The 62,184-nt window shown below is 37.9% G+C and overlaps 3 protein-coding genes and 1 long non-coding RNA gene across 10 annotated transcripts; 1 reads left to right on the top strand and 3 right to left on the bottom strand.

Moving 5' to 3' along the window:
* Window positions 1–1,565: 1,565 nt before the first annotated feature.
* Window positions 1,566–3,577, bottom strand: LOC142180178 (uncharacterized). Its single transcript, XR_012708334.1, has 2 exons — window positions 3,432–3,577; window positions 1,566–1,906 (listed from the first exon to the last, which is right to left on the bottom strand). It is a non-coding gene; the product is annotated as an uncharacterized LOC142180178 (long non-coding RNA).
* Window positions 3,578–24,963: 21,386 nt separating this feature from the next.
* LOC107778416 (glyoxylate/succinic semialdehyde reductase 2, chloroplastic) lies at window positions 24,964–46,392 on the bottom strand. Of its 5 annotated transcripts, none has more exons than XR_012708472.1 (13): window positions 46,016–46,392; window positions 30,659–30,740; window positions 30,267–30,332; window positions 29,959–30,034; window positions 29,810–29,865; window positions 29,251–29,335; window positions 29,022–29,082; window positions 28,084–28,136; window positions 27,944–28,014; window positions 27,778–27,850; window positions 26,831–26,935; window positions 26,505–26,740; window positions 24,964–25,179 (listed from the first exon to the last, which is right to left on the bottom strand). XR_012708472.1 is itself a non-coding variant. In XM_075251270.1 (13 exons), the coding sequence occupies exons 3-13, from the start codon at window positions 30,694–30,696 to the stop codon at window positions 26,576–26,578; spliced, it is 849 nt and encodes a 282-aa protein (XP_075107371.1). In that variant the 5' UTR covers window positions 30,697–30,740; window positions 39,425–39,656; window positions 46,016–46,367; the 3' UTR covers window positions 26,386–26,575. The 5 variants fall into 5 exon arrangements, 4 of the variants coding, with proteins under 4 accessions (XP_075107371.1, XP_075107368.1, XP_075107370.1 ...); XM_075251270.1 differs by lacking the exon at window positions 24,964–25,179 and adding an exon at window positions 39,425–39,656 and having other exon boundaries at window positions 26,386–26,740; window positions 46,016–46,367; XM_075251267.1 differs by lacking the exon at window positions 24,964–25,179 and having other exon boundaries at window positions 26,386–26,740.
* A 2,297-nt stretch (window positions 46,393–48,689) lies between these two features.
* On the bottom strand, window positions 48,690–51,714 carry LOC107829667 (heterogeneous nuclear ribonucleoprotein 1). 2 transcript variants are annotated; one of them, XM_016657123.2, is made up of 7 exons: window positions 51,533–51,680; window positions 51,272–51,430; window positions 51,105–51,145; window positions 50,040–50,203; window positions 49,841–49,943; window positions 49,601–49,770; window positions 48,690–49,501 (listed from the first exon to the last, which is right to left on the bottom strand). In XM_016657123.2, exons 2-7 carry the CDS (start codon window positions 51,394–51,396, stop codon window positions 48,986–48,988), a joined length of 1,119 nt encoding a protein of 372 aa, XP_016512609.2. In that variant the 5' UTR covers window positions 51,397–51,430; window positions 51,533–51,680; the 3' UTR covers window positions 48,690–48,985. The 2 variants fall into 2 exon arrangements, with proteins under 2 accessions (XP_016512609.2, XP_075107364.1); XM_075251263.1 differs by having other exon boundaries at window positions 51,272–51,714.
* A 5,340-nt stretch (window positions 51,715–57,054) lies between these two features.
* Window positions 57,055–60,989, top strand: LOC107829668 (nucleosome assembly protein 1;4-like). Of its 2 annotated transcripts, none has more exons than XM_016657126.2 (11): window positions 57,055–57,254; window positions 57,372–57,415; window positions 57,532–57,627; window positions 58,987–59,079; window positions 59,234–59,321; window positions 59,445–59,506; window positions 59,584–59,768; window positions 59,859–60,042; window positions 60,136–60,179; window positions 60,325–60,502; window positions 60,729–60,989. In XM_016657126.2, the coding sequence occupies exons 1-11, from the start codon at window positions 57,185–57,187 to the stop codon at window positions 60,795–60,797; spliced, it is 1,113 nt and encodes a 370-aa protein (XP_016512612.1). In that variant the 5' UTR covers window positions 57,055–57,184; the 3' UTR covers window positions 60,798–60,989. The 2 variants fall into 2 exon arrangements, with proteins under 2 accessions (XP_016512612.1, XP_075107365.1); XM_075251264.1 differs by having other exon boundaries at window positions 57,074–57,254; window positions 60,613–60,989.
* The last annotated feature ends 1,195 nt before the right edge of the window (window positions 60,990–62,184 follow it).

Genomic DNA, 62,184 nt, shown 5'->3' on the forward strand with positions numbered 1-62,184 from the left:
AATTGTCCTACCGGGATATCCACTCGAATTGGAGCATTAGCAGCTAGAATATGTGACTTAGTCACCCTTGGTAGGTCAGTGAATGCATCTGGCAGTTGATTTGCAATATTTTGCAAATGAATTATCTTTTGAACCTCTTGTTCACATTAATTTGTTCGAGGATCTAAATGAGATATTGATAATACATTCCAATCTATCTCCTTTCTCAGCTGCTTATTTTCTCCCCCTAATATTATGTATACTGATTCATCAAAATGACAATCAGAAAATCTTGCTGTAAATAAATCTCCAGTCATAGACTCCAGATATTTTATAATAGAAGGAGATTCATACCCAACATATAATCCCAATCTTCTTTGGGGACCCATCTTTGTGCATTGTGGTGGAGCAATTGGAATATATATCGCACAACCAAAGATTCTAAGATGAAAAATATTTGGCTCCTGACCAAAAGCCAATTGCAATGGGGAGACTTTATGATAACTTGTGGGCCTTATCCGCACAAGTGCTGCTGCATGTAAAATAGCATGACCCCATATTGAAATGGGAAATTTTGTTCTCATAAGCATTGGTCTAGCAATTAATTGGAGGCGTTTGATCAATGATTCCGCTAGACCATTTTGTGTATGAACATGAGCAACCGGATACTCAATTGTTATCCCAGTTGATATACAATAATCATTAAAGGCTTGGGACGTAAACTCACCAGCATTATCAAGACGAATTATCTTAATTGCATAATCTGGAAATTGTGCTCTTAGCTTTATTATTTGAGCCAATAATCTCGCAAGTGCCATATTGCGAGTTGATAGTAAGCACACATGTGACCATCTTGTAGATGTATCTACCAAAACCATATAATATCTGAATGGTCCACATGAAGGGTGAATGGGCCCACATATATCACCCTCTATACGTTCTAGAAATGTAGGGGATTTCATCCTAACTTTAATAGCTGATGGTCTAATAATTAATTTTCCTTGAGAACATGCAGCATAAGAGAATTCTTTAAATTGAAGAATCTTATGGTTCTTCATTGAATGTCCATGTGAATTCTCAATTATTTTACGCATCATAGTAGAACCAGGATGACCCAACCGGTTATGCCAAATAATAAAATTATCTTGATTAGTAAACTTTTTATTTACTATGGCATGCGTTTCAATCTTGCTAATACTTGTGTAGTATAAGCCGGAGGAAAGAGCGGGTAACATTTCAAGCACATATTTCTTACCAGACATTATTGTAGTAATATAAAGATATTCAATCTTTTCCTCATTTGTAGTCTCAATATGGTAGCCATTTTGGCGAATATCTTTGAAACTTAATAAGTTTCTTTGAGATTTACTACAATATAGTACTTCATCAATAGCCAAATTTGTTCTTCCTGGTAGTAATAAATTGGCTCTTCCAGAACCTTCAATTAATTTTGTACTACCGGATATTGTATTAACATTGGCTTCTTTCATTACCAAATAAGAGAAATATCTCTTATCTCTTAAAATAGTATGTGTTGTAGCACTATCCAGAAGACATATATCATCTTTATTAATCTTGAGTCCAACTGAAGACCGAAAAATTTTCATATTCTTCATTAAAAAAAAATCAAAAAGTACATTATAAGAAATACGAAAGACAAACAAAATATATATTAAAAAATACTTTAGGAATGTAGAAACTAACAACACAGATACATTAGGAAAATACACTTAAGAAAAATAAACTAGTTGCAAACATAACAAAATGACAACTTTTATTATAGCTTCATTCCCAGTAAGATGATTAGTTCTTCAGTCAATATCCTCAAAGAAGTCTCCAGCTTCTAAATGAGTAATATTTGCTAGGCCTCCAAAATCATCATCTTTATATGCAAGATGTGCCTCAGAATCATATTTGTTTGAGGGACCTGCTTCATCATCATTATTTTGAAAGGTCAAGTGTGCCTCCACATTATTTTCTTTCTTTATAAGGGAGGCTTGATAAAGTTTGACAAAATAATCTGGCGTACGACAAATGCGTGCCCAATGACCTTTTATACCACATCGGTGACACATATTAAATTTACCTTTTGAAGGATTAATTTGAGAACCCTTATTGTTCTCCTGTTTACTTCCACCATAATGACGATAATTGTTTCGTCCCCTGCCACGTCCACATCTACGACTATGTCCACGACCACGGTAATTATTTTATTTTCTTTCAGACTTATCATATGTTGCTACAGCATTCACTTCCGGGAATGGTGCTGACCCAGTGGGACGGGTTTCATGATTTTTCATTAATAGAGTATTATTCTGCTCTACCACAAGTAGGCATGTGATTAACTCAGAATATTTCTTAAAACCCTTTTCACGGTATTGCTGTTGTAGCACCACATTTGAAGCGTGAAAAGTAGAAAATATTTTTTCTAATAAGTCCTCATTTGTGATAGTGTCTCCACATAATTTTAATAGAGAACTTACTTTAAAGATAGCCGAATTATACTCATTTACGATTTTAAAGTCTTGCAACCTTAAATGTATCCATTCATACCGAGCTTTCGGTAATACCGTAAGTTTTAGGAGGTCATATCGATCCTTCAAATTAATCCATAACTCAAGTGGATCTTTTGCAGTTAAATATTCAGTTTTTAACCCTTCATGTAGATGATGACGAAGGAAAATCATGGCCTTCGCTTTATCCTGATTTGATGCTTCATTTTCTTGTATAATAGTATTTCCAAGATCTTTAGCGTCAAGGTGAATTTCAGCATCAAGGACCCATGATAAATAATTCTTCCCGGTAATGTCTAGTGCCACAAATTCAAGCTTTGACAAGTTTGACATATTAAAACTAATCACAAAAGTAAATGGGTTAGAACAAATAAAAATAATTTTCAATGAAAATATACTTGTAAAAATAAATCAGACAACTAATTAAGAAGTTGATCACTTCAAACATGTAGTATAAAAAGTAACATATAATATATATGTCAAATAAATAAGAATTATGGAGTATATGAATAAACACAAAGAGATATATTTAGTATGGTAAAAGAAAAGCAATTTATTATAAACGTAAATTTGAGGAATAACCATATACGGCGATAAGAGTGAATGTATTCAAATATTACTTTCCACCAATTGTAAAGTAATTTAAACTAGTACGTACAATAATTACTTTGTCACCTTGGTTATCACTATTTTATTTTTGTAGAATGTCTTGAAGATAAGTTTTGCTCTACGCAAGTCCACACATATTTATTAATTTTTTTTGTTAGTTTAACGCACTTAAGATCTATATCTTATATTTTCTTTAACAATAAGCAAGGTAAGAGAACTTCAGTAACATGATCAACTAAAATAAATGCTTAACAGTATATGAATTTGTTAATAAATAGCATATTGGTGCATATATATTACCATAAACTAAAAGAATATATAGTGATATACCTGAAGGAGAATCGAACACAATTAGGATCTGATTGTAAAAATGAAGGTGACAATCGTGTTGATAACGTGTTATAAATATAATTCAAAATAACAATATCGAACAAGGAAAAACAGGCTAAGAGATATAGAGAGAAAGAGAGGAAGAGAGATTCTTATTTCTTCTTCAATTGTGTGTTTTTCCTATCTATTACAAGGCCTTTATATAGGCATGAAAAGTGAATAAAAATATGACATTGAATATGTCATTAAGCATAGAAATATGTCATTGAATATGTCATTAAACATTTGAGAAGATCAAAGAGGAAGAGTAGACATCTAACATAATTTGATTTCTCTTGTAACAGTATAGTCTTTTAAGAGGATAAAGTATTGTTTTGGACAAGAAAAGAAAGTGATCAGCTGGAAAAGGAATCTAAGCATCAAAATGAAGTGGATTGAAGAAAAAAATAGAATAAAGTAGTCTAATACATTTATCCCTTTAGCTGTTTCGTATACGACTCAACAACTTTTTTTGTACATGTATTCTAATCGTGGAGTTCACAAATGCACTTTAACGTTATCTGCAATTGTGAAAATGAATCTATTAGAAAGGAAAGTTTTTACTTATATACCTTTATTTAATAAATCATGATTGCAACATCGATTTAATGCGATGATGGAATATGAAGAGTGACAAACTAACTGTGTTTGAGTGAGTAAAATCCGTTCAATCACGTGAATCAGATTAACCCATAAGGAAAAGGATTTTTCCAACAAGAATTACCTTAAATATTCACTAACTCGAAGTTTTAATTAAAAAAACTACTAGTACTCAATAATTTTTATTTTTTTAATCATTTCTGGCCAATTAGCAAGTACCCATTTGGCAGAGAATCGGAGAAATTAAAAAACAACCACCTGCTTGGATTTTCTCAAACGTTCCAATTGAGTGGCAAAATATTCCCAGATGGAGAGCCAGGGGGGAGCTAATTTGAAAAAAGGGTTCAATTGAATCTCATTCGTTGAAAAAATTATACTGCGTAAATAGAATAACGAGTTAGTTATATATAAACTATTGAATCTCTTTAACATTAGGAAAGATTCAAGTAAAGTGGCAAAGGGGTTCCAAAGACTGTTTCAGGTTACATGTGTGAATTTTTCGAATCCCTTGTATAAAATCTTGGCTCCGCAACTACTGAGAGCTACACTGTCACGATCCAAGCTCATAGCATTCCGATGTAATATTCGCCTAAAGTGACATGTGCATGCCTTCTTCAGAAGTTTGTCAGCCTAGAAGTCTGCCCAGTCGCACTCGACTTGCTCTCGTATCAGAGCCACTTCTCGCGTAACCTTGAACGATGGTAGGACAAACCTTAGCAGTCAACTGAGTTTAGATGAATCCCACATCTTTGAGAAGGTGGTGTGCAAACCTAAGTGAGAACGATGAGTCTCTAGGGAGGTGTATGCGACACCCCTGTTGAATCAAACATCGACAAAATACGGGAAAGATGTTGAGTATATAAATAAACAAGCCTTAGGCTTTAATGACACCGTGCGAGCCTAAGCGCAAAACGAATAATATCACTAATGAGATTGACCGTTACATACACATTGTGATATTTCAAAGCCATGCCTAGCTAAGAGCAAGAGAACTACTACCATTTGTATGAATTTCTCCTATTTTGATCCCATCATGAGAAAAGGACATGTCTATATTTAAGAAGGTACAATTTATTGTATGATATTAGATCTTACAGCAATGCTCATAAAATAAAATCCTTTATTAGCAGACAGTTTTCCCCGTCCTTGCGTTGCAACTGCTGATGTCATAACTTTTATTACTCGTTAACTTTTGTTGAAATTAAATTTTCAGACCCACCATATCGAATGGAAATTCTGATGTCAAAGTTGATTTGATCTTTTAGCTGTAAAAGAACCACTTTTGATCTGGCAAACAGATCCTGAAAGTGGAAAAAAGGATTCATACTTCATATCCAATATTTGCCGAAGCATCAATTTAATCTCTTGACGACAATTTTTCATAGATTTTCTAAATAATTGAAAGATAACATCCAAATTTTCACACAAAAAACAAACTCGCATAAAATTGTATACGGTCGAAATAAATTTCGGCCTTCGTACGTCTGATCGAGTTCGAAAGATAATCGATCGAAGTGAGACTTCGAGATGGGTTCCGAAAATGGTACAAACAAGCTTCGAACCCGAGGGGCCGATCAATGTCGAGTTCGATATCATTATCAAGCTCGAATCCAAATCGAACTATAATGCAACGTAAAGCTATCAAGCTTATGATCCAGAGACCGACCAACATTGACCCCGAATCAATTCAAGGGTCCGAGTCAGAATCGAGCTTAAGCCAAAGATCTAGAGCTCGAGTCAGAATCGAGCTCAAGCCAAGATCGAGAGCTCGAGTTAGAATCAAGCTCAAGCAAAGATCGAGAGCTCGAGTCAGATCGAGCTCACAGACAAAAGCCGTTGCAATCCCACTAAAGGAGAGAATCTTGGCAGGAATTGTGAAAAAACTGATTTATCATGGATCTCCCACTAAGTATTTTTAATTATATTTAAAGTAAGATCCCTCTACTATAAAGATGGAGGGGGTTATCATTTCTGGAAGGGCAGTTTTTGGAGCTCACATTATAATTCAAGCACCATATCCTCTTATATTCAAGAGTTATACTTTTAAGCCTCATAAACTGATTCATCTTGCTTAGTCCTAAAAATCGTCTTCTTTACAACTTTGTTTATTTTGCACTCTTTGCAGTCCATATTTGATATTTTCTTTTATCCTTACGATTTGTATTAAGTTATATCACATATCCTTAGAACTACATATAAATTTAACTCTATCCGTTTTTCGGGTAAACAGTTTGGCGCCCACCGTGGGGCTAAGGATAACAGTGGTTATTTGATACGAATCTGAAAAAATACGCCATTGTGTTTTGCGCTTGTTTCCGAAAATATCTTGAATTTCGGATTAGCTACGACTAACCACCAATCAAATGGCTTCACCAATCGATAACGGAGCAGGTCTTCAAGACGAAAACAACAACTTGACACCCAGTACCGAAAGACCACTTGTAAATACTGTTGGAGCTCGAATTGGAGCGCCAATAGATATCAATTCGCATGTAGCCATTGAGGCAAACCTACATGCTGAACCCGAGAATAGCATCCATGGTGGCACTAGATCTGCAGCTCGAGATACCTATAACGTCGAGGAAAACGACGTTAGCTTGCGTATGATTTTCGAAATGTTGCAAGCCCAACAGGCAGCAATAGCTCAGTTGCAGAGCCAAACCCAGCTACAAAGCAGGTCGGAGCCCAATCCACCTCGAGAAATCACCCACAGAACAGAGTTAGCCATAGTGAAGTAAAATAAGCAAGAATCGGGGACTACTCCCGAAATTGCTAAATTGCTCGAGGAACTCACAAAGCGAGTCGAAGCCAACGATAAAAAGTAGAAACTTATAACTCTAGGGTCAATCAGATCCCGGGAGCTCCACCAATGATAAAAGGGTTGGATTCAAAACAATTAGTGCAAAAACGTTTTCCCTCGAGCATAGCCCCGAAACCGATCCCCAAAAAATTCCGTATGTCTGAAATTCCCAAATATAATGGAACAACCGATCCCAACGAGCACATTACTTCTTACACATGTGCCATCAAGGGCAATGATTTAGAAGACGATGAAGTCGAATCTATGTTGTTAAAAAAATTCTGAGAGACCCTCTTTGAAGGGGGCAATGATTTGGTATCACAACCTACCACCAAATTCCATCGACTCGTTCGCCATGTTAGCAGATTATTTTGTGAAAGCACATGCCGGCACCGTAAAAGTCGCAACAGGGAAATCAGACCTCTTCAAGGTAAGACAAAAGGATAACGAGATGATGAGGGAGTTCGTATCTCGTTTTCAAATGGAACGAATGGACTTGCCACCAGTTACAGACGATTGGGCTGTTCAGGCTTTCACTCAAGGTTTGAACGAACGAAGTTCGACGACTTCACGGTGGTTAAAGCATAACCTGATCGAATACCCAGCCATCACGTGGGACGACGTGCACAATCAGTACCAATCAAAAATTAGGGTCGAAGATGATCAATTAGGGTCTGAACCCGTTATTCGAAGGGATACTAATCGAGAATGAGGTCCGATCGGGGATCGATACTAACCGTACAACGGAAGCCACAGAGTCAGTGAATCGAGACATAACCTCGAGAAAAATAACAAAAGAAGTAATCGAGGTCAAGGGTCCCGGGGGATGATGAACAGAAGTAGGTTCGATAGGCCTACCGGATCTAAGGAAGCACTTCGGTTATCGGAATATAACTTCAGCATTGATGCATCCGCCATTGTTTCGGCTATCAGACGCATCAAAGACACTAAATGGCCTCGACCCATGCAGACCGATCCTGCCCAGAGGAATCCCAATCAAATGTGCGAATATCATGGCACCCATGGCCACAGAACGGAAGATTGCAGGCAACTAAGAGAGGAAATAACCCTGTTATTTAACAAAGGGTACCTTCGACAATTTTTGAGCGATAGGGCGAAGAACCATTTTAAAAACAAGGATTTCGGCAAGCAAAACGAACAAGAAGAACCACAACACGTCATTCACATGATCAACGGCGACGCCGATACCCCTCATGGACCAGTGCTTAAACGCACTAAGACACTGATTGTGAGAGAAAAGCGATCTTGAACTTAAGATTACACACTCATAAGAACTTTGTCCTTCAATGATGAAGATGCAGAAGGAGTCATACAACCTCATAACGATGCACTGGTAATATCCGTACTCATGAATAAAACTAAAGTTAAGCGTGTGTTGATTGATCCAGGTAGCTCGGCCAACATCATCAGATTGAAGGTCGTAGAACAGCTCGGCCTGCAGGACCAGATCGTACCCGCAACCCTGATTCTAAACAGATTCAATATGGCATGTGAAACCACCAAAGGCGAGATAATTCTACCAATAAACGTCATCGGAACCATCGAGGAAACTAAGTTCCACGTGATCGAATGCGACATGAGATACAATGCCCTTTTCGGAAGGCCATGGATCCACAACATGAGAGATGTACTTTCGACCCTACACCAGGTCCTCATATTCCCAACATCGAGAAGAGTCAAAATTGTGTACGGAGAACAACCAGTCGCAAGAGAAATGTTCGCCTTCGAGGAAGCGAAACCAATATCCTCACCTCCGCCAGTAAAGGGATCGGGCTCAGAAGGGGAATGCGATACCAAATAGCAATCACAGACATCGGCTTTGACCCAACCAGATAACCAGAAGATTGAAGAAGATGATGATCAGAGGATCCCTCGATCCTTCGTGATTCCCAATGACTCCGATGCTACCAAATCAACGGTTGAGGAACTGGAGCAAGTCACATTAATCGAGCAATTGCCCGAATGGAAGGTATGCCTGGGAATGGGGTTGAGCCTCGAACTCAGGAAGAAACTTATTCAATTTCTTATCGATAACATTGATTGCTTTGCCTGGTCCCATTTAGATATAACAGGGATCCCACCGGACATAACGACACATCGTCTAAGCTTGGACCCTAGGTTCAGACCGGTGAAGCAAAAGAGAAGACCCCAGTCCGAGGTAAAGCACGCATTCATAAAGGACGAGGTAACCAAACTTCTCAAGATAGGGTCCATTCGGGAGGTGAAATATCTCGAATGGTTAGCCAATGTAGTTGTAGTGCCTAAAAAAGGGAACAAACTTAGAATGTGTTTGGATTATAAGGATTTGAACAAAGCATGCCCCAAAGATTCCTTTCCGCTGCCCAACATCGATCGCATAATTGATGCCACGGCCGTCCACGAGATCCTCACTTTTCTCGATGCCTATTCCGGGTATAATCAAATCCAGATGAACCCGGAGGACCAGGAAAAGACTTCATTTGTCACCAAATATGGAACATATTGTTATAATGTGATACCCTTCGGGCTAAACAATACAGGGGCTACTTACCAATGCCTTGAAATAAAATGTTCGAAGAACAAATCGGTAAATCAATGGAAGTTTATATTGATGACATGCTAGTTAAGTCCCTGCGCGCAGAGGACCATTTGACCCATTTGCAGGAAACGTTCGAGATTTTGAGGAAATACAACATGAAGCTCAACCCCAAAAAATATGCTTTCGGGGTTGGTTCGGGCAAGTTCCTCGGCTTCATGGTGTCAAATTGGGGAATCGAGATTAACCCCGATAAAATCAAGGACATCGAAGACATCACCATCGTGGACAACGTGAAAGCTGCACAGAGGCTAACGGGACGGATTGCAGCCTTAGGTCGATTCATTTCGAGATCATCAGATCGAAGTCACAATTTTTTCTCTCTACTCAAAAAGAAGAACGATTTCGCTTGGATCCCGGAATGCCAACAGGCATTAGAGGAACTAAAACGATATCTATTGAGCCCACCACTGCTTCATACTCCAAAAACAGACGAAAAACTTTGCTTGTACTTGGCAGTATCAAAAATCGCAGTAAGCAGTGTCCTAGTTCGAGAAGAGCAAGGTACGCAATTTCCCGTTTATTATATAAGTCGGACCTTAGGAGAAGCAAAAACTAGATATCCGCACCTAGAAAAATTGGCACTTGCACTGATAAGCGCCTCTAGAAAGTTAAGACCGTACTTTCAATGTCATCCCATATGCGTATTAACCACTTACCCGCTTCGTAATATCTTGCACAAACCTGAGCTATCAGGACGATTGGCCAAATGGGCCGTCGAACTCAGTGGGTACGATATCGAATATCAACCCCGTACGGCCATCAAGTCTCAAATTTTAGCAGACTTCGTGGCCAATTTCATGCCAACCCTCGTACCTGAAGTCGAGAAAGAACTCCTGTTGAAATCGGGTATGTCATCGGGGGTATAGATCTTTTTTATGGATGAGGCTTCGAACGTGAAGGGGTCCAGGCTAGGCATAGTTTTAAAGCCACCCACGGGTAACACTATTAGGCAACCTATTAAAATTACCAGGTTGACTAACAACGAGGCCGAGTACGAGGCCATGATTGCAGGTCTCGAGCTAGCTAAAACCTTGGGAGCATAATTCATTGAAGCCAAGTGTGACTCTTTGCTGATGGTAAGTCAAGTAAACAAAACCTTCGAAGTTCGAGAAGATAGAATGCAAATGTATTTGGACAAATTATATGTCACTTTGCACCATTTCAAACAATGGACTTTACAGCATGTTCCACGAGAGCAAAATAGTGAGGCTGATGCACTTGCGAATTTGGGATCATCGGTCGAGGAAGGTGACTTGAGCTCGGGGACTGTCGTTCAACTCTCGAGATTCGTGATCGAAGAAGGTCATGCCGAGATAAATTCTACGAGCTTAACCTGGGATTGGAGAAATAAGTATATTGAATACTTAAAGAACGAGAAGCTCCCATCGGACCCTAAAGATTCAAAGGCCCTACGGACTAAAGCTACTCGATTCACGTTGGCTTCAAATGGAACGCTATACCGAAGGACATTCGATAGACCATTGGCAGTATGCTTAGGTCCAGGAGATACCGATTACATCCTACATGATGTGCACGAGGACACTTGGGGGAATCACTCTGGTGCCGATCCATTAGTCCGAAAAATAATCAGGGTAGGGTATTATTGGATCGATATGGGCAAAGATGCGAAGGAATTTGTTCGAAAATGTGACAAATGTCAAAGCTTTGCACCAATGATCCATCAACCCGGAGAGCAACATCACTCAGTCCTATCCTCATGGCCATTCATGAAATGGGGAATGGATATCGTCGGCCCTCTACCATTGATCCCAGGTAAAGCTAAATTTATTTTATTTATGACTGACTATTTCTCTAAATGGATTAAAGCACAGGCGTTCTAGAAAGTAAGAGAGAGAGAGGTTATAAACTTTATCTGGGATCATATCATATGTCGACTCGGGATACCCGCCGAAATAGTGTGTGACAATGGGAAATAATTTTTTGGCAGCAAAGTAATGAAATTCTTCGAAGATCACAAAATAAGAAGGATATTATCAACACCATATCACCCCAGTGGGAACGGACAGGTCGAATCAACGAACAAAACTATCATTCAAAACCTAAAGAAGAGGCTGAACGACGCTAAAGGAAAATGGAGAGAAATCCTACCCGAAGTCCTTTGGGCATATCTAACAACGTCAAAATCTAATACGGGGGCAACCCCGTTCTCCTTAGTATATGGGTCCGAAGCCTTAATACTAGTCGAAGTCGCCGAACCCAGTGCCAAATTTCGATACACAACAGAAGAATCAAATAACGAGGGCTATGAATAATAACCTCGAATTATCGGTCGAAAAATGAGAAGATGCTCTCGTCTAATTGGCCACCCAAAATCAACGAATCGAAAGATACTATAATCGAAGAACCAAGTGTAGCGACCCGGTCGGTTGTCCCGAGAGTTGTAGCCTCGTTTTCCCCATTTCTGCTTATTTATGTGTTGTTAAACTGTGTTGAGTTATATCGAGTTGGTAGGTTTGGGTTCGGAGTAGTTTTGGAGTGAAATGAGACACTTAGTCTCTTAGTTAGAAATCTAAGTTAGAAAAGTTAACCGGAAGTTGACTTATGAGTAAACAAGTTTGGACTTGGAATTTTATGATTCGGTCAGCTTCGTTGAGTGATTTTAGACTTAGGAGTGTGTCCGAAATATTATTTGGAGGTCCGTGGTAAAATTAGGCTTGAATTGGCGAAAGTAAGAAATCTGGCGATTTTGGTCGGCAATGGAAAATTAGGTATCGGGGTCGGAATGGAATTTTGGACGTTGGAGTAGGTTCATAGTGTCATTTGTGACGTGTGCAAAATTTGAGGTCATTCGTACGTGGTTTGATAGGTTTCGGCATCGTTGGCGAATTTTGGAAGTTTAGAAGTTCTTAGGCTTGAATCCGAGGTCGAATTGATGTTTTGGTGTTGTTTTGGGTGTTCTAAAGGTTTGACTAAGTTTCGGTAGTGATATATGACTTGTGGGAAATATTGGTTGAGGTCCCGAGGGGCTCGGGATGATTTCAGATGGTTAACGAGAAGTTTGAAAGTTGAAAATTTCATAAGACTAAAGTTTCAAGTGAGTTCGCACAAGACCTAATTTCAAATGAGCATAACTCTCATGATACAAAGTTTTATATGGTGTATAACCTATTAAAAGAAATTTCTATGTGTCTAGTTTCCAACGATTCAAACCGTTCGTTATTTGGACATTCCTACAAGAAGTTATGACGAAATTATCAAAGTCTGGAAAAGTGCGATTCTGCGACCAATTCTCCGATCGCAGAATCATTATGCAATCGCAGAAGTAGTTATGCGACCGCAAAATGGTCGCAGACCTGTCCAGTAAAGCCCATTTCTGGGCATCGATTTTGCGGTGCATTTTGCGACCCGCATACCCATTCTGCGGTCCATTATGCGACCACAGACCTGCTTTCGGAGGGTTAATTTTTCTATTTTCATAACCCGAACCCATTTTGATAAATAGGCTTTGGGACTCATTTTGGAGCAAAAATCTAATATTTTTTTAGAGAGAAGGGAGAGTGTTCTAGAGAGAGGAAGAAGCTCAAGTGCTTTGTTTATCAAGATCTTGTTCAAGCTTTGAAATCCAACAAGAAAATATCACAAGATCTTCACCCAAGAGGTAAGGTTCTAACCCCTAGTCTTCAATTTCGAGTTTGGGTAAAGATGAGTGATTAAGAGTATGATTCTTGGGCGTAATAATATCATTTATACATATCAATAAGGTTTATGGAAAGATTGTTGAGTTCAAATGGGTATAGATTGGGTTGAAAATGGTAGAAATCTTCAAGACTTTAATTGAAGATTTGAGGGTAGAGTTGATGTCGGAATTTGGTGAAATTTGTATGGTTAGACTCGGGTGAGGACGAGGTTTGTTATTTTGCCATTTTGATTGGTTTCGAGACGTGGGCCCGAGGGGCGGGTTTTGGCTGATTTTGGATTTTTGGCCTATTTATGTAGTTTTTATTATGAAATTCGATTCTTTAGCCTATGTTGTTATTAGTATTCTGATTTTGGTTAGATTCAGAGCTTTTGGAGACCGAGTCCAGAGATGAGGGCATCCCGGAGTAGGATTTTATGCTGTTAAGGTAAGTAACAGTTTTAACTCTGACTTTGAGAGTATAAACCCGAAGATTTGATATCACGTGATTGTTTAGAAGTGATACCCACGCTAGGTGACGGGCGTGTGGGTGTGCACCACGAGGGATTGAGACTTGGTCCGTCCCGTGAGGCTGTGAGGCCTAATGGCTATTATCTGTGGTTATGTGTTTATTTGTTGTTGAACTTGTTTGCCTTCATGTTAGAGAACATGCTTAGGCTTTATTCATGCTCACATTATTTTCTCTCAGTCATAGATATTATTGTACATGTTTACCTCAGTCCCTATTATTTTGCTGATATGCTGTGATACTTGACGTGGGCTGTGTTTCCCTTATTTGTTGATGATGTTGAGGCTAGAGAGGTACATGACTGAGTGAGGCCGAGAGCCCGTTGTGAGGTATTTGATTGAGGCACGTGAGTTATCCGTGCAGCACATAAGTTGTCCGTGCGGATCCAGATATTGATACCATAGCGCGTGAGTTGTCCGCGTAGCACGTGAGTTGACGTGCGGATCCAGGGATTGATATTATGGCACGTGAGTTGTCCGTGCTTAGCGCTTGGGATTTGGGAGCCCCTCCAGAGTCTGTACACACCCCCAGTGAGTGTATGCACCTATTAAGTATTGAGTGTATTGAGTGCCGAGTGCTGAGTGATGTAGTGACATTGCTGTGAGGTTGCATTTACTTTTGTTGTTGCTGCATTTACCTGTTAATTTCTTTGTGTCATTTGTTGGTTTTATGGAATTTACCTGTTTATTCATGTTTATTGTAAATTGTGAAAATAAATAATTAGACTGTTTTGTTTAGCTCGTCACTACTACTCAGTTCCTTAGTTATTTATGTTACTACTGAGTCGGTTGTACTCATGCTACACCTACACTTTATGTGCAGATCCAGGTGAGTTAGAGCGCGACGATCGTTGATTTCAAGCCGGCTATCGTTGGAGGCTGCAAGGTAGCTGCTAGCGTCTGTAGGACCTTGTTACTCCTTTTATCATTTCTCCTTTTGGATTGTATTGACAGTTAGACAGTTTATTTCTTTGTTCATAGATTTAGACGCTCATGACTTAGTGACACCCCGATATTTAGGGCTCGTTTCCGTATTTTCTATAATTATATTTAGAGTTGATTTAGTTTATGAAAAATTCAAATGTTGGAAATGTTTTATTAAATTCTTATAATCGATTTAGTAGTAATATTTTTGGAAATAGTCTTGCCTTGTAACACGATAGACGCCATCACGACCATGGTTAGATTTTGGGTCGTGACAAGTTGGTATTAGAGCCTAGGTTACATAGGTCTCACGAGTCATGAGCAGGTTTAGTAGAGTCTCGCGGATCGGTACGGAGACGTCTGTACTTATGTTCGAGAGGCTACAGAACCCTTAAAAAAATTTCACTTTCTTGTATTCTATCGTGCAGAATTGATTCAGCTTGGAACATAACTCCTTGAATTTCTTCCATGCATTCATATGCACACATGAGCGCTCGGTATCGGTTGTGCATCGTCGGCTTATGATTCTATGAACAAAGTTGAGATGTGTATTCTGTGTTTGAGGTGGTGGGCCAGTCTGGAGAACTTGAGGCCATGGTTAGACCGCAGATTAGGCTCGGTAGCTTCAGTTGTAACCTATACATTTGGACTCATATATCCGATAATGTCCCCACGAGTGGAATTTATGGCTCGATAAGCGGTGGAATGACTTTGTGGTGAGTATGACGTAACTGCGGAAGGTGTTAAGACGGTGTGAATGTGACGAGAAGTGTATTCTTAAAATATAAAAAAAAGGCCATCGGGTGCTTGATTTTTCATTTTGATGTGGCGTACGGTCTCGAGTGTGAATGTTTTGAAGGATCTTTCATATTGTTAAATTTTGGGGCAAATTAAATTCTCATGTCTGTCAATGAGTTTGGACTCAAGAAGAGTAAGTGATTGTGTAATAATGGTGGTTGCGAATGGGTATTTTGATGTTGATGGCTCGAGAAAGATAATCTTCGAAGAGACTTAGAGTCGGTAATATTCTATTTGTTCTGGTAGGACAGAGATGCATTTAGAGTTGATGCAGCAATTGGGCAGCAAAGTATGAGGGAAGACATGACGGGAAGCGTTTCACGGTGGTTGAAGTACTAGAGGGTCAAGTAGGAGAAGTAGAGGTTGAGAAGTTTCTTAAAGGAGATGATTTAACCGAAGTAAGAGTGGCAGATTAGCATATGGATTCACTGGTAGGGTAGTCGTGTTTAAGAGGGGGAGGATGTAACGACCCGGTCGGTTGTTCCGAGATTTGTAGCCTCGTTTTCCCCATTTCTGCTTATTTACATGTTGTTAAACTGTGTTGAATTATATCGAGTTGGTAGGTTTGGGTTCGGAGTAGTTTTGGAGTGAAATGAGACACTTAGTCTCTTAGTTAGAAATCTAAGTTAGAAAAGTTAATCGGAAGTTGACTTATGAGTAAACGAGTTTGGACTTGGATTTTTATGATTCGGTCATCTTCGTTGAGTGATTTTAGACTTAGGAGTGTGTCCGAAATGTTATTTGGAGGTCCGTGGTAAAATTAGGCTTGAATTGGCGAAAGTAGGAAATTTGGCGATTTTGGTCGGCAATGGAAAATTAGGTATCGGGGTCGAAATGGAATTTTGGACGTTGGAGTAGGTTCATAGTGTCATTTGTGACGTGTGCAAAATTTGAGGTCATTCGTACGTGGTTTGATAGGTTTCGGCGTCGTTGGCGAATTTTGGAAGTTTAGAAATTCTTAGGCTTGAATCCGAGGTTGAATTGGTGTTTTGGTATTGTTTTGGGTGTTCTGAAGGTTCGAATAAGTTCGGGTAGTGATATATGACTTGTGGGAAATATTGGTTGAGGTCCCGTGGGGCTCGGGATGATTTTGGACGGTTAACGAGAAGTTTGGAAGTTGGAAATTTCATAAGATTAAAGTTTCAAGTGAGTTCGCACAAGACCTAACTTCAAATGAGCATAACTCTCATGATACGAAGTGTTATATGGTGTATTACCTAGTACAATGAAATATCGTTGAGTCTCATTTCTACAAGAAGTTATGACGAAATTATCAAAGTCTGGAAAAGTGCGATTCTGCGACCAATTCTCCGATCGCAGAATCATTATGCAATCGCAGAAGTAGTTATGCGACCGCAAAATGGTCGCAGACCTGTCCAGTGAAGCCCATTTCTGGGCATCGATTTTGCGGTGCATTTTGCGACCCGCATACCCATTCTGCGGTCCATTATGCGACCGCAGACCTACTTTCGGAGGGTTAATTTTTCTATTTTCATAACCCAAACCCATTTTGATAAATAGGCTTTGGGACTCATTTTGGAGCAAAAATCTAACATTTTTTAGAGAGAAGGGAGAGTGTTCTAGAGAGAGGAAGAAGCTCAAGTGCTTTGTTCATCAAGATCTTGTTCAAGCTTTGAAATCCAACGAGGAAATATCACAAGATCTTCACCCAAGAGGTAGGGTTCTAACCCCTAGTCTTCAATTTCGAGTTTGGGTAAAGATGAGTGATTAAGAGTATGATTCTTGGGCGTAATAATATCATTTATACATATCAATAAGGTTTATGGAAAGATTGTTGAGTTCAAATGGATATAGATTGGGTTGAAAATGGTAGGATTTTACGTTGTTAAGGTAAGTAACAGTTTAATCTCTGACTTTGAGGGTATAAATCCGGAGATTTGATATCACGTGATTGTTTGGAAGTGATACCCATGCTAGGTGACGGGCGTATGGGTGTGCACCACGAGGGATTGAGACTTGGACTATGGTTATGTGTTTACTTGGAGCTATTATCTGTGGTTATGTATTTATTTGTTGTTGAACTTGTTTGCCTTCATGTTAGAGATCATGCTTAGGCTTTATTCGTGCTCACATTATTTGCACTCAGTCATAGATATTATTGTACATGTTTACCTCAGTCCCTATTATTTTGCTGATATGCTGTGATATTTGACGTGGGTTGTGTTTCCCTTATTTGTTGATGATGGTGAGGCTAGAGAGGTACATGACTGAGTAAGGCCGAGAGCCTGTTGTGAGGTATTTGATTAAGGCACGTGAGTTATCCGTGCAGCACGTGAGTTGTCTGTGCGGATCCAGGTATTGATACCATAACGCGTGAGTTATCCGCGTAGCGCGTGAGTTGACCGTGCGGATCCAGGGATTGATATTATGGCACGTGAGTTATCCGTGCTTAGCGCCTGGGCTTTGGGAGCCCCTTCGGAATCTGTACACACCCTAGTGAGCACAGGTACCTATTGAGTGTTGAGTGTATTGAGTGCCGAGTGCTGAGTGATGGAGTGATATTGCTGTGAGGTTGCATTTACTTTTGATGTTGCTGCATTTACCTGTGAATTTCTTTGTGTCATTTGTTGGTTTTATGGAATTTACCTGTTTATTCATGTTTATTGTAAATTGTGAAAATAAATAATTGGACTGTTTTGTTTAGCTCGTCACTACTACTCAGTTCCTTAGTTATTTCTGTTACTACTGAGTCAGTTGTACTCATGCTACACCCTGCACTTTATGTGCAGATCCAGGTGAGTTAGAGCGCGGCGATCGTTGAGTTCAGGCCGGCTATCGTTGGAGGCTGCAAGGTAGTTGCTAGCGTCCGCAAGGCCTTGTTACTCCTTTTATCATTTCTTCTTTTGGATTGTATTGATAGTTAGACAGTTTATTTCTTAGTTCATAGATTTAGACGCTCATGACTTAGTGACACCCCGATGTTTGAGGCTCGTTTCCGTATTTTCTATAATTATATTTAGAGTTGATTTAGTTTATGAAAAATTCAAATGTTGGAAATGTTTTATTAAATTCTTATAATCGATTTAGTAGTAATATTTTTGGAAATAGGCTTGCATTGTAACACGATAGGCGTCATCACGATCATGGTTAGATTTTGGGTTGTGACACCAAGCTCCGCCATTTTAAGCCTGGGGACTTAGTGCTAAGGAAAGTCACCCTCAATACCCGAAATCCGAATGAAGGAAAACTAGGACGGAACTGGGAAGGACCATATCAGGTTCTCGAGAACTTCAGAAAGGGATCATATAAGCTCGGCATTATAAACGGCAAACAACTATCAAGCAATTGGAATGTGTCGCATCTAAAACGATACTACTGCTAAAGTACGGCCCTCCCATATTCATTTACATTTCAAAACTAACCCCTGCAGAAGTCTGATCGAGAGCTAGGATGGATCCTTCAATACGAAGCCTTAGGTCTTAAAGCACGCGTTGCACTCTTTTTCCCTTAGACCGGCTTGATCCCAAATGGGTTTTTCGGCAAGGTTTTTAATGAGGCAACCAATGATCGTGCTGAACTTAGAAATAATTCGACAGTATCCGAGGCCTCTTTACAATCGACCTCGAATACTGGGGAGGCATTAGCCCTCAAATATATCAAGTTCTGATGCAAGAAAGTTATTTCGTAACAACAGGGTTCCAATAGGAAAAGTTGTAAGAGCCAAATGGTCAAAACGAACCATGCTCATGTAGTTGGCCCGAGCCCTGACGCAAAACATGAACACATGTATAATGACTTGCAAAGAAAGTTCTCCTTTTTACCGATACCTTATATCCAAGAAAAATTCCTCTATTTGGAGATTTATTATGCAAACAGAATTAAGATAAACTCGACCAGTAAGCCTACGGGCTACTTTTATTTCGAGTTCGAGCAAGCACTCACTCGACCATTACGCCTACGGGCTACATTATTTCGAGTTCGAATCATTCACTCGACTACTAAGCCTACGGGCTACTTTTATTTCGAGTTCGAGCAAACACTCACTCGACTTACGACTACGGGCTACATTACTTCGAGTTCGAATCATTCACTCGACTAAGCCTACGGGCTACTTTTATTTCGAGTTCGAGCAAGCACTCACTCGACCATTATGCCTACGGGCTACATTATTTCGAGTTTGAATCATTTACTCGACTACTAAGCCTACTGGCTACTTTTATTTTGAGTTCGAGCAAACACTCACTCGACTTACGCCTACGGGCTACATTACTTCGAGTTCAAATCATTCACTCGACTAAGCCTACGGGCTACTTTTATTTCAAGTTCGAGCAAGCACCCACTCGACCATTATACCTACGGGCTACATTACTTCGAGTTCGAATCATTTACTCGACTACTAAGCCTATGAGCTACTTTTATTTCGAGTTCGAGCAAACACTCACTCGACCATTATGCCTACGGGCTACATTACTTTGAGTTCGAATCATTCACTCAACTAAGCCTACAGGCTACTTTTATTTCGAGTTCGAGCAAGCACTCACTCGACCATTATGCCTACGAGCTACATTACTTTGAGTTCGAATCATTCACTCAACTAAGCCTACAGGCTACTTTTATTTCGAGTTCGAGCAAGCACTCACTCGACCATTACGCCTACGAGCTACATTACTTTGAGTTCGAATCATTCACTCGACTACTAAGCCTATGGACTACTTTTATTTCGAGTTCGAGCAAGCACTCACTCGACCATTACTCATACGGGCTATATTACTTCGAGTTCGAACATTCACTCGACTAAGCCTACGGGCTACTTTTATTTCGAGTTCGAGCAAGCACTCACTCGACCATTACGCTTACGGGCTACATTACTTCGAGTTCGAATCATTCACTCGACTACTAAGCCTACAGGCTGCTTTTATTTCGAGTTCGAGCAAACACTCACTCGACCATTACACCTACGGGCTATATTTCTTTGAGCTCGAACTATTGACTCAACTAATAAGCCTAAGGGCTACATCACTTCAAGTTTGAGTAAACGCTCGCTCGGTTATAGAGGCTACGAAGTCCAAATTTGATTAAGTTGTTTAAATCCTTGTGAAAACATTCATAAGGCTTGAATAAAGTCTTTACACGATAGGAAACAAAACAAAAGCAAGTCGGCAAAAAAGGGGATATTTTTATATACAAAATTGTTTACATGATTGATTACAACGTAAAAATTAAGGACTAAGCTTCATGGTCATCCCCAGGAGCGGTCTCTTCTCTATCGAGATCCACCCCGTTCTCAGATATGCTGTTACTCCCATCGTCATCATCATTATCATCATCATCATCATCGGAAACCAAGGCTTCAGCATCGGCTTCGAGTTCTTTGGCCCTTTTTATCTCTTCAGCGAGGTCGAAACCACAAGCATGGATCTCCTCGAGGGTTTCCCTCCAAGATCGACACTTAGCAAGTTCAGCGACCCAATATGTTCGAGTATCGGCAGTCTCGGCTGCCTCTCTTGCTTGGACCTGGGTAGCTTCAGCATCGGCCCGATAGACGGCCACGAGTGCATCCGCATCGGCCTTTGCCTTTTCGGCATGAGATTCGGCCTTGGCAAGTACAGAGGCCAACCGAGCCTCGAGCTCCTCTATTCTTCTTGCTTGAACCAAGCCTTTTTCCTTCATTCTCTAAAGTTGGGTTTCGGCCGATGATAACTGGGCTCGAGCAGTTTCTTTCTCTGTAGCAAAACGGACCATACCTTCTTTCTAGTGCAAAGACTCCGCTTTTATCACGTCGACCTCCTCACGAAGCTTCCCGATCATCTCAATTTTTTGCTGCAACTGTGAGACCGAACAATTAGCCATCGTTCCGGTATCAAGCCCATAGGCTTTTAAAAGTATCGTTACCTGCTCAGACAGATCGGTCTGATCTCGGTAAGCCTTGGCCAACTAAGCTTGGAGGTCTTTTATTTCCTCTTCTCTTTGCCCTAAGAGAAGTTTTAAGGAGTTCCTCTCCTCAGTAACCCGTTGAAGGTCGGCCTCGTATCGACGTAGCTCGTTTTGGGACCGAGAACATGCTTCTCGATGAACTGCCACTGCCTGCAAAGAAACAAGAAACGAAGTTAGAAACGAAAAGTAAATATAAAGGTAGTACCGACAAAATAATTTTAAGGCTCGCCTGATTCAAAGCCTATTGCACCCCGTGAAAAAGATCCGATTCATCACTAGTACCGGCAACGTCCTCGATACCGGTACACAGGTCCCAAAAGGGATCCTCTCTATTATGAGGACTGTCTAGATCGAGGTCCCCCAAAGCTTGGGTTTCCCGAATCACCCCTGTGGAAAAAGCGGGGAATGTGGGCGAATCTTCGATTGTTGCTGTCCCAAATGAATCACTTTGAGCATTCTCTTCGGTTCGAAGGGATTCAAGAGGGGGCCTTTCACACATATCCCCCATCTGTTGGCTCCGATGGGATGCGTCTTCGATCTCCGCTAACTCAGGGATTCCGCCCGAATCTTTCTCCGGTATATCCTCAATTCGAGGCGGAGCCTCATGAAGCATCATCGATCCAGCTGCCGATGGGGCATCGGTGGTTCTCTTCGTTCAGGCCGCCAGCGCGGACCCATCATCATCATCATCTTCTTCTTCTTCTTCTTCTTCTTCTTCTTCTTCATCTTCATCCCTTAGATGCAGAACTGATTCCACGGTCAAAGGAATGACATTCTTGTTCGGCTTACGAGCCGTCCTCTTCTTCGGTTTTGGATCTTCGGGAACGAAGGCTCTTTTCCTTTTATTTTCCTTCACCGGCTTTGGGACAGAGGCCAAAGTTTCCTCCTCGTTGGACAAAGGCCTCAAAATCGCATCTTTGCCCAAACCTACATATGAAAAATTTTATTAAAATATTTGGAAACCATCTCGTTCGAATTATTAAAGAGTACGAGAAAGGGGCTTACCATGATTTTTGGCCTCCCACCGACCCTTTGACAAATCACGCCATGAGTGCTCGGCGTATGTGGAGATCGAAATAAAAGCTCGTACCCAGTTCTTGAGATCGGGAACTACTCCGGGCATCCAGGGAACCGCTGCATCACAAAAGAAAGAGTATCGATGAGAAAAGAAATGAAAAAACAAAATAGAAGGAAGTAACAGCACGATCACACTTACGTTTCATATTCCACTCCTAGGGAAAGGGCATCTTTTCGGTCGGAATCAGGTCCGAAGTCCTCACTCGAACGAACATGCCCATCCAGCCCCGATCCTTGTCCTCATCAATTCTCGAGAATAGAGCCTTGGTAGCCCGATGCTGAAGTTTTATTAACCCTCCTCGAAAAATCCGAGGACGGTACAATCAGATAAGATGGTCGAGGGTGAACGACATCCCCTCGATTTTGTTCACAAAGTATCGGATCAAGATAATGATTCACCAAAAGGAAGGATGGACCTGGCCTAGGGTTATTTGGTATTGACGACAGAAGTCAATAATAACGGAATCGAGGGGACCTAACGTGAAAGGGTAAGTATACACATTCATAAATCCTTTCACGTAAGTGGTGATATTTTCGTCAGAAGTAGGAATTATTATTTATTTTTTATCCCAATTGCAATTTTTCTTTAGCTGTTTGAGGTGCTTCTCGGTTATCGAACACATGTACCTCGATACCGGCTCACATCGGCCAGGGACCAATGAGCCTTTATCGATCTTAAAATCAGAAGTAAGAACACACGCCTCGGGAATGCACTCCTCAGGCCGTGGTTCTGTCGGTGTCTCATCGGCGGCACACTGTGAAGATGAAGCCTTCTTTTTCTGAGGAATGGTTTGTGATGTTTTCGCCACTTTCGAATTCAAAGGTGAGGAATAGAAGAAAGTGACAAAGATTTGGTAAAATTAAAGAAGGGCTTTTTGCAAAGAAAAATCACAGATTTGCGGGTAAGTCAGAGAATACGAAAAGGGACTTGGGAAATTTGGAAGATTGAAGATGCAAAAGTGGTAAATGATAAAAGGAAGGGTTATTTATAGGTTTAAGCGATGGCGGTTCAGTATCAGCGGTGGTCGACCACCATCTGACATGCATTAAATTCCTGGAAAGACTAAATCGACGGAACAGTTATCATGTGCGTCATGATCGAGCCCGATGGAAACGTTAGCTTATAATCCGATCGAGACGTTGAAAAATCATATCGTTTCTCACCACATTCTTCCTGAGAAACGAGGGGACTATTTGTATACGGTCGAAATAGATTTCGGCCTTCGTACGTCTGATCGAGTTCGAAAGATAATCGATCGAAGTGAGACTTCGAGATGAGCTCCGAAGATGGTACAAACAAGCTTCAAACCCGAGGGGCCGATCAATGTCGAGTTCGATATCATTATCAAGCTCGAATCCAAATCGAACTATAATGCAACGTAAAGCTATCAAGCTTATGATCCAGAGACCGACCAACATTGACCCCGAATCAATTCGAGGGTCCGAGTCAGAATCGAGCTTAACCCAAAGATCGAGAGCTCGAGTCAGAATCGAGCTCAAGCCAAGATCGAGAGCTCGAGTTAGAATCAAGCTCAAGCCAAGATCGAGAGGTCGAGTCAGATCAAGCTCACAGACAAAAGCCGTTGCAATCCCACTAGAGGAGAATCTTGGCAGGAATTGTGAAAAAGTTAATTTATCATGGATCTCTCACTAAGTATTTTCAATTATATTTAAAGTAAGATCTCTCTACTATAAATTGGAGGGTTATCATTTCTAGAAGGGCAGTTTTTGGAGCTCACAATGTAATTCAAGCACCATATCCTCTTATATTCAAGAGTTACACTTTTAAGCCTCATAAACTGATTCATCTTGCTTAGTCCTAAAAATCGTCTTCTTTACAACTTTATTTATTTTGCACTCTTTGCAGTCCATATTTGATATTTTCTTTTATCCTTACAATTTATATTAAGTTATATCACATATCCTTATAACTACGTATAAATTCAACTCTATCCGTTTTTCGGGTAAACAAAATTATCAATAAGATTGTGGTCGAATGGATATCCGTTCATTTTCAATCATAGATTTCAAATGAAAGAAATGTACAAATTGCTTCAGTAACAAACTCACACAAAATATCATTCAAGATTGTGGTCGGATGGATAAAATCCCTTCACATAAAATAGGAGTGTACATAGACCGAGTTGATTCGATTTTTATTAAAACCAAACCAAACTAACTATATCGGTTTGGATTGGTTCGACTTTGTCGAATTTTTCGAGTTTTTTTTGGTTACATAAATATTATATCAATCTTACTTTGTTAAATTTTTTACCAGGAAATATATGTTTACTAAAAATTAAAAAGATTGACAAACATATGATCTATTAAAATATTCTTAGGGGAGAATTATTTTAGTAACACATGACAGTTATTTTTTTAGTTATCTGACAATAATTTTTCGTTGATGTACACTTCAAGGTTAACCGAATTTAATAATTAAATATAAAAATCAATGTGATACCTAAATAATGATATGTTCTATTTAATTTTCAATTATCGAAATACCACTTCAAAATCGAAAAAGATATAAGAATTTAATAGATCTTGACATATGAATAAGGAATAACAAAGAGATTGTTACATTGCAATAACACTTGATAAGAAAAGTGATCATACGATACATTATTTAAAGTTAATAAAAATGGAGCACTTCATATTCTATTAAATATTATATTCCATAAGAGAATCCCAAATATTTCTAGACATGTTTTTAAAGAAAATTCTATATAAAGTCTTAAAAGTATGCATAAAAATTATATATTTATATGTCGGTTTGACTCGCATTTTTTTATTCAATATCAAACCAAATGATCCCTTCACCTTCAATCGGATATCTCCAATTCAAGTCCTAAAATAAAAAAAATCATATTAGGAAGACTCAAATCCGGATTAATCTAAGCCCAAAGCAAATAACAGATACCGACCGTAAAACTACAAAAACAGCTCGCACAAAATCACAATTAGCTGGGAGGGGTGACAAAGGACCCAAAACTCGAAAAGCCTAAAGTGCTTAACGTGGACAAATGTCGGAAATAGAATATTCGGAGAGAAAAATATAGAATATGAGGAGTAATCGATTAGTTTGACTGATCCATTGAAACCATCAACTAATTAAAACCAAATAGATTCCTACTGTTTCAACCACGTTAAACCTGCCACAAAGTCCAAAGGGATTTGTTTTCTTATTCTTCCTTTTTTTTTATTCTACTTACCATTTTGAGGGAGTGAGGGTGGGTATGGGAAAAGGCATTGGAGACCATATCAGTTATGATATCGTACAAGTACTTTAAAGCTCCTACTGTTCCACCAGGTTCTCAACCATCTTTTATAGCTAGCCCCACTTTTTTTTTTTAATTTATTGGCAAGTGGGAAATTAAAATTCGGTGAAGAATTTACTCGTCCATTTACCCTTCTCCATTTTAATACCATAATTCTATATGAAGCAGAATTAGAACCCACACATCATGTGTTACGTTCTTGCCGCTAGATCAAAGCAAGAATAAACTTGCCCCACTTTTAGTAGGACCGACAGGTATTCTGAAGATGACAATTATTATAATAATAATAACAATAACTATTCATATCCCAAGTCAGTCGCAGTTGGTATATCAACTCATTCTACTATCTTTGCTATATTTCAACTTCATTGTGATATTCAATAATATGCGTTCTTTTACAAAGTACTTAATCACAAATCGTGTTAAATCTTAAATGGTGTTGAAATTGATAATTGAAACTCTATGGGTTAGTTGAGGCATTTCATAACATGAATACAAAGTACTTAATTACAAATTAAAAAAAGTAAGACATCAATATCAAATGAATGGTCTACTGAGATGGGTTTTGTTATGATAGAAATGAGGATTCTATAGTGCACAACTGTTTTCTCAGAAGAAAAATGTTTTCTATTGAATATTTTTAAGTAAAATCTTGACTGTTGTTATATAGTATCATGGAACAATTACATGTGAGCGAGTTAAGACTATAATACATCCAAATATTAAAGGGAAACTAGCTCACAAATGCCTTCATCCGACTACAAATTATCACATTGTTTGAAAAAACATACCCAGAAATATATAATAAAGAAGTGAAAGGAGGAGGTATACATGCATGTAAAACCCTTAAAGATGGGTAACAATGAAAACATTAGTTGTGAACCAAAAAATTTACCGTATCATGGTGGATATATTACACCCAAGCTTTGTGAAGGAAATAGCATATGTTATCCAGGAAAGACTGCTTTAAGTTTGGTGTTGTAATTTCACTTTTAATGCTTCAATTACTGCAGAAAAGTCCTGGTCACTGAGACCATGAGATTTTGCAACCTTGTAAAGTTCATTGGTTGCAGCAGCAATTGGAGTGGGTTGTGAAACAGATTCAGCTAAACCCAGAGCTAGACGAAGGTCCTGAGACAAACATATTTTCTGGTCAGAACTCAGAAAACAACATTTGGTTTGCAGACAGTAGCACTAGGCAGTCTCTGAATGTTAGAAAACCTTTTGCTGATGCTTCAGAGGAAACGCTGTCGGATACAAAGATTTAACCATTGAAGGACCTTTCATGGCATACATTGGAGCACTAATAGCACCCTGCGAGATCACCTGTGCATAACCGTGGTGAAAAAAATTAGTAACAGATATTAGACGTATTTCTAAGTTCAATGCACCTTGTGAGCATCTTATACTAGGAAATCCTTTGAAGATGTCATTGTTGAGAGGATGAAGTTCTCCTTGCATATAAGAGGCAAAAATAAAGTTGTAAAGTCTTTACCCTGTGTGAATTCTGTACGTACTCGAAATTAAAATGAACAAGAGTTGATTTCATATCAGCAAGTCAATTAAGGATTCACGTATATGTTTTCATTTACTTTTACTTGGGCACAATTATCGATTTTAAATCTTTTTCACACCATGCATTGTCCGGAAACTCGTGGAGCTATTTTTAAGCCAGTTCAGTCATTTCACTAAGTAATCATCTCTTTAACTTTTCCACACTCAACAGCCTCACAGATGCTGCTCAACATCCTTTAAGTATCCGTTTTCAGCAAATAGCATGGTCATGGACATAACCTCTCTCTTTTTCTTTTTTCTTTTTTTTCACTTTTATATTTATTGTTGGCCTAATCGTATCCTAATAAAGGTAAAGTCTCAGCAACTTCAATCGACATGGAATTCCGATCTTCCTCGGAAATCTAAAAAGATAAGTCTTTGGGAAATTATCAACATTGTCAATCCTACCAAAATCCAGTTCAGAAACCTTAAAGAGCACAAAACATGTTTCTAGTTATATTGTTCTCTTCATTAGACGAGTTATTTGTGACTAGGCAAAGAACAGAAAATTGTGCAAGATAATTTATAAACCATCAAGAAGATAAAGTGATGCAAGAAACATATTCACAAGGGGCCAGTCTCAAAAGTAAGCTATTTGTTTTATCAGGAAGTACCTCCACTAATACACTTGGATCAAGTCCAACTTTCTCGCTAAGTACTAATCCTTCAGAAAAGGAGGCCATCATACTGCAAATTTTTTTGTGAAAGAAAGGTTGACATTTGCTTTAGTTAGACAGAACAAAACTACAAAGAGATGAGAAAAAAATTAAAAAATAGAACCTTCCCATAACCATATTGACGACAAGTTTCATTGCAGCTCCATTACCAACTTCACCAAGGTAAAATCTTGACTGAGATAAAGAAAGAAAATATTAGGTGGTGGAAAGAGTTGCATCACTCAGTGAAGGGCAGAATGAGACCTTCCCCATGATATCCAACAGTGGAGCAACTGTTTCATACAGCACGTTGTCACCTGAAAGGTTTGCAGCCATGGTTTGGACTTAATTCTTGTTCTTTGATAGTCTCAAGAACCGGACTAAACAATTTTTGTCAAAATTAGAGAGGTACATGCATTGCTTGTGGCTATAATTCATTGTATGCTATATAGATAAGGTATTATGTGAAAAATTTAAAAATCAGTAGTTTGTCAAATAATAGGTTGTCCTATTTATGAATAAAGTTCAAGTAATCCAAATTAGTTACGCCTTCGTGCGTAGTTTAACTGGCACAAAATTTAAGAAAGAAATAAAGATTTTTGGAACGTGTGGTGTTAAACATGTCAAAACATTTGTGCGGTATAAGATTTTTGAAACTTGTGTCTTAAACGTGCAATAACATTTTTGTGGCTAAAAGCATGTCATTAAAGCTAAAATGAGATGTACAAGTTAAATTGTACAAGTTAAAAGCATGTCAATAACATTTTCGTAAGGTGTTATTCTTTTTGGAATGGACCAACAAGGTAATACTGCCAAATAAAATGAAACGGAGGAAGAACAAATTAAAGGGTGAACTTCAGAGGCTCCCTCCTAATTTCCTAAATCTGTGTCATGCTTCTAAGTTTACAGTATCAACCACATCTTTGTTTTCTAAAACTAGTATTCATTTTCATAAAATGTGAACTAAGAGTAGCCTAACAAGATTATAGTCAAACTTCAGAAATACAGTCGTGTGGGTGAGGATTAGGGGGAGGGGGATGGGTAGATGTTGCATCTATATTAGGATCATTAATCATGATATAACGAAGAAGATAGGAGTGAATAAAGGCAAGCTAATTTCATTATTATGAACATGTAACAATATTTATGCCATGCATATTTCATTGCCAATAACTCAAATATAGTGAAGGGAAAAGCTTCACCTGCAGTGAGAAATATTAGCTGTCCATCTTCTGCTGGCTTCTTGGACCCTGATACTGGAGCCTTTTCGACAAATTGGAAGAAATATGGGATATTATTCAACTTAATGTAACACAAGACAATATTCTGTTGTTATTTCATTTTCTTTTGGCCCCGGAGAGCGGTGGGGTCATATACTGGAAGTAATAGCTTTCATATGCACAATGCTTAACAGGATAAGGAAAATTTCACCTCCAAAAAATGAGCTCCAGTAGCTCTGATATGCTCACAGATCAGTTTAGAAGTTTCACCATCAACTGTAGAAACATCTACATAACTGCATTTACATATACCAGGGTGCAAAGCCATAAATGAAATTCAGATGGCAGTATGAAAGCCATAGAAAAGCAACCAAAGAAACTTGCGTCCAGCAAATGCAATATCTATTTTAACAAATATATAAAATCACTAGGATAATTTTATTACCAACTTTGCATATGAATAAAAGATTGACTTAGAGCATGTCACGATGGTGTAACTTGTAATTAGTTCCTCTAAAGTACAGGCAACTTTGCATTTCTTCTCGTTCCAATTTCTTGCATCATTAACTATCATAACCTCACGCTTCTAGATATAACTAAGCCAGACATCTAACACCAGGAAAAACAGAATCACTTCCAAACCCTGTTATGCTTACAAAAAATTTCCTCCAACCACTTATCAGAATTCTATACGTGTCATTCAGTGCTAAAGATGCAACAGTAATGTCCAAACTTTACAGTTTCCAGAGCAGAGACAAAGCAAATCGTACCCTTTTCCGGGACCCATTCCTTTTGCAGCTCCATATTTTCCACAAGCAACATCCATCTGGAAAAACAACGCACTACTATCAAGATGCTGACTAGACTTGTCAAGTATATAGAAAGATGCACACATTCACACAATAAACTCAAAACTCACTGCACTCTCAGGGTCTGCAAGCATGGCAAATGTGACGCCACAAGATGCTGCAACTTCCTCAGGGGAGGACTTGTATCTGCAGCAAAAAAACCTCAAGTTACTTTAAAATGCAAATTATCAATAAGCGCAAGAAGTAACAGTAGTTGACAAACTTTACGAGATCTGATACATGGCCAGACAAGCATTAGCATAGAGTTCACACGGTGCATCATTGCTGGTTTATTTTATAAGTTTAAACCCACATTTCCAGGATGCCATCTCAACCGAACACAAGTCTCCAGTTTAAAGCAAAATTGGCATATACTTACTTTGCACCCATGGAGATAAGGGGTTCACATTTGCTCTTGGTCCTATTCCAAACTGTCACGTCACGTCTGCAGCATGAGAACCACAAATACATTAAATTGATAAGAGTTTGATATTTTATTTATTCGGAAAAAAAAAGGTGTTTAAGTATAACAATCATGTTTCACTACTCCAGACAAAAACGTGTGTCTGCTCTGAACATCTTTTGTATTATCAACATATGCTTCTGAAAGATCACCATTTTAGGATAATCATAATTCTGCTGGTTAAGGAAGAACAACGATGATGAGTATGCAGAAAAAAATAAACGCTTTCCAGTGATTCATGAAGTTCACAAAGTGAAAGCACATTGAAATCCATTAAATTAGTCTATCAAGGAATAATTGGAACATACCCTGCTTTTATGAGATTTTGCGCCATAGGGGAGCCCATAATTCCAAGACCTAGAAATCCAATGCTTGCTGGAGTATCATCAGCTGCAGACAAACTAAAACACCAATCAGACAAAATGCAACACCTAAACTTTCTGTCAGTTGTAAAATAGCATACGAAATAGATAACTCAATGCAAAACGACAGCTTATAAGAGGAAATTTAGGTTGTTGACAATGACAAAATCATGATATAATCAATAAGTTCATCCTATTTCAGTTTTAACATGGTGCCATGCTGCCCGAATACTTTCGTCTTGCTTTCAGATGCAAGGATCAAGAGAAATGCACAGATATCTTAACGCTTTGCATAACAGACTCAATTTTTATCAGAGCTTTATATATCCAGAAGTCCTAAAGACCTTCAATTTTTCAAACGACAATAAGATGCCTTTGCTTAAGATTATATAAAACAGGGAAAGTCTAGTATGCTTAACAAAATACACCAAAATCTAAATTTGAATCGTGCCCACTCCAGAACCACCAAACGAATAAAAAAGAAGAAAAAAGCTTCCTCATTCCATTTCTACATCTACCAGATTGCTACATAATCACACTACAGCCAGAAGCAGCAGCCAGTATAGTTTGCACACCCAAATTCATGTAATTTGAGTATCGGTGATTGATATTGTTTACCCAAAAAATCGGATAACAATTGAATTTATACGTGATTTTAAGGATACGTGATCTAATTTGATACAAAGCGAGAAATCAGATTTAATATGGAAGAATAAGTAGAAAAATAAATACAAACCATGCCGATTGAACAACTTAAGCCTCCCAAGGTTAATTTCATTCGAATTTAAATGTGATATTATTGAAGTCAGAATAATATGAACAAAGCTGGAAAAACTGGTATCTTGTACTCTTTAAGTATGTTACAATGTGTCCCAAGACTCACTCCATTCCCTTTTTATATATGCAGGGAGATAAACCTTTAAGACATTATTTTATAGGAAATTATGTAGACCGTTGGCTCCCTTTTGACTTAATCCCGTAATTTCCGCCATAATGATTGGTCAGCGGCGAGAATCACGGATACTTGTCGTGTGAGTTGGCAAAGCTTTTCTTTGAGGTCGTTAGAAGCGGGGTCAGCCGTACCCCGATAAATTCGAGGGCAAATCAGATGATCTTGTTCGAACTTCGATCCTTGATATCGAGCTTAGTCATATTTGTAACTTCGATTTCTTACGCAGGTGCCGAGCCTCGACCTATTGTTCCAGATGCCTCGATCAAGCATAGAGCTCGGTTCTACCCGTATACAGATAGTCCCCTCGTTTTGCGGAGAGTAAGTGATTAAAAACGATATGAACCCTCCGTCCTTACTTCGATAAATCATGACGTCGGGTACATGACGTAGGTGATAAGAATAGTGAAACGTCCCGTTAGTCCGGCTTTCGAGGCATTAAATGTATGTCAGTTGACGGTCGGCTAACTCAGGAGATGAGCCGCCGCTTGAGGAACCTATAAATATCCTTTAACCCGTTTGTTAGAACTTTTACGCTCATATCCTTCTTTCGTTCTAAGAACTTCACATCTTCTTCATCTTCTGGTTTTCTCATTGCCAACCTCAAAGCTTCCCCTTATCAACAGTCTCTTTTGTCCGCTTCTGCGATCATTCTTCTGCAGAAGCGACTCCGTTTCTGCGGCCTTCACACTGCACCTGCGACCTCTGGCCAATTCCCCTAGTCCCGCATCTGCGTCCCATTGCTCGCTTTTGCGGGCCCTAGTGACCACAGAAGCGACTCGTCCATCGCGGATGCGGTTGCGCACCTGCGCTCATTTCTCCACAGAAGCGGAGCTCGGCAGGGTTGTCCAATGTCGCAAGCGACTGGAATTACGCAGGAGCGACCACGCACCTGCGTACAAAATGTCGCAGGTGCGACACACCAGAATCAGATGGCGTTATATACGCGTATATATGTATATTATATGTATATGGGATATGGAAAAAGGTTACGGCGTTATATACGCAGCACCACCTGATCAACTGCCCGCGCCCGCAGATCCTCGGAGTCCCCCTCTATCCCTTTATGTTCATTATTCTCTTATTTCTATAAACAATGATGTATAGAACAGTTAGAACTTCAACGTGTGTAGCTATCCTACCACAGAACCCATATGCTACCCGGCCACTCTCCCACTTTGGTCAGACTCTCTCCTTAAAGCAACTACTCGACTTCTGTTTTCTTTCATTTTTTATAAAAATGGCAAAAACTTCAAAGTCTTTTCCTCAAAAAGAAGCACCTTCTTCTTCAAAACCTTCCGAAAACGCTCCTCACGCTGCTACTGAGGAACCCCCTCTGAGATCATACATCCCTACTAGGTGCCCTACTGTGCTCGATTTCAAAGTTGAGAATACGCGCATGGTACCGGGTCGATGCGAACCGGTCTCGAGGTACATATGTACGATCACGGAGAGCATCCTCGAAAAAGTCAAAGAGGACTGCAACTGGGTAGACAAACTCGTAGTGGTTCCTACCTCTGAAGAATCAATCACCACCCACGTAGAGGGTTTCTTAAGCGTTTACACTTACCCTTTCACGTTTGGTCCTCTAGACCCGGTTATCATAGCTTTTTGTAAAAGGTATGATGTGACGCTCGGGCACATACATCCTTTATTTTGGGGGATCGTTATTCTGCTTCGATTCTTTGTGAGCAAGGTCGAGGGATGCCCATTCACCATCGACCATCTCATGCGACTTTACCGAGGAGGGTTAATTAAGCTCGCACGCCGAGCCACCAAGACCTTATTCTTGAGTATCGACCAGGATCGAGACCGGGGTTGGCTAGGTCGATTTGTTCGAGTGAGGACGTCGGACTTAATCCCGGCTGCGGATATGCCATTTCCCGAGAAATGGAACATGAAACGTAAGTTTAGCTCTGCCTTCGGTATTCTTTTTATTACTTTTCATTCAGTTGATTTCTTATTGATGTTATGTAATGCAACTGTCGCCCAAATGATGAACCCCGTTCCTGAACTTAAAGAGTGGGTCGAGGGCATCGCGACACAAAAACCTTACTCCGAGCGTTTATGGCGTGAGCTCTCGAAGGGCCGATGGGAGGCCCGTAATCATGGTAAGGGTTTTTCCCTAATAATGCATCTGATCTAATTTTTTCATCATCAGTCTCTGATCCGTTATATTTTCATTTTGTAGGTTTAGGAAAGGACGTCGAGATGAGGCCTCACTCAGCTAACGATGATATACATGCCGACCCCCCGTTCCGAAACAGGGTAAAGAGAAGAAGAAAAGAAAAGCTCCGAGTCCCTTTGCCCCTGAAAGGAAAAGATCGAGGAAGCGAGAAGCTTCAGGCTGATGATGATTCTAGCCAAACTTTCATCGGACTCACTCAATCGTTTGAGGGATGAATTCAAGGAAGAAGAGAATTCTGAGTTAGTGGCCCGCGTGAGAAGCGGCTTCGAAATGCCTCGAGCCATGGAGGCCGTAGAAGAAACAACGACCGAAGTTTCTGAGAGGGTTGAGACCGATTTGGACCGAGCTGGTGCGGTCGAGAAAGAAAATGTGACCGATACATCCCGGTCAAAAGATAACGCACCCAAAGAGGCGCTTGGGGTGATTGACCTTTCTGGGTCGCCTTCGTTTACAACTTCTATGATAAACGAGGCCTAGGCGTTGAAAGGTAACCTCGGCGAAGAGGCCCAAGGAGTAGCCGATTCTTTTCATAATTTTTTCGACGGCCTAGATTCCACTGCTTCGAAGGATGTTACCGGTTTGGGCGACCTATCAGTATCAAGGAAGATACCGTCCCGGGGAGCTGGCGGGTCCTCATCGAGCTCGAATTTAGTGCATCAGTTCCCTACCCCGAGTGTTGATCCTACTCGGAGGCGAGCAATTTATATATCCATCCCGGAGGATGCCCGGGTTCTTTCCGCTCCGGTGGAATTGCTAGTTACCTTCGGTGCTTGGTGACCGAAGAGGATCAAATCAAAATGAACGAGGTAGAGGCGCCCTGCCTTTTCAACGAAGCTCAACAGGCGCTGAATCGGGTAATTTTGCATATCCCTTTGTTATATACTTAGATTCAATAGTGAATAATCTTAATATCTTCCTTTGTGTTTGCAGGCCTCGGTGCTTCATCATGAGGCCTTTCTCCGATACCGGGAGGTGTTCAAGCGTCACGAGGCCGAGACTCGGGAGCTTGCCGAGAAGAAGGATACTTATAAGATTCTTAGTGAGAAGCTTCAGGCTGATGATGATTCAGATACTTTGGCTAACAACCTGAAACTACAGGCTCAAAAGAGACTTGACCAGGTCGGGCAGCTTCAGGCATAGGTGGACGTGGTGAAGGCCGAGGCCGAAAAATGGAAGAAAAATATGAACCGTCTGGCCTCGGAAAAAGAAACTGCCCGGGCACAATTGGCTTCTGTTAACGTCCAGCTTCGGGCTGCAAAGGAGAAGAATTCAGCACAGGCCACAACGATCGAGGAACTCCAACCTCAGCTCAGTTTCGCTGTTTCTGGCCAAGAGAATCTGGCCAAGGAGTTCGAGGCTGCCAAGTTAGAAGTCATTGCAGCCCGAAACGAAGCTGATAAAAGGGTGGCCCAGCTCAAAGTTGATGCCGAGGCTATACAGGAGCAAGCAAAAAGTATGGTGAAGCATGCGTGGTGGGAATCCCGAAGGAAGACCCTCGGGGGAGTCCATGCCCAGAATTTCGACATATTGAACGAAATTGAGAAAGCCAAGACATACGAAGCAAATGCTCGGAGGCTAGCCTTTCCCGAGGAGGATTCCGATGCATCTGAAGAATCGGGCGAATCCGGTGGCGAAGGAGACTCCGAAGGCGATGATGCAGCCCCCGGTGAAGATTAGGTCGTTCAAATTTTTGTACTGTTTCTTTTGTTGAGGCAATTTGGCATTTGTATATGACATGTAACGGGGCTATTCAGCCTTTGTAAAAACTTTGATATATATATATAAGGTCTCTTTCATAGCTTCCAATTTCTTCCTTGCTTTATTATCTATTTTCAAAGGTCGAGATGCCTTAGCATGAAATAAATAGGTTGTGTTCGAAGGTTTGAACAAACCTTGCCTTTATCACCTTTTTGTGTTAAGGCCAAATAGGCTTCATGCCCTCGAGTTTCTTTAGTTCGGACTCGCCTTAGCCTTTAAAATCGGGCAATGCCAAATAAGCTTCATGCCCTCGAGTTTTATTAACTCGGACTGGCCTTAGCCTTTAAATTCGGGCAATGCCAAATAAGCTCCATGCCCTCGAGTTTTATGAACTCGGACTGGCCTTAGCCTTTAAATTCGGGCAATGCCAAATAAGCTTCATGCCCTCGAGTATTATTAACTCGGAACGGCCTTAACTTTAAATTCGGGAAATAGCCTTTAAATTCGAGCAATGCCAAATAAGCTTTATGCCCTCGAATATTATTAACTCGGAACGGCCTTAGCCTTTGAATTCGGGAAATGTCAAATAAGCTTTATGCCCTCGAGTATTATTAACTCGGAACGGCCTTAGCCTTTAAATTCGGGCAATGCCAAATAAGCTTTATGCCCTCGAGTATTATTAACTCGGAACGGCCTTAGCCTTTTAAGTTAGGCAATGCCTACAGTCCCAGAGTGAAGTGAATGTTCGGACTCGGATTAAGGTGGCCCTTGGGCTCGGCATCGGTCGACAGTTTGCCTTTAGGCTCGATGCCTAGTCTCCGAGTGAATGTTCGAACTCGGATTTGAGATGGCCCTTGGGCTTGGCATCGATACTCAATCCCCGAGTGAATGTTCGAACTCGGATTTAAGATTGCCCTTAGGCTATTAAGTGTGGGAAATTTCTTAAGAAATGCAAGAAACATTTTTGAGGACGAGATGTTTATCTGCAAAGAAGAGTCTCCTTTTTTATTCCTATGCATAATAGTCGTACATGTATACACGTTTTGTGCCAGCGCTCGAGTGATTTGAGCGGGCACGGTTCATTTGACCGTTTGGCCCTTACAATAAATCCTGTTGATCGAGGCCCTTTAATCTCGAAGTTGAAATGCCATGATAATTTTGACATCCCCAAGGATCTTGCTGTCGTGATCATTTTAACCGGCCTTTGATTCTAAGTTAGCACGATTTACTTGTTGCCTCGTTAAAAACCTTGCCGGAAAACCCATTTTGGACAAAACCGTTTCAAGGGAAAAAGAGTGCAACGCGTGCTTTCAGACCTAGGATCTCGTATCATCCATTGTAAGTTGCCTGCAAGTGTCAATTTGAAATGTAAAAAAGAAAAATAGAGAAAGAATTGGGGTCGTACCTTAGCAATAATATCGTTTTAAGCTAAGTTACTCGGACTCGGCAATTTGGGTGCCATACCCGTATCGACACGACACTGACACGAGTAAGGGTGTGGGATCTGGGTCGGATCCGGTCAAACGAGATCGGGTGTGTTGACCAAAATTTTGGGGAAAATTTTTAGAATTGATTTCCCTAAGTAAAGATTTGAAGAGATGGAAAACGAAATACCTTCCATTACACTGCTATGTAGTAATTTATACTAGTCCTTTTGAAGCTTTTTGTCTTGATCAATCTTCTTGTTCATGCTGCAGGTTTCTGAAATCAAGAGCTATAATGTTTTTTTAGGGCAGAGAAGTTGAAGATGGGTGGTGGACTACTGGACTGAGGCTTATTTGGAAGGGCCCGGGTCTTGTTCTACTGGAAAAAAGCAGAAACATGGAAAAATATTTGTTGGGGAAGAAGAAGAAGAAGAAGACAGCGATGCAGAGAATAAGGAAGAAGAAGACAGGAATGCAGAGAATAAGGAAAAAGAAGACTTTAGACTAATTAGGAATTGACTACTTTATTACTAGTTGATATGTTTGCTAATATTCTGCCGAGATAGACATTACATATACTATGTCTTCAATAGTTTTTTGTTTATAAAAATTACAGTTTTAATTGTACCAAAAATAGTTATAGTTTTAATCAAAATAATAAATAATTATTTAATTGTAAACTAAATATAATTGTATATGCTTTAAAGACACATATTTTTATCTGAGTAAACTTCATATATATTAAATAAGTATATGCTCTAAATAAACAAATTTTATTAATTTACCTAATTATACTATTTATAAATATTTTCTTTCTCAAAGAAACGGGGGATAATTTCTAAATTAATTATTAGCATGTAAATTTTTTGACAAATTACGTTCTCGCGAAGATCATGAAAATTTATAAATTGTACATAATAGAATTGACCCTTTAGTTCTCCACTATATGCTATGTTGTGACACATATTTTAAGACTAATTATAAATTACATGATTTGAGAATGAGCTAAAATAATTTTAAAAAATGACAAAGAAGAATATTCTTATATTATATTTGATTAGCACCACCAATTAATATTGAGTTATCGAAATACTTGAAATACAATTAATTATTCATGGTTAATGTTATATAGCTTTCAAACAAATCACATTAATTGACTAGGGAACTCTTCTTGTTAGATCATTTGATTCTTCCTATCAAATACAAGTTATGAACTATCGAAATACTTGAAATCTAAATAGATGTTTGATTGGAAATAACGATTGACTTTATCTCACTAATTTGACCGATAACAAGATATATCCACTATCGTATTAGGGATCCCGTCTTGTTAGATTGTTTGATTCTTTCTATCAATACAAGTTCTAGAATATCGAAATACTTTAGAAATATGACAAAGAAGAATATTAGCGAATTTTAGAAAATAAACAAAGAATGAGAGAACTTAATAACACTTAATTTATACAATTAATATTGAGCTATTGAAATGCTTGAAATATAATTAATTATTCATGATTAAGGTTATATAGCTTTCAGACAAATCACATTAATCGACTAGAGTAGGAAACTCGTCTTGTTAGATCATTTGAGTCTTCCTATCAATACCAGTTATGAACTATCGAAATACTTGAAATCTAAATATATGTTTGATTGGAAATAACGATTGACTTTGTCTGACTAATTTGACCGATAACAAGATATATCCACTATCATTTTAGGGATCCCGTCTTGTTAGATTGTTTGATTCTTTCTATCAATATAAGTTCTAGAATATCGAGCTAATTAATATTGAGCAATTGAAATACTTGAAATATAGTTAATTATTCATGATTAAGGTTATATAGCTTTCAGACAAATCACATTAATCGACTAGAGTAGGAAACTCTTCTTGTTAGATCATTTGAGTCTTCCTATCAATACAAGTTATGAACTATCGAAATACTTGAAATCTAAATATATGTTTGATTGGAAATAACGATTGACTTTGTTTGACTAATTTGACCGATAACAAGATATATCCACTATCATATTAGGGATCCCGTCTTGTTAGATTGTTTGATTCTTTCTATCAATACAAGTTCTAGAATATCGAGCTAATTAATATTGATCTATTGAAATACTTGAAATATAATTAATTATTCATGATTAAGGTTATATAGCTTTCAGACAAATCACATTAATCGACTAATTTAATCAATAATAAAATATACACAATATCATATGTTATTAAATAATGTTTAAGGTTATATGATTTTGGGGTTTGAGGTTTTAGTTTTGGAGTTTGATTAATAATTATATTTCTATTAAAATTAAAAAATATTTCCAAATTAAAATGATAAAACTAAATGGTACAAATATCATTTAATGCAATATTTTACTATCACATGAAAAGTGACGTGAATTATCTTGTCCAAAAAGTGAATTATCATCATAAACTCCACCCATCATAATACCTTTTTGTTTATTTAATGAATTATTTGTCCAATAAGTCTATTGTCATCGTAAACTCCCCATCTCCCCATCAGAATATCTTTTTTCTCATTGAATGAATTTTCTTGTCCAAGAACATAGACAAACAAGCCATTTTCACTCTCTCTTCTTCATCTCGACTTTCTTTGAATCCATAGCTGAAAAATTTTAGAATTTTTCTTCACCCAATATCCCTTAAAATGGCTTCATCAACAGCTGTGAAACAAAAAGGAAAAGGCAATTCAAGACCAACAAAAAGTGATGCATCAGATTTTGATGACAAACCCTTATGGAATCATGTTAAAGTTCTTTCAGTTCCTCCTAATGGAGGTGGAAACAGAGTGTGGTCTTGTAATTTTTGCAATAAACAAGTTACTGGTTCATATTCTAAAGTTAAAGCGCATCTTCTAAAGATCTCTGGTCATGGCGTTGCTATATGCAAAGAGATTACTCATGAAGTATGTGCAACATTGAAGATGGAGAACGAAGAAGCTGAAAAGAAAAAAACTGGCGCACAACTGAATGCAAGAAAAAAGGCAAATTATGTATCTCTACCGGAAGGCTCAGACTTATCACAACTGAAAAAAAGAAAAGGTTCAAATGGTGGAGCACTAGAGAAATCTTTTAACATTTGTAACAGAAACATTGCCGACAAGTTGGCGGCTCGTATGTTCTACGCATCAGGTTTATCATTTAACCTTGCAACTTCTCCTTACTATAAAAAATATTCGGAGTTTTTGGCAGCAAATTCTTTGCCTGGTTATGTTCCGCCAACTTTTAATAGGTTAAGAACAACTCTTTTGGCCCAAGAAAAGGCTCATATTAATAGAAAACTACAACCTATTAAAGATACATGGAAAAGAAAAGGATAGTCGATTTGTTCGGATGGATGGTCAGATATTAAAAGGCGATCATTGATAAATATAATGGGAGCATCTAGTGGTGGACCAATATTCTTAAAATCAATCAATTCAAGTGGGATTATTAAGGATGGTGAATATATTGCTAAGTTATTTATTAAAGCCATAGAAGATGTCGATGCAAAGAATGTTGTCCAAGTTATCACTGATAATGCAGGTAATATGAAGCTTGCCGGTTCTATTGTTGAGCAAACTTTTCCGCACATATTTTGGACACCATGTGTTGTTCATTGTTTGAATCTTGCTTTAAAAAGTATGTGTCAACCTTCAGAAAAATCAACTCACTTTAAAAATTGCGAATGGATATTAAAGTTGATTGGTCAAGTGAGTAGCTTAAAGAATTTTGTGGTGAATCATGACATGGCGCTTGCCATTTTCCAAAAGTATTCGGAGTTATCTTTGTTGAAAGTTGCGGAAACAAGATTTGCTTCCCATATTATTATGACTTCTCGTATTCATAGAGTTAAATCGTCATTGGAAAAAATGGTGATGGATGACGAATGGAAGAATTATAAAGGAGATAAAGTAATTGAAGCTAAAGCGCGCGAAATAAAATCTCTTGTGATGGATGATGAATGGTGGGATACTATTGAATACTTGTTGAGGTGTACGGAGCCAATTGTATCCATGCTTAGAAGTGCCGACCTTGATTGTCCAAAATTGCACCTTATTTATGACATGTGGGATACAATGATTGAAAAGGTGAAGGTGATTGTATTTGAGCATGAGGGGAAAGATCTTATTACCGGCCAATCAAATTTTTTTGCTACAATTCAAGGAATTCTTGTGGCAAGGTGTAATAAGAGTAATACTCCATTGCATTGCATGGCACATTCATTGGTTCCGAAATATTATCATGAGTCGTGGCTTAAAGGTGAAAGCAACGGGTTAAGAAGACTTGCTCCTAATGAAGATATAGAGATTTTCACAAAATAGGCTCAAATGCTTTCAAAGATATTTCAAGGATCCGAATGATTTAAAGAAAGCTTCTTTGGAGTATGGGGCATTTTGTTGTGGGAATGGTTACTTTGGTGAGCCTCATGTGATTGATGCTATGGGGTATGAGGAGCTTTTATCTTGGTGGGCTAACCATGGTGTAAATGCTCCACTTTTACAAAGTCTGGCTTACAAATTGCTTTCCCAGCCAGCTTCTTCATCTTGTTGCGAGAGAAATTGGAGTACTTTTTCATTGATTCATAGCATCAAGAGAAACAAGCTAGCTACTTTTAGAGCCGAAGATTTAGTTTTTATCCATTATAATCTTCGCTTGCTCTCTCGAAGAAAGGAAAAGTATACAAGTGGTCCAAGCAAATATTGGGATTTAGGTATATCTGTATACATACATATCCATGATTTGATATTTCTTAAGTAATTTCTTTAGCATGATAAGTTCCTTTCACAATCTTCTAAATTTATTTTGGTATTGTTTTAGGTGGGGATTATTTTAATATTGATGAAAGTATCAATGATCTAGTTGAATTGTCAATAGACGAACCTCAACTAGAAGGAGTCTTCTTTGAAGAGTAAGTTCAAGATTTGCAAGAAGTTGACATTGAAGAGATTGAGGAAGATGACCTTTGAATAGAATGTACTCATGCACAATGTTTCAAGTGACAAGTCTAGCGTAGTTTAAATGTGTATGATATGTACTTATTTTTTGTCTATAAACTTGTGAACTTACAATTTCTGTAAGACTTTTTGGTGGTCATTTGAGTAACTTAATTTGAATAGCTAATTATTTAAAACTTTTGACTAGTGACTCTTGAATATATGTTAGTCTATTTAGTTCTAAGTTCTAACTTCCAAAGGTATGTTTCATCCAATCCGGGTATTTAACCTCTCGAATGGACCCTATTTTTAGGAGTTTAGATACCTCGTCCTTGATGAAAGCATGTTTGACCTCGGACTGGGGCCTCCTCTTCTGCTTCACCGGACTAATTTTCGGGTCCATCCTTAGTCTGTGAGTGGTTATTTCTTGTGGGATCCCTGTCATATCAAGATGGGACCAAGCAAAACAATTTATGTTAACTATAAGAAATTGAATAAATTTTTTTGAGCTCGTGAGTTAATCCCGTGCCCAGATATACCTTTCGATCGGGGAAATGCTCTATTAATACAACCTGCTCCAGCTTTTCGGCCGTTGATTTGATTGCGTCGGAGTCATCGGGGATTATAAAAGATAGGGGAACCCCGTAATCATGTCTTCGTAAGTCTTTTGCTTATCTGATCGGATTTCACCGGAGTCGGTAATTGCTATTTGGCTTTTGGATCGGTGCCAGAATTCGGTTCCTTCGGTGTTGTGAGCGTTGATATCGGAATTACTTCTTCGATGGCAAACATCTCTTTAGCGGCTAGTTGTTCCCCGTAGATTGCCTTGATCCCCCCCGGGACTGAAATTTTAACACTTGGTGAAGAGTTGAGGGTACTGCTCTCATGTGGTGGATCCATGGCCTTCCAAGAAGGGCGTTGTACCTCATATCCCCTTCGATTACATAAAACTTGGCTTCTCGTACGATTCCGGCGGTGTTGACCAATAACGTTATCTCTCCTTTGGTGGTTTCGCATGCCATGTTGAACCCGTTTAGGACTCGAACTGCTAGCACGATCCTGTCCTGTAGACCGAGCTGTTCTACGACCTTCGACCGAATAATGTTGGCCGAGCTACCTGGATCAATTAACACACGTTTGATTCTAATTTTATTTACGAGTACAGATACTACCAGTGCGTCATTGTGAGGTTGTATGATCCATTTTGCGTCATTGTCGCTGAAGGATAAGGCTCTTTCAGGTGTGTAGTCTCGAGTTCGTTTCTCCCTGCTGACGGAGATTCTGGTGCGTTTCAACATTGGCCCTTGTGGGATGTCGACTCCACCGATGATCATATTTATGATGTGTTGAGATTCAGTATCTTTTTGTCTTGTCGGTTTGTTAGAATCCCTGTTTCTAAAGTGGTTCTTGGCTCGATCGCTCAAAAATCTCGAAGGTGCCCATTGTTGAATAAACGGGTTACTTCTTCCCTCAGCTGTCGATAATCTTCCGTTCTATGACCGTGAGTGCCATGATATTTGCACCTCTGGTTAGGGTCCCTTTGAGGTGGATCGGATTGTAGAGGTCGAGGCCATTTGGTATCACTGATGCGCCCGATAGCAGATACGATGGCGGCAGCATCGACATTAAAGTTGTACTCCGATAGCCTTGGTACTTCTTTAGGCCTGATGGTCCTGTCGAAGCCATTTTTGGTCATGAGCCCCCGGTTGCTTCGACCCCGATCATTTCTCTTGTCGTTCCTCATGGGGTTCCGTCCCGACTCACTGCTAATTTGATCTCCGTTATAGGGCCGATATCGATCCCCGTTTGATCCTGGTTCACGATCGATGTCCCTCTTGGGTCTATCGAGAGTCCTGGCGGGATATATAGACTTCGAAGGTGCCCCGAGTTGATCATCTTCGACTCTGATTTTCGATTGATACCGATTGTGTACATCGGTCCAGGTAACGGCAAGGTATTCTATCAGGCTTTGCTTTAATTGCTGCGAAGTCACCGAGCTTCGAATATTGAGTCCCTGAGTGAAAGCCTGAACAGCCCAATCATCAACGACCAGCGGCAGATCCATTCGTTCCATTTGAAAACGGGACACGAACTCTGAGCATCTCGTGCTCCTTCTGTTTGACTTTGAAAAGGTCTGATTTTCTGGTTTCGACCTTGATGGCACCGGCATATTCTTTTACGAAAGAGTCTGCAAGCATAGCAAATGAGTCAATAGAATTAGGAGGTAAGTTGTGATATCATATCATGGCTCCCTTCGACAAGGTCTCCCCAAATGTTTTCAGTAAAACAGATTCGATTTCGTCGTTTTCTAAGTCGTTCCCTTTGATGGCACATGTATAAGAGGTCACGTGCTCGTTAGGATCGGTCGTTCCATTCTACTTCGGTATTTCGAGCATACGAAATTTCTTGGGGATCGGTTTCGGGGCCGCGCTTGGGGGAAAAGGTTTTTGCACGAACTTCTTGGAATCCAGTCCCTTCAATATCAAGGGCGCTCTCGGGATTTGATCTACCCTGGAATTATAGGTTTCAACCCTTTTATCGTTCGCTTCGATCCTCTTTTCCCCTGACACTATCCGCTTTGTCAGCTCCTCGAACATTTTTATAATTTCGGGGTTAATCCCCGATTCTTGTTCATTCGACCTTACCATGGCCAGTTCCGTTCTGCGGGTGACTTTTTGGGGTGGATCGGGTTCAACCCTGCTTGGCGCCTGGCTTGGCTTTGCAACTGAGCTATCGCCACCTGTTGAGCTTGTAGCATTTCGAAGATCATGCGTAGACTAATCCCGTCTTCTTCAATGTTCTGTGTGTTTCGAGTTGCAGATCGGGCTACACCACGGACGTTATTTTCAGGGTCGGTCCGCAAGTTCGCGTGGATGGTCACATGTGAATTTACATCCATTGGATCTACAGTCTGAATCCAAACGACATCAGCGGGTAGCCCAGCATTAACGGGTGGCCCAGCATTAACGGGCGTCATGTTGCTATTCTCACCTTGATGACCAACCTCGTTGTCGATATGTAGAGGTGCCAGTTGAGAGTTTGCCATTTTTGGCCTGAGATCAAAGATATTTCAAAGAGCAAGTGTAAAGTAATGTATGTTATGAAGATTTGTACCAAATAACCACTATTATCCTTAGCCCCACAGTGGGCGCCAAACTGTTTACCCAAAAAATTGGATAACAATTGAATTTATACGTGATTTTAAGGATACGTGATCTAATTTGATACAAAGCGAGAAATCAGATTTAATATGGAAGAATAAGTAGAAAAATAAATACAAACCATGCAGATTGAACAATTTAAGCCTCTCAAGGTTAATTTCCTTCGAATTTAGATGTGATATTATTGAAGCCAGAATAATATGAACAAAGCTGGAAAAAATAGTATCTTGTACTCTTAAGTATGTTACAATGTGTCCCAAGACTCACTCCATTCCCTTTTTATATATACAGGGAGATAAACCTTTAAGACATTATTTTATAGGAAATTATGTAGACTGTTGGCTCCCTTATTGACTTAATCCCGTAATTTCCGCCATAATGATTGGTCAGTGGCGAGAATCACGGATACTTGTCGTGTGAGTTGGCAAAATTTTTCTTCGAGGTCGTTAGAAGCAGGGTCGGTCGTACCCCCAATAAATTCGAGGGCAAATCAGATGATCTTGTACGAACTTCGACCTCGATATCGAGCTTAGTCATATTTGTAACTTCGATTTCTTAGGTAAGGGGCCGAGCCTCGATCTATTGTTCCAGATGCCTCGATGAAGCATAAAGCTCGGTTCTACCCGTATACAGATATACAACTTAAATTCCAAAGCGATGAGAGAGAAATGCTGAGCCATGTTAGTGGCTTAATTAAATTCCAGTTGTGTCTTAGATAGTCTACTTTTCTGGACACTCAGTGGAGGAGTGGAGGAGATAAACAAAAGGGTATAATGTCTTATTCCAGAAAAGCAAATAGGAATTTTATAATAAATTTATTAAACTCCAACGCGAGTACTTACAGATTAATCTTCACAGAATGGTAAACAATTTCAAACTAGAGAAACAGAAGCTCGATACATGCTATGAAAATTAGAAGGAAAAAACAAAAGAAAGAAGAATTTACCTTTGGGAGTAGAAGCAGAAGTTTGAGAAGAAAAGGCCTTGAATGAAACAAAGAAGCGACGGGTTTTAGCTGGGGAAAAGGAGAAGGGTTTGCAATTTAGGTGAGTGGATACACGGGGACAAAAAGTGGAGCACATTGCCATGGCTCCCGATGCTGTAGCTTTTGGAGGTGAATTGAAGAGTACAGTAGATAGGATTTCGAAACTGCAATTGGGTTAAAGCATCAATGTTTTGGCCATTCTTCGCTTTTTCTTCCTCTTTTTGTAATTTGTCGTTTCTCTACTCTGTGAGTTTCAGGGTATGGCCTTGTTGTTATCAGCAACAGACACTTGTCCTTTCGCTATCTCTTTCACAGTCCTCTAAATCACTAATCTGCCTAATAAACCATTGGCTACTTGGCTCAGAGGAGTTCAATATCCTACATTTGGCTATCAACTTTAATATTTGAAATATAGGTAAAATATTTTTTAAATAAGATACAACTCCCTCCCGATCCATAACAAGCGATTTTTTTTGATATTTGGCACACCCCTTAAAAATATAATGACTCATAGAAAAAATTAAATATCTTGACTAAATTACCCTTAATTAAAATTTACATATTGTTAACTTGACACATTGTGATATATAAATAAGGACAAATTTAAAAAAAATATAGTTAATTCATTCTTGATTATGTAAAAAGAACACTTATTTTGAACCAAAATAAAAAGATCAAAAAAGCAACTTATTGTACCGGATGAAGTAAGTTTTAACTTTCAAATACTCTTTTAAAATTTCAATTCAAATACTTTTTAATGCTTCAACCAAATATTGTTATTACACCTACTAAATTTTTTAGTCTAAATAGTGAACATACGCTCTCTGTGTCCTAGACAAAAAATAAAGAGGACAATAGATCCCCAGGTGTGGTTTTTTTAAGTATTCTTTTAAATTCTTAGTTTAAACTAGTACTTTGAAGGTGTAAAGTTATTGTAGCAATAATATGTGATATTAGATAAAATAGCGAGTGAGTGTTACTGGAAATACCAACTTATTTAGCAAGATAAGCTGTTAAGGAACATTGGATTACTTCGGATTTCAACAATTTATAGATAACCAAAATCACTAAGGTAAGAAACCTGAGCAGTTTCGGTTGTAATGGGGTTACACCAAGGTTCTGCGCTCAGTCCGTTCTTATTCGCCCTCGTGATCGACGCGTTAACACACCATATTCAAGGGGAGGTGCCATGGTGCATGCTATTTGCCGATGACATAGTTCTGATTGATGAGTCGCAAGCCGGTGTTAACAAGAGGCTAGAGGTTTGGAGACAGGCTCTTGAGTCTAAGGGTTTCAAGTTGAGCAGGACGAAGACGAAATAACTGGAGTGTAAATTTAGCGTTAAGCCAGGGGAAGTGAGCGTGGATGTGAGGCTTGAATCACAGGTCATCCCGAGTAAAGGCAGCTTCAAGTACCTTGGTTCGGTTATCCAGGGGGAGGGAGATCGACGAGGATGTCACACACCGTATTTTGGTAGGATGTATAAAGTGTAGGTTAGCATTTGAGTCCTGTGTGACAAGAGAGTGCCACCAATACTCAAAGGTAAGTTCTATAAAGCGGTGGTTAGACCGGCCATGTTGTATGGGGCTGAGTGTTGGCCCGTTAAGAACTCACATATCCAGAAGATGAAAGTAGCAGAAATGAGGATGTTGAGGTGGATGTGCGGGCACACTAGGATAGATAAGATTAGGAATGATGTTATTCGGGAGAAGGTGCACATGGCTCCCATTTATGACAAGATGCGGGAAGCGAGGCTTAGATGGTTCGGACATGTTCAAAGGAGAAGCCCAGATGCTCCGGTACGGAGGTGTGAGCGGCTGGTTGTGGAGGGCACGAGAAGAGGTAGAGGGCGGCCTAAGAAGTATTGGGGAGAGGTTATCAGACAGGATATGGCGAGGCTCCAGATTTCCGAGGACATGACACTTGATAGGAAGATGTGGAGGTCGAGTATTAGACTTGTAGGTTAGAATGTAGTTAAGTCTTGACTTACTTCGTACCATTGTGGGACTGTTCACGTAGGGATTTTGTCTTGGGTAGCTATCGACAATGTTGTGTTTTACTACTTCGCTTTTCAGTGCATGTCCTATTTACTAGCTATCGTTTTGTTTTGCATCTTTCTTCTGCATTTTATGGTGTTCCTATTTTTTCTATAATTGTTGTGGTGATACTAATGTTGTCTCCTCTTGTCGTTTTGTCTTTTCATTTTCTTGAGCCGAGAATCTTTCGGAAACAGCCTCTCTACTCCTTTGGGGTAGGGATAAGGTCTGCGTACAGACTACCCTCCCCAGACCCCATTAATGGGATTCTACTGGGTTGATGTTGTTGTAGTACTAAGGTAAGAAACCTATAGGATTCGCCCTTTAATGGCGATATTGCAAAGGTCTTATCTTTTATGCTCTAGACTAGATGCTACATACAAAAGTAGGATTTTTGCAAAAATTACAAAAGAGGTTCGTGTTTGCAAAATTTTGCAGAAGCGACTTTCAATTTTAAAAGCTCGCTAAAATCATTTAAATATATAAAACAATGGGTTGGACACATTTTTTATATACAACTTACTAAAAATGAGACTTCTCAGAAGTCAATGTTTATAGCACATACTCTAATTTACCAACTAACCAAGAGACCGTCAGCAGAAGCAATCATATCCGAGTGTGCCACCAGAAGAACAAAGTTTGTAACTTCTATCCTGACCTTACACAGAGATGATTAAGCAATTTGCAAAAGTTAAGCCAAAAGACTATACTATCGTTCTCCCAAAACCAATATGCTAGTACATCTACAGAAGGCTTAATCAACAAATAAGCTGATAACATTTCACTGAAAATCAACCGCACAAGGAAACAAACTCAGCAGCAAAGATTTTACACCTAGCTCGGACCCGCCAATAGTAGTCAAAGCAATTGCAACTCCAGACTCACGAGGAACGTCTCACTTCTGGTAGGGATGAAACCTTCCGCTTGCAGCACCACCATTCCCATATGCTTTAGCACCTCCAGTGCTACCACCAACACCATACCCTTTAGCATTGCCAGATACGGAGCCTTTAGCCCCACCATACCAGCTACCATCGCCGCCTGTATATCCTCTACTGCCAGCATACCCAGTGGGACCACCATAGCTACCAGGAGCCGCATAGCTAGTGCCTCCGGATACACCTGCCCTATACATAGGTCCACTAAACCCAAAACCATAACCATATCCACCATACCCAGAGTAGAATCCTGCAGCACCCCCACCATAACTTCCTCCAATGTTTCCATAACCACCATAGCCGCCATATCCACCATACCCTCTACCCATCATTCCACCATATCCACCACCAAACCCTCCTTCAGACCCACCAAAGCCACTGTATGATTTCGAGCCACTACCACCAAGATGCTGCCTGCTCCCGTTTGCATATTCAGGACCAGCTCTTTTTGGCTCAGCCCTCTTAATTTCAACCTGAAGATGTCTAAATGTCAAAGAGCTGTATATATTTCATTTCACACAAGTACCATGGAGATAATTAATCATGATTAATATACAGTCCACATGACTTACTTGTTTGCCACAGATTTCATGCATACGGCCATTGTTTAAAACTTTTTCAATGGCATGTTCACTATCAAAAGTCACGAAGCCAAAGCCTCGGGACCGACCAGTCTCGCGGTCCAGCATGATTTGGTGCTCCAGAACATAGCCATAAGAAGAAAAATATTCCTTCAACTCATCTGCAATGAATCACAGGATTAAAACATTTATTTTAGCTCACAGACAATAAGAACTCGTATTGAATTTTACCTTCGGTTAAAGATAATGGAAGACCGCCGACAAAAATTTTCTTTGTTTTGGGAGCTCCTTTAACTTGCATGTCCTCCTTAGGTACTGTCCTCTTCACTTCCACCTGATCCAATAATCATAGTAAATTTACTAAATACAAACTTCCAAATAAACCAAAGAAAACATGACATTACAAGATACTCCCACTCAAAAATCCTACCGTTCTACCATCTATGACGAGGTCTTCCTCTAAAACCTTATTCACAACTTCTGGGTCAGCAAATGTTACAAATCCAAATCCTCGCGGCCTTCCAGAGACCTTATCCATCATTATCACACAATCAGTTGTCTCTCCAAACCTGCTGAAATATTTCCTAAAAGATTCTGGAAAATAACATGTACAAAATAAGTATCGAGCTGAGAGTTGGATTTAAGAGTAAGAAATAAAAACAAAGCGGACACAATATACATATTTTAACTAACATAAAACTATTTGAAAGTGCGTTCTTACAACAATGCAACAGTTTTTTTTTAAATCATTTGAATATATTACGGATTCACCCAAAACCAGGCAAATACATAAGAAAGGAGATAATTAACTCACGAAACTGAATTATCGTATCAGAGGAGCATATGACTTAAAGGATGCTTTATTGTTTTCCTGAAGATGTTTGCAAAATGTTTCATCCCCCCTCCCCTCCCCCCCCCCCCAAAAAAAAAAAAAACCCCCAAACAAACACAAACCAAAAGAAAAAAAAAACATGTTCCCCCAAAATTTGAACCAGGGAACTACACCTCGTGATGCAGCTAAGATATATGTGCATGACTTAATTAAATAAAACACTAAGAAAAAGATGCTTATGATATTATTTAGAAACGAACATTTCATATTTGTTGGGCAGGAAACTCAAGGTATAATAGTGTAAACTGAAGGCCCAAGTTTCCACCTTCCTAATAAACATAAGAACTTCCACAGGAAATATATCTTTTCCTATATCAAACTCATACAATAAGTAGGCTTTTAAGATTTCCACTACATCACAACCAAATCCTAATGAACAAAAAGCAGAACAACTAGAATCTAGACAGCTACATCAGGAATTCAACTAGTAATATTTATCTTTAAAATTACTACCGATCCATATGTCAATTAAAAGGCTATACTAGTTGTCCAAGCCAACACCGCATCTGTCTCCAAGTCTAAGCAAAAAGAAGCAATCAAATACTAAAACATGTTAAATCATATACAAGTGAAAAAGGAAATCAGAATCAGAAATTAGAATACCTTCATTGGTCTCCCAAGCAATGCCTCCAACGAAAAGCTTTCTAACAACAAGCAAAACCAGCAAAGTTACAATACTTTCGGCATGGCCTCATGCGTTTTGCCATCATCTAAACCCTAAAGACCCAAAACTAGAAGCTAAAAAACTAAGTACTAAGCTACAAACTAACCCTGCAGAAGAATCATCGATTGAATGCTTTAATTCACGGCCTGCACTATTATCTCCACGGGTTTCTGAATACGGCTGTAGTGGTTGATAGTTACCATCATTTTGTTCAGCTACATCATAATCCATTTTGTTCCTATTGTTTCTCTATCTATAAATATACCTGCAAATAAATACGAGATTATTTCCAACTACAACCTATAACTTTTTACCTGTGGTTCCGCACTTTTCATCTAAACCCTAACAAAATCTTGACATGTAGTACCAGAGGCGAAGCTAGCTTATGGATTTATTAGGCGGAATTGAATATCGAGGAGAGTAATTGGAGGTCGAGAGCCTCTGTAATTGCAAAAACCCTAGCAGCTTTGCGCCCTTTTTTCGTGGGGTGGAGATGGGAAACTTGCCGCCGCGCCAAGATATCGAAGTGAAATATCTCGGGTGGAAATAAGTACAATTTCTTTTCTTTTTGGTCTATGTACAGCGGCTTTGCTATGTAATTTGGTTTATGAACAAAGTTATACACTAATGGTTCGGTTCCGCCAAATATTTTATAAAATTTGTACTATACTAATTTTTCAGTTATTCTATTATGTATAATCAATATTAAACTTTTAGAAACCGTACAAATCATGTCAGTTTCTCTTCAATATCGGTACGATTCAGTTTAATTTTCAGTATTTTTTTAAATGTTACTTAAAAATCACTGCTAGAAGCAGAATGCAACAACATACGTACTTTTATAGGATTTAATAAAACTCTCTAGATATTTTTACTATTTAAAAGGTGATGAATTAAGAAAACATGAAAGATGACTAGAGTATAGATTCATCAACTACAACAGCGTAAAAGAAACTAAGCAAAAATAAAAAAAATTTAAATCACACGAGTGGAAAGATATTAAGTAAGTTGAGACTCAAGAATATATAAATTTAAATCATACGGAAAAAAAAATATTCAATACATTATAGTTTGCTACTCATAATCGCTAGAATACCTTGTGTCTTACTAGTGAATATGCTGGAAATAATTTAGTTTCAATATTATATAATAGAATTGGAAATAAGGATTTTGAGTTTAATTACTTGTTGGTTTGTAATCGTTTTTATAATTTCAAGGCCCAAGAAAAATGTTAACGCATTATTATTTTTAAACTTAATATATAAATATATTTTTTTATGTAAATTTATTCGGTGCGGTTCGGTATTTTTTCGGTTTATTTTCATAAAATAAAAAAACTACCCTAATTATCGGTACGATTATAAATTTATATAAAAACCTACGGTTTTATTAAAGAAAACATAAAAATCGGTTCGGTGCGGTACCGTTCTGTCGGTTTAATTAGTTTTTAAATATCCATTGACACCCCTACACGAATCAACAATGCAATAATTAAAAAAAAGTAATGCCAAAAAAAAAAAAGTTAAATGTTTAGCTCGATATAAATACAATAATATATAGTGTTTAATTTTCAAAAGAAGAAAACAAAATAAAAGTTTGCTTACTAATACAGTATAAGGGTTGGCTTTGTCGTGTTTTTAATCCATGTATTACTTGTGTCCGCATTTATAGTAGTACTTTTTTATGACACATAAAATAAAACATAAATTCTCACAAAACTTGTGTATGTATTACTTATTAGGAAGACAAAAGTAACGATCACATATCTATATATCTATATTTATGTTATATTAAAAGCACGAATACCCTTAAAAATAAATTTTATAGTGGATAAAATTGTAATTTAAGTTACTCTCATAATATTTAGGATTTTAAAATTAATTAATATTTTACTTTCTAAAAATTCTTAATTTCCTTATTTGTTGCAACCTATTTGCCATATTTTCTATTGAGATCAAAAAATATTTTCCCAACCAATGCAACTCAATTCCTATTACTTTATTAATTTTTGATTTTTATTTTTTATTACTGAAAAGTTAACAATATAATTTTTTTTTAATTTTCCTTAGCAAGTACACTTAAATAATTTAAAATAGATGAGCTATTATAAGAATCTGAAAAAGTAAAGAATTATCCTTATAGCGCTAAGAACAAATAGTTACATTTTTTAATTAACTAATTAGCAAAAGAATTCAATTCAATTGAACTATGTGATAAATCCTAATATTTAGGGGTTTATAATTATTTAAGATTAAAAGATTCATTGTGATATATCCATAAATGCAATAACAACTTATTTATGTATGACTTTTAGATATATTTCAATATATGAAGTGTTTGATATTAACAATAATAAACATGAGTAGTAATATGACACTTTTTGAAGCTACAAGATACTAGGTTGGCTGAAAGTTGTGATAATACAAAACATATAGAGTTAATCTCTCAAAATGTTATATCATTTTCATCTAATTTTTACAATACAATAAATATATATAGTCCATATTTTTATCTAACCTGCTATTTTTTTAACAAAAATAATTTTTATCGTAAAATGGTCCTAAGTATGGGTAAAAAATATCTATCTTTCTTTTCAAAATATATACAATAAATTGAGGGCATCGTGTTAGAAGATGTTTAATTATATTGGAGTTACACGAAATTGTAAAAGTTGATGCAATAAAAATTAAAGATGAAAAGATAGAAGGCAAAAGCATATCAAGAAGACCAAAAAAAAAAAGAAAAGAAAAAAGGAAACAATGAAGACCCATAACTTCTAAAAAATTAAAATTGAAAAAGATTAGTAAAATACCATTTTTTAAATAGTATAGCCTCTAACATCTTTTTACCAAAATTATAATTTTGTTCAAATACGGAGCAACTTGTGCTTGCACATTATTTAATATTTAGTTCAAAATTTCTAATTGAAATATTTTATTTCGATTAAAACACGATATTAATATTTATTTGTATGATGAAGAATATAGTTTATCAATAGTTTTTTGTTATTGACTCAACAAACACGTGCAAGCACGTACTCTAAGACTAGTACTATATTAAAAGCACGAAAACCTTTAACGAAATGTCGTTCGCCTTTTTTGTCCCTTAAAACTAGATTTCATATTGAACAAAATTGTAATTTAATAATTATGTTCCTAATATTTAGGAATTTGAAATCATCTAAAATATCGATTATTATATTTTTTCTTATTTGAACTATGTAAAAACTCCTATATTTAGGAATTTAAAGTTAATTAAGTTTCACCTTATATAAATATTTTCCTTATTTGAAAACAGCTAAAATTAATTTTAGTTCATTGCACAAACAAGAAACGTACAAATATATATTCACACTTTTTTAAAAGTTGATAACTGTTTTTTTAATATTGAAACTAACTCCCATCAATATCTATTAGTTTTGGGGAGTACTCAAAGTTCCCACCGTCCCTGCTAAATAAATTAACTTAAATATACTATTAAATATTTTATTCAAAAGCACTATCAATTCAATCATTCGGAGATAGTACACAATGTAATAGAGTGAAAGTGGAGCTATGATTTTCTAAAATATAATCAGAAAAATAAACAAAGCAAAAAAGAGAGGAAGAAACATGCTTAAAGCACGTTCATTTTACGCTTAACTCATACAATATCACCGTGACTTTGTCAGATGCCTTTGTAATTATAATTCTTTTGAGAAGGATAATTCTCATGACACAAAATTTATATGCAATTTATGTCGCAACCATTTCGATTAGTACTGATTTATCTATATTTGTACAATGACCAATTTTTTCTTTAAAATATATTTTATATTAAATATAATTATCATTTAATCTTGTTTAACTATAAATTGTTCGATATTATATTTGAACAATTTTAATTTTCTACTCAAATACTAATATTTTTCTCTTATTCTTTTGCATAATATTTGAAAATTATACTCAACAATTATAACAAAATAATAATAATATAATTAAAAATCTAAAGAGAGAGCGAGAGAGATATCTTTAATAATTAAAGACAATGCCAAAATCACAATAAGACATCTTTTTTTTTTTTAATTAAGCTAGTTAAATAGGGTTAACATTTATCATTTTCAGGAACTTATATTTGTTTTTTATTTGATCACTCAAACATATTGTTTAGTAATACTTATATAATTTTTAATGATTATTTTTATTAACACTGGTACACGCGCAAAGCGCATACCCTAAAGTTACACTATTAGAAATTCGGTAAAAACCGATCAACTTTGGTCGATAATGGCCAGTAACCGTCCAAAACACGACCATTTACGTGTGGACGCTATTTTAGAGGTCGGAAAGGCATACCGACCAAAGTTGGTTTGAAATTACAGACCAACTTTGGTCGGTCAGTTAAATTAAAAAAAAATAGAAAAAAACCCACCAAAGTTGGTCGGTTTTTTAATTATGTAATCAAAAGATTCACCATCTGGGAATCGAACCGGGTTTTGTACTGTGGCAGAATACTATTCTACCATTAGAACATTGGTGCATTTTATTTTAAGACTGTCTTTTATTTGATTTATACTCTTTAATTGTATTTTCGCATGAAAATAATCGACCAAAGTTGGTCGGTTTTATTAAAAAATAAAATTACTGACCAAAGTTGGTCGGTTTTTAAAATGACCGGCCGAATTTAATATTAAATTTTATTTATTTTAATTAAAAAACAGACCAAAGTTGGTCGGTTTTTTAAAAAATAAATTTTGCGGGACTTAAAAATAGTTTCCCGCAATAAAAATTAAAAATAAAATATTTTGAAAAACCGACCAACTTTGGTCGGTCTTTTGGCCGATTTTTTGACCGACCGTCGGTCGACCTTGGTCGATTTTTGCCGAATTTCTAGTAGTGCTAGTTGTATAAAATAATACGGGCTATTTTGAGAAGATTAAATCTCTACAAACCTCAACCAAACGACTTCAAATTGTAATGTTAAGATTAAAAAATATGTTTTGTTTATCTTAGAATTCAATATTCTTGCTACTAATGTGTATTAGAGTGAGTTAATTTTATTAATTGTCTGTGTGTAAGCATCATAGTTATCTTACTTCTAGATCGGAAATTTTTTGTCAAGACAGTTGGAGAAACAAATCTTACATGCATAATCTTAAACAAATCTACATTGACTAAATATTTATTCATATCTGAATATTTACATTAAATCAATATATATATATATATATATATATATATATATATATATATATATATATATATATATATATATATATATATATATATATTATGTATGTTATATACAAAAATTATATAATATAATTTAACGTTGTTCTGCCCTAATTTCTTAACTAATTTTATTTAATATAAACATCGAATATGAGTAAGTATTATTTTTATCGATATTTTAGTGTTTGTGTGACCAAGAGGTGCATTGAATCAGAGTTCAATCCAATCTTAAGAATTAAATTTCCTTAATAGAAAAGCTTTTTTCCCAGAGAACATTGACTATGCATTGAATCAAAATTTAAGACAATCTTACAACAAGAACAACAATATATTCAATATTATCTCACACCGTGGTATGTAGGAAGAATAGTGTACGCAGACCTTATACCTATCTTGTGAGGATAGAAAGACTGTTTCCAATAAACCCTCAGCTTAGTAAAATTTAAGACAATCTTAAAAATAAAAATTATGTTAATAGAAAAACTTTTTTTCAAATGAACTACGAATTTGCATTAATCAGACAATAAAATTCAAAACATTTTTCAAGAATTTCAAATATCGGATTATTATAAAAAAAAAAAGAAAAAAAAAAGGAACATCCGAGACCCACTTGAGAGTTGAGACGCACGAGCGGGGCACCGCCCGGGGTGGCTTTATAAAACTTGGGAATTTATTTATACACAATCAAAACTGCTCGCACGAAAAACCCTTACCATTTCCCTCCTTCTCCCCCCTTCGCTTCTCTTACTTCAAAACGCCTATTGAAATTATTCAATTTTTCTCCAGCTAGGGTTTCTAATCCGTCCACTATGAGTAATTCCAATAAAGATCAGTTTGACATGTCCGATCTCGGCGCTTCTCTCCCCGCCGCTGCCGCCGGTAAAATCCCTAATCTTTCCCCTAAGCCAATTCGCTTGTTAATTGATTCCTCTCTATTTTTTGGATGAAGCAATTGATTCCTATCATTTTGTTATTGCATCTGTTGTTTCTGTGTAGCTTTGAGTGCTGAAGATCGTGCTGGCTTGGTGAATGCGCTCAAGGTTCGGTTTTATCTAATTATCTTTTTGTTTTTTTTTAACTTTTTATTTGTGTCACATCTTTTTAATTTAATACTCCCACCTGTTTTATCTTTGTCTCTTTTATGTGAAATGTGTAGAATAAGCTTCAGAATTTGGCTGGGCAGCATTCGGATATACTCGAAACTTTGACTCCACAAGTTAGGAAGCGTGTGGATGTTTTAAGAGAGCTTCAGGTGCGTTTATTTATCGCTGAGATGTTCTGGAATTTATACTTGCTTCTTCTTTTTCAAAGAAGTTGCATTTGGCATAGGGATGCAATAAGAAAATTAAATAATTCTATTTATTGGTAGTTTTGTGGGTCCTATCCTGAGTTAAAGTTGCTTCATGATTCAATTCACAGTTCGAATTGTAATGTCTAGGTTGATAGATTTCACGAAGAATGTGATTTAGTGATGTTGGTAGGTTTTTTTGAGGCAACTATTGTCTGAAAACTAATGTTGTGTTTTTGAAAGTAGAGTCGAAACCATGATTTTATGTTTATGGGTTTTGGGTGTAAGAAAATGCAGCTTACTGGGTTTTGGATAAATTACTATGCATACTAAGTGTATTTTTTTTAATACAAATAGACCCCCCACCACCACAACAACAACAACATAAAAATCGCTTGGCCTCCTTTCTCTCTGTTTACTCATGTTGGACTTTCTAACTTATTGCCTATGTCTTTACCATGGGAACAAGTGACATACTGCTTGTTGAATCAGCCAAGGAAAGAGAAAAGAACAATGGGATGATGGCTTAATTCCGTTCTTGAAGCATAAGAAATCCAAAGGTGTTTCCACTGCGGGATAATGCATTATCAATCTAGTTCCAAATAGTATCTGACAAATACATTAAGACAGCACCATGGATATCTATTGTACTTTTGTGTACCATCTTGGTACTTATTCAATGAAACCTTTACCTTATACAAAACAAAAAGCACCTTGGATATCTATCTGATTATAGAGTCGTTCTTTCACTAGCCATAGTTTAGGTCTTTAAAGGATTGAGTATTTCAAAAAGGGGACACTCCACAATATAATATAATACCAGGCTGTTAGGGATGTCCGTATGACAGATTACAATGAAGAATATGGTGTGCACTGTGCTACTAGTCATGCATGATTTTTCTATTACATTTAAATTGAAGCAAGACACAGTGACATGATGAATATACCAATGTTTTTGATGATTATGCCCTGCTACAGCTGCTTGTTTTTATTTACATAACTTGGTGTAAGTTGTGCCCATCAAGAAAGACATGCTACTTGCATGACAAATATGCTATACTTGTGACGACCTCGCCCACGTATTCCGCAAGGCCTAATTTCTTTGCCAGTAATGCTTAACTTGGAGCAATATGCTCGCAGAGGAGCAATTTCTTAATTTTATGATTGATTGAGGGATCCATTCTCATTTTCTTCGGTCGGGAAATTTTTTGATGGTGCTTTAGCTTTTTTACTTTATGCTGGCGTACTAATATGCTTGTGTGAATTCCAATTGCTCCTCCTGTAAATGGAGGAAAAAGGCTTAACATGATTTTCTAAATATAGAGCCAACATGATGAGCTGGAATCACAGTTTTTCGAGGAGAGGTCTGCGCTGGAAGCTAAATACCAGAAGCTGTATGCACCTTTATATACAAAGGTGAGACAAATAATTCCAAGCCATTCCATGTTGCAATTGAAATTAGCTCCCCCACCCCCCCCCAAAAAAAAAAAAAAAGAAAGAAAGAAAGAGAGGAAATGAGATATGGTTTTGTTATCCTTCCGTGTTTTATGATCTTGTGGATGTGTTGCAGAGATATGAAATAGTAAATGGGGTTGTCGAAGTGGAGGGTGTTAATGAAGCCCTGATGAACCAGGGAGAGGATAAAGAGGCTGAAAATGGTAAAGCTTATTCATTGGATATTTTCTTTCATCCATGCATTTTTTTTTGACGAGGATCATCCATCCATGCAGATTGATCTTAACATGTGCTTTAATTTTTCATGGTGTTACATTTTGGTGCAGAGAAAGGTGTTCCCAACTTCTGGCTGACTGCAATGAAGACTAATGAAATATTGGCAGAGGAGGTAAATAACAAATGTGATAAATATTTCTTGGTTTAAAATACCGATTGTTTAACCAAGTGCAAATGATGGTGCTGTAGATCTCAGAGCGTGATGAGGAAGCTTTAAAGTACCTCAAGGATATCAAGTGGTGCAAGATTGATGATCGAAAGGGTTTTAAGCTTGAGTTCTTCTTTGATACAAACCCTTTCTTCACGAATTCTGTCTTGACTAAAACCTATCACATGATTGATGATGATGATCCTATATTGGAGAAGGCCATAGGGTAAGTTTTTGACTTATACAGTATAAGTTTTGGTTTTACATACTGTGATCTTAATTTTTGTTTATTTACTTGATGTGGGATGTCTTGTAGGACCAAGATTGATTGGTGTCCTGGTAAATGCTTGACGCAAAAGATCCTAAAAAAGAAGCCAAAGAAGGGGTCAAAAAATGCTAAACCCATAATCAAGACTGAGAACTGCGAGAGCTTTTTCAATTTCTTTAAGCCACCACAAGTACCTGAAGATGATGATGATGATGACATAGATGAAGATGCTGTAGGTTCAACAACTTTTATTTTGTTCATTTACGCTGTAATTCAGAATGTTTTGTGATCTTGTTTGGTGACTTTGTCTAACATATCTTGACAGGCTGAAGAACTTCAGAATCTAATGGAACAAGATTACGATATTGGGTCAGTTGCAGCTTTCCTCATAGCTTTGGGATTCCTTTTGAATTGATGTCTGGATTTGCTTTGAACTTGGTCCCAACAGCTTCTACATCTTCTATGAATTGAAAGAGTGAAACTGATGTTTCTTTTGGGGCTTCCATGTTTGCAGCTCGACAATTCGGGACAAAATCATCCCCCATGCTGTGTCATGGTTTACTGGTGAGGCTGCTGAAGCGGATGAATTTGAAGATATTGAAGATGCTACTGCTGATGATGATGATGAAGATGAGGACGAAGAAGATGAAGAAGATGAGGATGATGAAGAAGAGGAGAAGAGCAAAAAGAAGGTAAAATTTGTTTTGGCCTGCTTCTACAAAGTGATAATATTATTTCCCTTATTTTTCTGCTTATCTTTTTCTTGTATCTGTCCATATGATTTATTCGATTGTCCTTGTAGTCTTCAGCACTAAAGGTGGAATGAGCAGCTATGATGGCAGTTATTTTAGGTGATTTCGTAAATCGCCTTCCATTTTCTTTAGTGCGTGACTTTGTATTTATTTGATAAAAATGTAGAAGAGGTCGAAAGCACAAGTTGGAGAAGGTCAGCAGGGGGAACGTCCTCCAGAGTGCAAGCAGCAGTAGTTTGTTTTTTTGCCCTTAGCAGCTGATGGAACTCCTACCGTGCCATTGGTATTTAATTTTGCGTTGATCATGTTAGTATGTCTGCTCATTATTTTTTTTGTTTATTCATTTTCCGGTCTTCCGTATGTAAAATCTAGTGGGGTGTACTTGGGTTTAGTTTTTGCTTTTCATGAAAATTTCACATTTATATCCTGACCTTATCTGCCTGTCCTCCCTCGCCTCTTCCTCCCTTTTCAAGCTTTCTCTGTGGTCGTTTCAAAATGTGTTTCAGTTACAACCTACACTATTGCAAAAATTGGAGTAGTACAAGATGCATTGAAATTTGTTTATTCTGCAATGCATGTAAAGATATGTTTTCATATCCGTACACATTTTAACCACGCTTAAGAGATGCACGTTCTATTTCCATTTTCTTCCCTGTGCTGCCAAGGCGTAAGTTTTTGTAAGTTGACTAAAAGGTCAGTGTTGTGTGTTTTCGTTTTATCTGACGTTGCTCCCTCATTGTTAACGTGACTTTTGGTTTCATTTCATCCATCAAAGAACTGAACGAGAACTTGGCTGAAAATGTTGCGATAGGAGACGCCTTTACCAAAACGAAGCCCAACATTGAAACCGAAAGTATCCCATCAGCAGAACACAAAAAATACAAACAGAAAACGTAAGATGGAGGAATTTGCCTACTCTTTAAAACTTGAACGTTTCTTGTTAAATGAAATAGCATAAAGCTATAATTAAATTCAAGTGACACAATAGGGGAATGATAATGGTTAAAACTCACGGGCTTCTGCTTTTCTTACTACTACCCCACAGATTCACGTATAAAAATAAGTTATGCTCAGGAAAAAAACCGTAATATCAAAATTATGTCTTATATTTTGTACTGTATTGGGTTCTTCAAGTGACAAACTTTTCCTTTTTTTTTTGTTTCCTAGCAACAAGCAAATCGATGTGTTACTTTGGACTCTGTAAATAATAAAAAAAATAGTATAGATGTATAATATTAAGTAAATCGATGTGTTTTGAGTTTAGACTTTGTAAAGTGTAAATAATAATAATAAATAGTATAATAGTAAGTGTTAACAACAATATAAAAAGAGTTTTAAAAGGTAAGGAATCGGATTTATACTGAAAAGCCCCAATTTATTCTATTCCATTGAAGTGAGGACCAAAATGTCAAAAGCCTAATTGTGGTAGAATGTCAAAGCGAAGGATAGAAGAAAGTCAAGTTTAAACAGGTAATAAGATGGGTTTATGCTAAATTCCCGAAGCCTAATTGTTAGACAATGTTGATTTATTTAAAACAAATGATTCACCACTTTTGCTTATTGTGGTTCATTCAACTAATTTTTGAAATCAAACTAACATATGAATTATTGTAAAATCTTTA

The sequence above is a fragment of the Nicotiana tabacum genome, chromosome 4 (genome assembly GCF_000715075.1).
Source record: "Nicotiana tabacum cultivar K326 chromosome 4, ASM71507v2, whole genome shotgun sequence".
Lineage (NCBI taxonomy): Eukaryota > Viridiplantae > Streptophyta > Magnoliopsida > Solanales > Solanaceae > Nicotiana > Nicotiana tabacum.

What these genes read in the sequence shown, in the direction of transcription:
- LOC107778416 (XM_075251267.1), bottom strand. Translation starts at nt 46,157, where the DNA reads ATGGCAATGTGCTCCACTTTTTGTCCCCGTGTATCCACTCACCTAAAT. An exon ending in TTCTGCTTCTACTCCCAAAG is followed by an intron (nt 30,741 to 46,015) that starts GTAAATTCTTCT and finishes GTTTGTCTGCAG; the next exon opens with CTGATGATACTCCAGCAAGC. An exon ending in CTGGAGCTCATTTTTTGGAG is followed by an intron (nt 29,083 to 29,250) that starts GTGAAATTTTCC and finishes TTTGTCGAAAAG; the next exon opens with GCTCCAGTATCAGGGTCCAA.
- LOC107829667 (XM_075251263.1), bottom strand. Translation starts at nt 51,396, where the DNA reads ATGGATTATGATGTAGCTGAACAAAATGATGGTAACTATCAACCACTA. An exon ending in ATCGATGATTCTTCTGCAGG is followed by an intron (nt 51,146 to 51,271) that starts GTTAGTTTGTAG and finishes GCTTGTTGTTAG; the next exon opens with AAAGCTTTTCGTTGGAGGCA. An exon ending in TCCATTATCTTTAACCGAAG is followed by an intron (nt 49,771 to 49,840) that starts GTAAAATTCAAT and finishes GATTCATTGCAG; the next exon opens with ATGAGTTGAAGGAATATTTT.
- LOC107829668 (XM_016657126.2), top strand. Translation starts at nt 57,185, where the DNA reads ATGAGTAATTCCAATAAAGATCAGTTTGACATGTCCGATCTCGGCGCT. An exon ending in TCTCCCCGCCGCTGCCGCCG is followed by an intron (nt 57,255 to 57,371) that starts GTAAAATCCCTA and finishes GTTTCTGTGTAG; the next exon opens with CTTTGAGTGCTGAAGATCGT. An exon ending in ATGTTTTAAGAGAGCTTCAG is followed by an intron (nt 57,628 to 58,986) that starts GTGCGTTTATTT and finishes TTCTAAATATAG; the next exon opens with AGCCAACATGATGAGCTGGA.